The sequence below is a fragment of the Solenopsis invicta genome, chromosome 3 (genome assembly GCF_016802725.1).
Source record: "Solenopsis invicta isolate M01_SB chromosome 3, UNIL_Sinv_3.0, whole genome shotgun sequence".
Classification (NCBI taxonomy): domain Eukaryota; kingdom Metazoa; phylum Arthropoda; class Insecta; order Hymenoptera; family Formicidae; genus Solenopsis; species Solenopsis invicta.
The window spans coordinates 7,479,213-7,540,160 of record NC_052666.1 but is presented as its reverse complement, the minus strand read 5'-3'; the positions used below and the strand labels follow the sequence as shown (position 1 = coordinate 7,540,160).

General features: G+C 34.5%; 6 protein-coding genes and 1 long non-coding RNA gene across 8 annotated transcripts; 3 read left to right on the top strand and 4 right to left on the bottom strand.

The window, feature by feature from the left end:
* Nucleotides 1–9,961: 9,961 nt before the first annotated feature.
* LOC120357336 lies at nt 9,962–10,483 on the bottom strand. Its single transcript, XM_039447502.1, has 2 exons — nt 10,394–10,483; nt 9,962–10,303 (listed from the first exon to the last, which is right to left on the bottom strand). Exons 1-2 carry the CDS (start codon nt 10,481–10,483, stop codon nt 9,962–9,964), a joined length of 432 nt encoding a protein of 143 aa, XP_039303436.1.
* A 1,421-nt stretch (nt 10,484–11,904) lies between these two features.
* Nucleotides 11,905–12,223, bottom strand: LOC120357242. The gene is made up of 3 exons (XR_005574401.1): nt 12,158–12,223; nt 12,009–12,071; nt 11,905–11,921 (listed from the first exon to the last, which is right to left on the bottom strand). It is a non-coding gene; the product is annotated as an uncharacterized LOC120357242 (long non-coding RNA).
* A 5-nt stretch (nt 12,224–12,228) lies between these two features.
* On the bottom strand, nt 12,229–27,755 carry LOC120357239. The gene is made up of 3 exons (XM_039447273.1): nt 27,684–27,755; nt 12,477–12,763; nt 12,229–12,417 (listed from the first exon to the last, which is right to left on the bottom strand). Exons 2-3 carry the CDS (start codon nt 12,761–12,763, stop codon nt 12,378–12,380), a joined length of 327 nt encoding a protein of 108 aa, XP_039303207.1. The 5' UTR covers nt 27,684–27,755; the 3' UTR covers nt 12,229–12,377.
* Nucleotides 14,361–16,554, top strand: LOC120357240 (E3 ubiquitin-protein ligase NEDD4-like). Of its 2 annotated transcripts, XR_005574394.1 has the most exons (4): nt 14,361–15,142; nt 15,401–15,635; nt 15,720–15,842; nt 15,926–16,554. XR_005574394.1 is itself a non-coding variant. In XM_039447274.1 (3 exons), the coding sequence occupies exons 1-3, from the start codon at nt 15,595–15,597 to the stop codon at nt 15,948–15,950; spliced, it is 189 nt and encodes a 62-aa protein (XP_039303208.1). In that variant the 5' UTR covers nt 15,219–15,594; the 3' UTR covers nt 15,951–16,554. The 2 variants fall into 2 exon arrangements, 1 of the variants encoding a protein (XP_039303208.1); XM_039447274.1 differs by lacking the exon at nt 14,361–15,142 and having other exon boundaries at nt 15,219–15,635.
* An 11,526-nt stretch (nt 27,756–39,281) lies between the features above and the next one.
* Nucleotides 39,282–44,716, top strand: LOC105205458 (elongation of very long chain fatty acids protein 7). Its single transcript, XM_026141451.2, has 4 exons — nt 39,282–39,483; nt 39,955–40,223; nt 41,886–42,188; nt 43,377–44,716. The coding sequence occupies exons 1-4, from the start codon at nt 39,438–39,440 to the stop codon at nt 43,539–43,541; spliced, it is 783 nt and encodes a 260-aa protein (XP_025997236.2). The 5' UTR covers nt 39,282–39,437; the 3' UTR covers nt 43,542–44,716.
* A 6,768-nt stretch (nt 44,717–51,484) lies between these two features.
* LOC105205459 lies at nt 51,485–52,405 on the bottom strand. The gene has a single exon (XM_011174826.1). It carries the CDS (start codon nt 52,403–52,405, stop codon nt 51,485–51,487), a length of 921 nt encoding a protein of 306 aa, XP_011173128.1.
* Nucleotides 52,406–53,120: 715 nt separating this feature from the next.
* On the top strand, nt 53,121–56,047 carry LOC120357335. Its single transcript, XM_039447501.1, has 5 exons — nt 53,121–53,384; nt 53,470–54,071; nt 54,237–54,337; nt 54,393–54,608; nt 54,768–56,047. The coding sequence occupies exons 1-5, from the start codon at nt 53,121–53,123 to the stop codon at nt 56,045–56,047; spliced, it is 2,463 nt and encodes an 820-aa protein (XP_039303435.1).
* Nucleotides 56,048–60,948: the final 4,901 nt, after the last annotated feature.

Here is a 60,948-nt window from a genome sequence, read left to right as displayed (position 1 = left end):
AAACTCTTTAAAAAAAAACTTTATGCTTATACAATTAACATTATTTGAAACGTTTTGTACTTTATGATTATTGACTATTTTTTAAATTAAAATGTAAGATATATATGAAACTATATAAGTAATCTCTAATATAGTTACCTTATAAAATATTGGATTTATAAGTTTTTTTTTAAAATAAAAATTATGACGTTAGTCTTTACAAATAATTATAGTTATTTTAGGTAATTTGTTATCAGATAATTTGGTTTTTTTCTCATAACTTAGATAAATATAAAATAATTTGAGATGCTTTTTTGTAAACGCTTAGGAAAAAAAATTATTAAATTCTTAAAAACATTTAAAGATATTTAATGTTAATAACTTTAATTATTCTAAATATTTTTATAATTAAAGAAATTCTTACTAAACATAAGTTTTAAAATTCTTTGTCTGAAAGCTCTTATAAAATTACTAATATTAATACTGAATATTTCATTTGGTTTGCTTTTTTCATGGAATTCTTACTTTTAAATATGACGTATAATTTGTATTGCAAATAGGACATTTTTTAGATTGCAACTTCAAGATACAATCTGAACAACAACATAAATGGCCACACGAGACAAATATATGATCTGCTTTTTCAACTAAACAAATACAACAGCAATCAGGTGTACGTATGTCATTGAATTGTTGCACTGGATGATACGGAATATTTATATTTTCATTACTTTCATCCGAAAATATATCGCCATAATCGTCTGAAGGGATACCATAAATGTCTTCATCACCTGTAACAGAAAATATATAATTTTGTAAGTAAAATTATTAAATATCGTTTTTATATGTGACAGAAATATAATTTGAAATAATAAACAGACAATCACAAACATAAAAAATTTGTTAAATATATTTAAGTATATTACAAAATTTGTAAACTTGCAACGTTTAATGTAATATGAAATTGTATAATATATTATTATATAGGAAATTTTGTAAGTGGTAGCAACCAGGCAGGGAATGATTCTTTATAAAAATAAATGAAAAGTAATTAAAATATCTATTTTTACGTATGTATTTTATGTTGAAACAATTTAAGTAAAGAAAAAAAAACAATTATATTTGAAATAAAAAAAATTCATGTTATAAGAAAATTAAGTTTTTACCGCTTTTTCACCTTCAATCTTCTGTTTACATATAATTTTATGTATGTTCAGATTACATTCTTATTAGGGACGGGCACTTTCCGCTTGTGTTGCTTTTTTTCTTATTTGTACTTTTCTTAAATGTTTTATGTAAACTATTATAGTTATCTATTCTTGACAATCTTATACGTAACTCTTTAAGTGGAACTTTATTACATTCCTTTTGTAATGTTCTTTCTAAAAAAATTTTATCGTATTCATTATAGAAATATATTTATTTCTTTAATGTACTTGATGATTTGCATTACATACAACCTAAAATAAAATATATGCTAACTTACGAATTTCATCTAATTTTTCTTCTTCGGACGAGTATTTATTTTCATTTTCAGTACTATCTGTAATTAAAAAAAAACATTAATTTGTCTTGAATAATGATGTCTTATTTTCAACAGGATGCGATCCGATAGCGCACGGTGCGATAGCCCACCAACCAATCATCTTGACTTATCTAACCCAACCAACGGAAAAACTCTAGGCATCGGCCACTATGAGTGGTGGTGTGCTATCGGTCCCATGCGCTATCGGGATCCGCCCATATAAAAATACATTCATTTTTGCATTCTGTTAGCAGAAATTTGTGCATTATCATACAAAATAAACTGTAGACATTGCTCCAAAATTTAAGCAATCTCGAAGCAGATTTTTTCCATAACTGCATTTGTAAACAGTCTGTCAGCAAATTAACGTAAGATTGTTTTAGCAGTAGTAAACATGCAGAATCTTTTGGAAGACTTGAACACTGAATGAAGAAGCAGATCATAACGTCGTGCTAACAAAATCGTTCAAAATTTATAGCAGATTTTGCTACTTGGGTAAAATATTAACGTCATTAAGGTACTAAATAAGAAATGCAATTAAATATTAAAAAAATTCAAAGTAGTTTCAAAGTAGTTTCTGTCTTAAATATAATCATTACTGTACTTAATGTTTACATGTGTGTGTGTGGGTGTGTGTGTGTGTGTGTGTGTGTGCGTGCGTGCGTGTGTGTGTGTGTGTGTGTATGTAAACTTAATCATAAATTAGGACTATTTTATAAAGTATTTTAATATATATATTTTTAACAAATATTTCTAATCTATTAAAAATTTTTAGAAAATTATTAAACAATTTTTTCTACCATCTGTTGTCGAAAACCTTATATTAGTTTAAATAAATGAAATATAAACTAAGAGAAAAAAAATTAATTAAAAGCCTGTATATTTATAAAGTCTTACGTCTTAATGTATGATTAAGTTTGTATGAATAAAATGATGGAACTGATGCAAAATTGTAATTTATTCGTAGTTATCAAAATATATTTTTAAATAAATATTGAATAAATTACTAAATAAAGTATAAGAAAAACAAACCTTTAAAATTTTCTTTTTCTGTTTGATGTAAATATTGCTTGTTAAATGCTCGAAACATGTATAAAAATTGCTGAAGAGGTAACCTATCAAGCAAACAAATTTTATTAAACATACGAAAGATTCAAATAAAGTATAGTATGAAATACATTGTTATGTGCCTTTAAATATTGCAACAATCTAATAAATTTCTATGTTTATAAATTAAGATGTTATTTATTAAACAGAATTTAATTTACTTTTAAAATTAAATTCAATATGAACACACAAGGTATCTAAAAAGTCATCCATGCAGCCATTTTAAAATAAAGTAAATGATTTCTATAAAAATGTTTTAAACAAAAATGGTTTGGTCTGAATACAAATCATATACGGTAAAATCAATTTTTACAAAAATTGATTTTTCAAGGTAATTGTTACATATAGATCACTGTTACTTTTTAAAAAAATTACATGATTTTTTTATATAATTTCTCTAATTACTTTATGTGTAAAGATAAAGTTATCAAAAAATTAATAGTATGAAACATTTTATACTTTCTTCTAGTATACTTTGACATAAAATATAAAATGTCTCATAAACTATTGATATTTTGATAAAAATGCCATAATATTTTAACATATAGAATTATAAAATAAATCATTACATGTAATGATAACAATAATTGCTTTAGAAAAATAATGCAAATTGCAATATGCAATTGTAGACATTTTTAAAGCATCTATGTATTTTCTTCACATCAATTGATCTGGGTATAAAATTATTAAGGTATAATTTTCAAAATATTTATAATTTTCAAGTTATATTTTATATCGAAACATATCAGAGTAAAATATTAAATATTTCATAAACTTTTTTTCGACAGTACTACTTTAATGCTTTTATGTGTAATAGAAATAACTAGAAAAATCACATTATGTAAAAAATCATAATTTTATTGTTAGAAAACTGATTTTTAAAAATATCCTTTAAATTATATAATTTTTTAAATATTTTTTGTAGAAACAACTTTCCAGTATTTTAAAACAGATGTACAAGTCTTGGACAACTCGTATATGTATGTTTCAGAGTGACAGTGTCAGACTGTAATTTCAAAACTGTACATTCTATTGAAAAATTTCAGATTACATATGCATAGTTTGAAGGGATTCATATAATAGTAAAGTTAATTATGGAAAAAAATGATTTTTGACTGGAGTCATATAGAGATTATTTTCATTTTTTCAAATGGAATTATGTAATTTCCGTTATATAATATGATTCTTCTGGCTATTTTGCATATAAAAGTATAAAGCTAGAATTGTAGAAAAATAAATAATTTACGAGATGTTTTAAATTTTATACTTTATATCAAAATATAACAGAATAAAATTAAAAATATCTTGTAAACTAATAATTTCTCAACAATTTTATCTTAATACTTTTATATGCAGAACAATCAGTAGATCGACAATCACATTATGTACAGAGGAGGAATCATTAACTTTTTCCTTAGGACGGAAAGATGAAAAGTGAAATTTTTCGCCATTAAAATTGTTAATGGTAAAATTTTTTATTTTTTACCTTTCCGCCCTAGGAAAAAAGTTACAAGAATGATACCCTGAAAATCATGTATATCCATTTAAAAAAATAAAATCGACTTTTATAACATTTAAAAAAATTTATTTTATTATTATATAGTCTTTAGATCATACAACTTTTGTCTGAAACATCTTCAATAAAATACACAATGTTTTAAATAACTTGAGACAGTCAATCTAAAGCACTCTTATAGCATTACAAAGACACAAAACGTTTCTGACATTAATTCTTCCATATATAAAAATAGTTATTCTTGTTAATTATATTAAAAAATATATAAATTTTGTCGAATATTTTATACCTTCCTTCTATGAGAGCAGTTTGTGCGTTCACAATTTTTGTATTTCTTTCCCGATTTGCACGCATATGTATACGTCGAGGGTTCAAACCTTCTTGCACACGTGAGAAATCTATTTCTTGATCGATAATTAAATTTTGTTGAATTAGCTATGGTCTCAGTGTCGATGAGAGAAAAGTGAACGAGATATATCGCAAGAAAAGGTTTAATGAGTGTCGTTACAAGTACTGTTTTTAGCGCGCGAAAAAAAACGGACGAGCGAAAGTGAAAGTAGGAGAGGGTGGTCGTAAAGCCACGCAGTTGAGTCCGGAGATGGCGCCAACAAATTTCGCGGGAAATACGCAAAGTTCGATTACATATTTTAACACTCCCTCCCTTTGAGTGATTTCACGCGTACATTCTAACTTATGAAAGACCAATTAAAGATACAAGGTATTCGAAACGCATTTTTGGTACCGCTTTAGTTAATAAATCGGCCTTCTGTGAATCGCTCGGAACATAACTTACTTCAATCTCATTGTTTTGAAATTTCTCACGGATAAAATGATGTTTCACATCAATGTGCTTAGTTCGGCAATGAAATTCAGGGTTATGCACCAATCGAATCGCACTCTGGTTGTCTACATAGATTATAGTTGCGGAATTACATTTATGATTAATATCATGCAATAATTTGCGAAGCCAAATACACTCCTTGGCTGCGGCGCAGGCTGCGACGTATTCTGATTCTGTCGTGCTAAGAGTTACAAGCTTCTGCCGTTGAGATGACCAAGTGATTGGACCACCTGCGAGTTGGAATAAATAACCAGTAGTTGATCTTCTGGTTTCACAGTCAGCAGCAAAATCTGCATCTGAAAAGCTTACTAATTCCAAGACACTCCCGTCGCTTTTATAAACTATTCCTTTTCTAATTGTACCTTTAAGGTATTTTAAAATTCGCTTTACGAGACTAACATGAATATTGCTATAATTATTAAAATAACGACTCGCGACATTTACTGCGAACGCAATATCTGGACGACTGATCGTGGCGAGAAACATCAGCGAGCCAACAGCTTCATGATAGGGAAAATTAGAGACGTTTCCGTCATCACTCGAGTTAAAGTCAAATCATTTTCGATCGGCGTACTGACGGGTTTCGCCTCAGCCATATTAAATTTGTAAAGAAGTCTTTCAGCATACAAACTCTGATGAATGAACGTTGTTCTATTTTTACAATCGCGATCAATCTGAACTCCAGCAAACATTTTACCGTCGCACAATTTAATCTCGAACTTATCTAATAAATCTCGAATAATTGAGTTTAATGATTCCTTTGATTCTGAGAACACAAGTCCATCATCTACATACAAAACTACATAGGTAAGAGAACCATTAATCGAACCAATGTAAACACACTGATCTGCAGCAGATTGAGTAAAGTTGTAATCTTTAAGAAACGCGTCAAATTTTAAATTCCAACAACGAGAGGCTTGTTTTAATCCGTACAAAGATTTAACTAATTTATAAACTTTACCTCTAATATTTGAGATCTGAACACCCTCAGGAATATCCATGAATATTTCCTCGTTCAAATCGCCATTCAAAAAGGCGGTCTTCACGTCAAATTGCTGCATTTTGAGATTTTTCTCTGTTGCTATGGCCAGAAGAGTTCTAATCGAGTCATAGCGGACGACTGGAGAAAAAGTTTCAGTAAAATCTACGCCCTTCGTTTGCGTAAATCCTTTGGCACAAAGGCGTGCCTTGAAGCGTTCGATTTCTCCGGATGATGACTGTTTAACCTTGAAAATCCATTTGGAACCGATAGTTTTCTTCCCTGGAGGCAAAGTAATAACTTCCCAAGTACCATTCTTCTTATGCGCTGCCAATTCTTCGTTAATGGCAGATTTCCACTCCTCAGCGTGTGTGCCATGGATAGCATCTTCATACGACTTTGGTTCGTCAAACTGAAGAAAATTTGCCTCGTATCTATCAGGTTTGCGAATAGACTGTCGATCTCGTAGAATTCGTTGTGTGGCTTCGTTGCGTGTTGGTTCTTCGATGTTGCTTCTATCACCGTTTTCTTGATTCTGCTTTTGTTCATTATTTTCTTGAACTTCATTTGGGATGTCCTGTGTTGGCAAATCCTTTGATAGATTCTCTAGACCAATCTCGAGGCAAACTGACTTTGACGATGCCATTTCTCTCGAAGGACATTCATTAAATATAACATCTCGACTGACGGTGATTCGTTTGTTTGACGGATCATAAAGGCGATAATTGGACGATTCGCCTTGATATCCGACTAGCATTAACTTCCTGGCCTTCGGATCCTGTTTCTGTCTGTGAACTTTTGGGATATGAATAAAGGCATTACTTCCAAAGATCCTGACGTGAGACAAGTTAGGTTTCTTGTTGGTCCAGATTTCATAAGGCGTAGAATCTTTCGTCTTGCTGCAGACACTGCGATTGAAAACATAGACAGCCGTATTAATGGCCTCAGCCCAGAGAAACATTGGCAAATTTTTAGCGTGTAGCATCGCTCTTGCACTCTCCACGAGAGTACGATTGTCTCTTTCGGATTTGCCATTTTGTTCAGGTGAGTACGGGGCTGTTGTTTCCAGAGAAATGCCCTTTTTGACGAGATAATTGGACATCTCCTTATTGCAGTACTCTCTTCCGTTATCCACACGCAGACGCTTCACCGAATGACCAAATCTATTCTGTATTGATTTTTCAAACTCCTTAAATTTATCGAAGACGTCAGCCTTGTGTTTGACAAAATGAACTACACGGTAATTAGAAAAATCATCCTTGAACAAGACGTAGAATCTGGCTCCTCCTAGTGAATCCACTTGAAAAGGACCACATACATCGCTGTGAATGAGGTCGCCGATCTTCATCGTTTGAGTTCGGTCCGTGTTTCGAAAGGGTTTTTGATGCATTTTGCCATGTTGACAATCTTCACAGAAGAAGTCCGACTTGTTTGACAAATCAAGGCCTGCCACTAATCCCTTTTGTGCCATTTCGCTGATATAATTTTTGTTGAGGTGCCCTAATCTTTCATGCCACGTTTGGAATGACGCGACATTAGCTTCATGGAGCATCGGCTTCATAAATAACCTGTAAAGTTGATTTTCTTGTTTAATACCTCCGACAATGTACTCACCGTCTCGACTAATTGTGACGACATCATCGTGAAATGTGACTGTCAACTTTTTCTTAGTACAATAGCCAACGGAAATCAAGTTCCTTCCGAAATTAGGAACATAAAGAACATCCTCCAACTTGACGTCCAGCCATCTTCCTGACACCAATCTCTTTGCAGCAATCGTCCCGGATCCTAGAACCTTACATTTGGCTTCGTTACCCAATACTATATCTTCTCCTGACGAGGGATGAAATTCCGAGAACCATTCTCTTCGAAAGCTGATATGCTTGGAGGCTCCACTGTCCGCATACCATATATTATCTTCGTCGTACGATAGGATTTCGGAGATCTCCTTTGAGTGAGCACTTACTGACTCTGACGTAGTTGTATCGGCGGTGCTCTGAGTTACTACGAGTGCAACAGTCTCCAATTTGCCAGATTTCTCTTGATCTTTCTTCTTTCTGTTGCGACAGTCCTTAATCATTTGGCCTAACTTATGACAATAGAAGCATTCGACTTTCTTTACTGTAGAACCTCTAATTGCGTTGCTTATTTCAGGCTTTTTCTGCAAATTACTTTCAGATTTTGACTGATTAGTTTTCAAAGAAACAGCAGCTAACGCATTTGTCATTTCATCTGTAGAGGATAAACGAGCTTCTTCTTTAAGTAATCTCTCACGCAAATATTCAAGAGTTTGACGAGTCGGATCAACACTATCCCAGGCCGTAACTAAATAACTATATTTTGAAGGTAAGCTTCCTAATATCTTGGCCATGATTGCTACATCTGAGATTGTTTCGCCAAGATCTTTCAGATGTCTTGCCATATTTTCTATTTTAGCAATATTTTGTGATATCGACATGTTATGTTCCATTCTATATGCATGGAATCTTTGCGTGAGGATTAATTTATTTGTTTCTGAGGTTTGTTCGTGTACTGACCTTAATTTAGCCCACATTTCAGTCGCAGTATTGCACGTAATTAACGTTTCGAGTTGAGATTCTTCCAACGAAGTAGATATTATGAACATGGCCTTTGCATTTGACTTCTTCCAGGCATCTCTCTCAGCAACGGCTTCGGGTTCCACCTTTGTACCATCCACGATTTCCATTAGATCATTCGCTACTAATACTGCCTTCATTTGGAACTTCCAGGATTGATAATTTTTCCCGTCGAATTTGGTTATGTTCTTCGAATAAAAGTTTTCCTTTTGCAGGTTATTCGCAATCGATTCTGAAACCTTGCAACTCGAAAAAGAAACTGTTTCTTTTGGCTTGTTACCGAGACGTGAAAAACTTTACGAGACCACGCGGTCGTTCGCAACGCTTCCTTCCCACCTTAGGTTAGGTTGCCACGAGTACCCTCGACACAACGACAAACTTACGCTTTTCTTCTTTAGAACGATCAGATCCCAATTACGAGATGTCTGGGCCCATAACCTGTTGAATTAGCTATGGTCTGAGTGTCGATGAGAGAAAAGTGAACGAGATATATCGCAAGAAAAGGTTTAATGAGTGTCGTTACAAGTACTGTTTTTAGCGCGCGAAAAAAAACGGACGAGCGAAAGTGAAAGTAGGAGAGGGTGGTCGTAAAGCCACGCAGTTGAGTCCGGAGATGGCGCCAACAAATTTCGCAGGAAATACGCAAAGTTTGATTACATATTTTAACAAATTTTTCAAATTTTCTGAAAATATAAAAACATTGTAGCATTTAAGAATTTTTAGAAAATTTAAAGATTGGAATAATACTTGACATCGCAATGCTATCGCGTTTGTTAACTATAATTTATACTAGTTATTTAATCTATGAAAAAATGTTTCTTTATACTTTTTAACATAAAATGACAATTTAAAGAAATGTATTTTTATGAAACTTATTTGTAAAATTTTCTACTGTACTTTGTTCAAACAAGTAACTTAATTGTTAAATCCAATGTTTTTATGTGAGAATTAAGAAAAAGAAAATACAATACTTTTATAGTTAACATATTATTTACATTTTTATAATGCAAATATATAAGAAATATATTTCTTCTTTTGTAATGTAACAATACTGTGCTTATTAAATTTTTGTAATGCAAGTTTTATTTAAAATAGAGATATGTTTTTGGATCGATAATGTAACAATACAATGATAATAAAAAAGCCTTCTTTGGTCGTAACTGGATCTTAATGCCTATGTTTATTTGTGTAATGTTATATACTTCTTCGAATTTAACCAGAATGTGCGACGAATTGTTTTTCTGGTCGTAGCATATCAAATAAGAATTAGTAATATCACAATTTTTATTAAATTAATTAATTTAATATAATTATTGATGCTGATTTGCATCTATATACCCATTCCCTTTTGAAAAGAAATATATAAAATCCAGTTAATCCAGACTGAAGAAGGCTTTCTTATTATCATTGTGTAGTTTTATTTAAAATCATAATTACCTAAAAATATCCATACATTTGAATGTGGTTTCCGAAGTTTTTGTGCAGCTATTTTATGGAAACTTTCTACACTATTGTTCGTTCTTACAGGGCAACCAAAAGTACTAACATTTTCCGCTTTTGATAACCAATTATCAGACATATATTTCAGAAACTTTAATATATTAGGATATTGCCAATATAAAGAATTAGCAACACTTTCCATTATGACATAGGCATTTGGAAATAAATTAGCCGGTAATAAAGGTATATTCATTGAAATGCTCAATAAATCTGATGAAGCTTCTATAAGGCCTAATTGACGCCATTTGCGCAAAATAGCCTGTAATAAACATAATTTTTAAGAAAATTGTTTTAACTTGAGTAGAAATATTGTTAAGGCAACATTTAATAAGAAAAAAATAAAATATACCTGGTTAAAATGAAACCAGCAACCATGAATTTTCGATTGAGGAAAACTGTCATTCATTGATGAGATTGCTGCTACTTCATAGTCCGACATTATAAACTCTAGATTTTTTTCAAGATCAGGAGCTAATTCTTTAATCTTTTTCCAAATAGCGTTATACATAAATGTGGTACGTTTTTCGCACAAGATATACGAGGTGTATTCAAAAAGTATCGCGAATTTTGAATTTTCGCGGGTTACGTATATTCGAATTTCGATCTTTTTGTGGCGTTATGTTGGTACTCATGTCTCTCACTTATGCCGACAAGCTCGGCCATTTTGAATGTTCACTTAATTGTTGACAGCTGCTTTGCTTGCACGTGTTTCGGATCGTCTTCGATTTTTACCTATTCAAAAAAATGAATCAAAGAACCTGTATCAAATTTTGTGTGAAAAACGAAATTAAGTGCGCGGATGCATTCCGAATGTTGACTGTGGCATACGGAGAAGCTACCTTGGACCGAAGCAACGTTTATCGGTGGTACAAAATGTTCTCAGAAGGCCGAGAAGATGTGAACGACGAAGAGCGTGCCGGACGCCCGAGCACTTCAACAACAGACGAAAAAATTAATGAAGTGGAGAAAATGGTATTGGCCAATCGTCGAATCACCGTTAGAGAAGTTGCTGAGGACCTAAACATATCGATTGGCTCGTGCCATTCGATTTTTATCAATGATTTGGGCATGAGACGGGTCGCCGCGAAATTCGTACCAAAATTGCTCAATTGCGACCAAAAACAGCATCGCATGAACATTGCTAATGAGATGTTGGACTCTGTCCGCGACGACCCAAATTTGCTCCAGAGGGTCATAACTGGTGACGAATCGTGGGTTTATGGTTATGACGTGGAAACCAAAGCTCAATCATCTCAATGGAAGCTGCCGCACGAACCAAGACCGAAAAAAGCGCGCCAAGTTCGGTCGAATGTGAAAGTTTTGCTGACAGTTTTCTTCGATTGCAGGGGCGTGGTGCATCATGAGTTCTTGCCACAGGGTAGAACGGTCAATAAGGAATATTACCTGCAAGTTATGCGCAATTTGCGCGAAGCAATCCGCCAGAAACGCCCGGATTTGTGGAAGAACAAAAATTGGCTTTTGCACCACGATAACGCCCCTGCTCACACATCGTTGCTTGTGCGCGACTTTTTGGCCAAAAACAACACACTAATGATGCCGCAGCCACCGTATTCCTCAGATCTGGCCCCCTGTGACTTTTTCTTGTTCCCTAAACTGAAGAGGCCCATGAAAGGACGACGTTACGCTACGCTTGACGAGATAAAGACGGCATCGAAGGAGGAGCTGAACAAGATAAAAAAAAATGATTTTTTGAAGTGCTTCGAAGATTGGAAAAACCGTTGGCACAAGTGTATAATATCTCATGGGGATTACTTTGAAGGGGACAAAATAGATATTCATGAATAAATAAATAATTTTTGAAAAAACACAAAATTCGCGATACTTTTTGAACACACCTCGTACACTGCAGCAATGCTCTAAAAATATATTTGATTACTGACTAAATCTATAAAAAATAAAATTTTGCATAAAAAAATTCTTTTTTATTTTTGTATTCAACTTACTGTTTCCATGTAACGAATATGTATAGTATATAATTGTGAAATAAGTGGAAATTGTGGAACTACCTGTTAAAAAATAATATAAATGTATTTTATAATTAGACAATGCAGGTATTATTTGTTTACAAATATAGTGAAAGAACGATACTTACAGAAAATGTTCCATCTACATATATTTCTGTAGATGCTGATAATGCATCTAATAAAACAGAACTGTACTGAAGATAATGGCCATTTCATTATTAGTAGATGTAACATATCCTTTATATGTATCTTTTAATGACTCATAATTGAGCAAACAATCTTTTAATTTTTCCATAGAATTTGGTATAGGAGGAAAAGAACTCATTCTTGTTCGATGTAGAATTGTTCTCATTGATGAATACGTATATGTGAACCCACAAGTGGATTACTGTAATTAAAGATATGTTATCTTATAGCTCTAACAACTTACTGTAATATACATATTACCTTCGACAAACAAAATCAAATATTTCTTTTGGTCGCAAACCAGTTTCTTTTGACATATCTAACATGTCATTTTTCATCTTTATAATATCGATGAGTTGTGGATTCTCTTCATGATTGTGAGAATGTTTGATAATAAAATTATCATTTTTCTTCATTAAACAAGCGTTACATTTTGCTAATCTTCGATTAGCGCAACGATAAATATTATTACGTTTATCTAAATGATAAGTATAACCTTCATGTATATACTTTATAGTTCCTTCTCTTTTACCTTTTATAATTTCCATCTGTAAAAATAAATATTGAAATAAATTCAAATTAATTTACAACACTATAGTAATTTAAATTTATATACAAGACACACAGACACACAAAGAGTAATTTAGTAGAATTCTTATATACTTAATCTTCCAACGTAACTTGACCAACTAATTTAATATTACTCAGAATGATTACTTATTACAAAATATCTTTTGTAGTACGACTTTGTCAACTTTCACTGAAAATTTTTTTTTAGTTTTTAAAAAATCGATTTTAAAAAATAATTAAAACCGATGTATTATAAACAGTGTAAATAGTGTAAATAGGTAGTCTGTTTTAAAGTGTGTTTACTAACAATTAATTATTGCTTGCATAATACTGCAAAATTCACTGCCAGTATTGAAGATCTATAATATACATATAAACTTTTAGTACTAGCAATGTACAGTGCGTTGCATTGATGCCTGGGGTACCGATTTTAGGGATCACGTTACTTTCTTAGTTATTTTTACGTTCATGACTGAATGTCGCGCGCGATCACGAATGTATCGTAGTGTTAGTAGTGTTTTGACAGTTAGGCTTGGTTAGGTAACTTCTGTAACCTCAGTTTTGATCGGTGATACCTCTGAAATATTCCAAAGGAATATTTGGAAATAAAGTCAGGTTTACTAAATAAATACACCAAATATAATTAAAAGAAAGTAGATTGAAGCGGATTAATGTATCAGATGAGTATTATTTTGAAAAAGTAAAATTGTTGTTATTTGTCAATAAGAAATAATACTTTGTGAGGTGTTCTCCTTATTTACAGGTAAAGCGAAAGTTGGTGAACAAATAAAGGACAAGGAGGAAGTATTTTGTTCGCAATGTGACTGCAAATACAATGTGAATGCAGAAATACAACTATTATTAACCCTTAAACACGTAAGTGGGTCTGAAGACCCTATATGAAGCTTTGAACGCTTCCTGTGTGAAGATGGAATAAGATAGGAGGTTCGGACCAAGACGTAAAAAAAGTTTGAAATCTCCTCTTTCGATTGATATAGTTGATCAATATAGTTGTGCAATATAATGTGCAAATTTATGTTACAGATTGTGGTGATAATAGTTATATGGGTTATCTCATTGTTGGTCATTTACATATTATTCTTAATCTGGATTATTTATATGTTATTCTAAGTCTGTGTGGATTTATTGATTAATAAGTGGATACACAAAGCATCGGCAAATATTGGTTGTAACGAACATAATAATGAAGAGGTAAATGTCGTTAATTTTACTTTTCTCTCTACAATTACATGCGAGCATATAAAAAAATTTAGATATCTCTCTATTTACAACTATATTAATTATTAATTTTTAAACTTGCAAGATATTGAATAAAGATTAAGTAAATTGATTAATAATAGATTATCACGAATCAATCGTTCAATTTAAATATTAATTTTATAATACTAAATATGTTAGGAAGTATTGTTTTTTAATCAAGTTGGAGTTAATCTTTGTTTAAGTTAATATATTTATCAAGCGATGCGGTAGCGTCGCGACGCCAGGTATAAAAAAAAAGTTTGTCAAAATTTGTGACTACGGCACTGGCATTTCGAAGCGCTACCGTAGCTTTATCTCGAGTTTTCGCCTTGCCCATTTTTTCCGTTCAATTAACTCGGATTTACTCGGAAACAAAGGTTATAATGAAAAAAATTCTAATGATACTTTTATAATGATTTTTTTTTAGCTTTCGATTGCGACCGGTCCGAATGAAATCGGTTCAGTCAATCCCGAGATTTCGACAGCGAGTCTATGAAAAGTGTCACTTCGACGATTCAGTTTTCAGTGTTCGTCTTCTTGTCGTTCAGTCTCGCGAGTGTCCGCCAAGGCGCATTTACAACGCTCAAGACGGGCGACTGTCCGTCAAGATGGGTTCTTATGTGAGGTTATGCATTATGTAGCTACCTAATTGAGAGAGCGCTCGAGAGAGAGAGGAGAGAGAGATATGCATTATGTAGCTACCTAATTGAGAGAGCGCTCGAGAGAGAGAGGAGAGAGAGAGAGAGAGAGAGAGAGAGAGAAAGTATAATGCTTTTGTATTTTCTTCCTTGATTAGTCCGTCTCATTAAACGATTGCGATACGACTCTTTTACTGCGACCCCATTGTAGACGCCGCTTTATGTTTCTAAAAATATTTATAAAATGTTGATATATATTTCATAAACATTATTAGAAATAAAAGTATATTTTTACAAGTTATTGTAGTGTGCGCGCGACATGCGATCGCCGCGATCTCATCTTTTCGATCGTCTGTGTGTGTGTATGTGTGTGTTGTGTGTGTGTGTATGTGTGTGTGTGCGCGCCCACTGTCACCATGTGCCTCCCGTGTGCCGGCTTTTTTGTTCCAACTATTCAAGGTAATGTCTTTTCATAATTAATATGACATAATAATTAATATGACATAAAATATTAACGAATATCGAAGATATCTATATGTATATACATATATAAATTTTATATGTAATAAAACGTGATATGTATATACAATTAAGTGAGGTTAGAATCGTCCTCTTTCTTCTCTATTGAGAAGGAGCCTGTATGTACATATGTTCGTTGTTCATTATATCATTTTTGACATAGATATGAGATTATTATAATTATATATCTTATTACAGAATAATGTTCCTAATAAGTTTGAAATAAAAGTTGGCCGAAACAATATTTTGGAAGATTCGTACCACATATTATAAGCTTGAATCCGTTAAGAGTTGATATTCTAAAAACGAAATTATGGGTAGAATTTAAAGGAGAGATAGGCTTAAATTACGGTGGCCTTGCAAGAGAATGGTTCTTTTTATTGTCTAAAGAAATGTTTAATCCATACTATAGACTTTTTGAGTATTCTGCAACGTGAGTATTCTACAATGGAAACTTTATTATACTTACAATATATAATTTATAGAAAAAAAAATGGCACGATTTTTTTATTTTTAGCCATAATTATACACTGCAAATTAATCCTTGTTCTGGTGTATGTAATGAGGAGCATTTAAATTATTTTAAATTTATTGGACGTATAGCAGGAATGGCTGTTTATCATGGTAAACTTCTGCGATGGTAGGTCTTAACATGTAGTAAAATGTATAGTAATTATAATAGTAATGTATAAAATAACTATATTTTTTGAATTTATTTTTTAGCTTTCCTTATTCGACCATTTTATAAAATAATGTTGGCTAAACCAATTGATCTGAAAGATATGGAGAGTGTTGATTCTGAATATTACAACTCTCTTCTATGAATTAATGAAAACGGTTCCAGTGAATTAGAACTCACTTTAAGCCTTGACGAAGAAAGCTTTGGTCATACTTCCCAAAAAGACTTAAAGCCGAATAGTGCTAATATTCCTTTGACCGATGAAAATAAGGACGAGTATATAAGTTTAGTTATTTGGCTGCTATAACATTGTGATATTACGATATTAATTTATTAATTGAGTCTTTTCTTGGTTAATAAGATTATAATGTTGTTATGAAATGCAATTTATGTATATGGCTGTATATGGTAAAATTTTGACAAATTGTTTTCAAATGACATTGTAATCATGTAGAAATGAGAACAATCAATGTCATTTTGACTTAAACATTCTCTGCATATAGATATACCTTCTTTTTTCCACATTCAAATCATGAGATGTTATTATAATGTTATTTTGTTGTCAATAAATTCAATTCTTTAAATTTGCACTCACATAAAACCAAATTTTGGCAAAAAATTACTGTCTCGATACATTCTATATAATTAAAAGTTTCTCTTATTTTATATATCGCATATTGAAAAATAATTAAGATTGTAACTATTGTTTTATGAAAAATTACTTTGTTTTTTTTTTAATAAATCAAACTTTTCTAATGTTGTAAATATAATTGATTATGTGTGTAATATAAAACATTTTATATTTTTTCTGAATAACATTAACTATAAACAAATAACTTTTGTTCTTTCTTTCACTATTTTATTATATCCACTTACATTTGTACATTTATTACCAAATTTTTATTTTCATAATGATATTTGTCAAAAATTTAATTTTACTACTTTCAATGTATATAATGTATATTATATTTTAAAATATTAAATTACATTTTTGAAAAATGTTATCATGAGAATACAAATTTGGTAGTACATTTTAAAATATTAAATTAAATTTTTGAAAAATGTTATCATGAGAATACAAATTTGGTAGTAAATGTATAAATTATTTCAAATTAATCACAAGTCGACTTATTGCTAATAATCGACTCGGTGCTGTTTGGGATAGACTTGTTAAATTATAAATTTATAAAACAAATGCGCATTTATATACCTCATGTGAGGCTCATATCGCTCGCACGCATGAGGAGCGCATTTCACTCGCACGCGTGCGATCTCACGCGTGCGAGCGATATTGCGGTCAATTGAGGACGCATCTGTCGGATCTAATGACATCTCCGCATGCGGATAATCCGCACGCGTGCGTGCACCATGCTATCACTGTGCGAGCATATTGTTATCTGGGATTACGATCCTAAAGTATTTAAATGTCAAAACCATAAATAGCTAATATTAGCTTTAAAAAGTAAAATTTAGCAAGATCATCCAGGTTTAGAATTAGCTATATTTCACTAGGTCTTTAACTTTCTCCATATGTTATTGCTTTTAGAGTGATATTAGAATAGAATCTCCAATACAACAAAGCTGTAAAATTAGTAAGTGAAAAGCAATATGGTCCTAGTTACAATATAAAAGTATTTAAGGCTTTTACAACTACGTCTTGTCTCTTCTATCTTCTACTTTATTAGTTTGATATGCTTAAAGATAAAGCAAGTACCTGAACAAGAAAGCAAAATATTGATTAATGCATTAAATTTACTAAAAAAATAAAGTATACACATTTATTGAATTATATTTATTAGGTATTTATTAGGTATAATAGAAAAACGTTACAAAAAATTAGAAAAAACATTTTAAAATATATATCCTCTTCCTCTTCCTCTTCCGCCTCTACCTCCCCTCCCTCCTCTTCCATTATAGCGGCGGTTGTAGCTACTAGACATGTCGAATAAAAAGTTGAAAAATTCGTTTTTATTGTAAGCTCGCCGTTTGCCGCCCTTTGTTCCTCTTGGTCTTCCTATAAAAATAAAAAATTGATAGTCTATTAGATTAATATCAAGAGGTGCGGTCGCGTCTCGCGCTAAAGTCTGAGCGAAGAAGTTAATTAATACTTACGTTGAATTGGACCAATGGCGGCGGGGTCGCGGGGACCAGCTGCGGCGTCGCGAGGACGAGCTGCGGCGTCGCGGGGACCAGCTGCGACGTTGCGGGGACCTGCGGCGTCGCGGCGGCCGGCGTCGCGGGGGCCGGCATCGACGGCAGCGTCGTCGCGGGGGTCGACACCGACGACATCGACGACATCGTCGTCGCGGGGTCCGCCATTAACGGCAGCGGCGTTCTGGAAGCCGCCATTGACAGCAGCGGCGTTCTGGGGGCCGCCATTGAACTCCTCTAAATTGAGGTCCCTCATTTCGAGCTGGAAATGAGATAAGATTATTAGAAATGAGTAATCTTAACATAAACATAACTTGGTATCGATCATGTAACTTTTTCTCTAGGGCGAAAAGGTGAAATTAATGGTGAAATTTTTTATCCACTTTTCACCTTTCCGCCTTAGAAAAAAGTTACATGATCGGTACCCTGGCTTTTCATATTATAATGCTTAATACTTACATCGACCTCTTCATCGTCCATTATTTGGCCTATTCATTGCGATTTAGTCACAGCTCACAGCTCACAGCTCACAGCTCACAGCACGTGGCCTACACAGAACATACAATGGTGGCCTACGTCTATCTTCTATGGTCACAGCACATGAGAAGAATTGTTATTTAGACCGGCGTCCCGTAGCGCGAAAATTCATTAGTCCATTAGCATATGAAAAATAGACCAATCGTTTTCTTTAAGTATATAGTTTAGTGCAGTTTACTGGGCGGTTAAGTAACAATTTAATGTGATTGGTTGGATCTAAAAGTAAGAACCAATTACATTCAACTGCGATTGCCCCCGTGTATAAAGTAAAGTTTTACACCGTGGGGAGGCGCTGACTTGTTATCGATTGTAGAGACCCTATATCAGAGTCTGGACAAGTCGCGATTTGGGCAAAATCGCACGAGAGAAAGAGATACACCTCTCTCTCTCTAACTTGTTCTTGACGTGTCTAACCTCAACTGAGAAAGAATAAGTTAGAGAGAGAGGTGTATCTCTTTCTCTCTCGTGCGATTTTACCCAAATCGCGACTTGTCCGGACTCTGATATAAGGTTTGTTCGCGTCGCATGCTCCAGGAGCACTTGGATCACTTGGGTCACTTTTATCACCAATCACAGCATTAGAACTAATGCTGCGATTGGTGATAAAAGTGATCTAAGTGCTCTTGGGGCATGCGACGCGAACAGACCTATAGGGTCTCTAATTGATTGGATCGATTAATATACATTATCGACTCGGTATAAATAAAGTTTTACGCCGTGGGAGATCGCTAATTTATATTGTCGACTAAAGTCACTAGATATATAAGACACATTGTCAGCAAGAGCTGTAATTTGTGAGGTATAGTAGTTAAAAACATTTGTTATAGCACGCATCCATTTTACTTTAAAAAAGGAAAATATTGATATTAAGGAATTAAATACATATAGTAGTAGAAGCGTTGCAATGAAGTCATATGTAAATAAGAACCTAACAAAAACCTTTTTTTTTTAAAAAAAAAGAAAAAATATACGCCAGGTATAAAAAATGTCATATAGTCTTCTAAAATTCTTAACAAAAATCCTTTTTTAAAAAAGTATCGTATATTAGTCTATCTTATATTAAAAACATGTTTTTAAATTAAACTATTCCAAAAATTGTTTAGATCATATAATTAGCCAGGTATTTCATTAGACATAAAGAAACACAACAGTATTTTCCTCTAAACCCACATAAACTCTAAATTTTTTTAAAACATGTATATTAAGACTATTCATTAGAACAATTGCAGTGTTCGATTACTAAAAAGTATATGTAGTAAAAGTTCAATCATTTTTCCAAATAATTTTAAGTTTCTTAAACAGACTTCAAGTGACTAAACTACAAACGGGAGATCATAGTGAAAAAAAAATCTGGCGTGCCCAAGTCTCTTTATATTACGTCTTATATTAATACGACTTGGGCACGCCAGATTTTTTTTTCACTATGATCTCCCGTTTGTAGTTTAGTCACTTGAAGTCTGTTTAAGAAACTTAAAATTATTTGGAAAAATGATTGAACTTTTACTACATATACTTTTTAGTAATCGAACACTGCAATTGTTCTAATGAATAGTCTTAATATACATGTTTTAAAAAAATTTAGAGTTTATGTGGGTTTAGAGGAAAATACTGTTGTGTTTCTTTATGTCTAATGAAATACCTGGCTAATTATATGATCTAAACAATTTTTGGAATAGTTTAATTTAAAAACATGTTTTTAATATAAGATAGACTAATATACGATACTTTTTTAAAAAAGGATTTTTGTTAAGAATTTTAGAAGACTATATGACATTTTTTATACCTGGCGTACATTTTTTCTTTTTTTTTTAAAAAAAAAGGTTTTTGTTAGGTTTTACAATATCCATCATCAAACTAATTCGCAGAAGGATTTTGATAATTGAAATAGTTTTCAAAATTTTAGCACTGTTCTTGCATGGCTTTTACACGTTTCCAATCAACATAAAATATTTTTTTTAATGTTTTTAAAAATATTTTTTTTTAATTTATAAAAAACGTAAAAAAATGTTAAGTGCTTCTTTTTTCATTACAATAATGTTTTTTTAACATTTAAAGAAAATGTTTATTTAATGTAAAAAAAACATTCTTTTTTAATTCAATGAGCAAAACAATATTTTTTAAAAAACATTTTTTGCAACGGAAAAATTATTCGAAATTGTTAAAAGTAATGGAATCGTGTCTCTTTTACATTATAAAATATTGTTGTTTTGATGTTGAGATTTTTCAGGAATTTTGCTTTGAAAATTTCCAAGCGGTCACCCATCTAAGTCGTAACCGCGGTGAACGATACTTGACCTCTGCGGCTGCTGCGAAATGATCCCTCGTGATGATCTGAAAACATGTGCTAATACGTGTATATCACTGATAGATTAGATCAATATATGTTATCGAAAGACCAAACGTATATGTATGTATATATATATATATTTAAAGCATATTATTAAAAAATTGTTACTTTATATATAAACATATATAAAGTTATAATGTTTTATTGATTTCAACATATGCTATTAAAACGTTTTTTTAACCAAATTTTAAAATCAATAACAATTGAAAAATAAATAGTTTATATGTTAAATAATAAACAAACACATAATTTTATACATAAAAGATAAGCAAAAAAATTAATATTAAATATACATTTAATAAATATTAAACAAACGTATAAAAAATGCTTACTGAAATAATTTTTTCAATTAAATAATTCATGAAAAATAAATACTTAAACAATATTAACCTTTAAACACACCTTAAAAACGTTTCTAAGAAATCATTACTTTAAGTGAATATGTAATAATAAAAAAAAAAATATATTAAAGTAATGTTAAATTAATATTTTGAAATTATGATTTCCAAAAAAAAAAAATTAATGCAAAACAAATATTAAATGAACGTTCAATAAATATTAAATTAATATTTGCTCTAAATCATTATATAAATATTTAATTAATGTTAAATAAATATTTAATAAGTATTTAATAATTATTATTATTTAATGAATTGTATAAACTGTATTTACTTCATAAATATTATTGTTATAATGAATTGTTATAATAATGAATAATTACTATTAAATAAATATTTTAAAAACATTTAAAAAATATTGTGTGTTGATTGGGTTGTTAAATAACACAAATCAAATTTCACTTTTTATAAACATATAAATTTCTTTATTTTTGTTAACTTTTTTACATTATTTTTCTTAAACTAAAAAACTGACAACAGGAAAAACTTAACAAACTGACGAATTATATTGAAGCACGGCAGGCTAATGAGTTTAAGTAAACAAAGTTTATCTGCTCGTGAAGTGGCCCAACAAGTTGGGTGCAATATAAAAACGGTGGAATTGTGAAGACGAAAATATCGTGAACTAGGTCCTGACGGATTGAAAGATCACAGAAAACAGAATAGACGTCAAAAAAAAAAACGACACCGTAACAGGACCCACAGATAATAAACGTTGTTGCGGAAAATCCATTTAAAGGAGCGAAACATATCTCGGAAATTGGAATCGATATTTCGAAATCGACCGTAATCACATATAACAGTCACGTGATGTGCTTTCAGCGACTAGAATTAGGAAGCACGGAGAACCCGATTTTGAAGGCCAGGGGCGCAAGACTTGAGCCACAATATATCATGCAGGAGCGACACAGTGGCAGAATCTCTTGCAGCTTTTGGGAATGCATGAGTGCAGCTGATGTTATGGCACTTCGTCAAACGACGGCACGTTTGACGGCATTAGAATACGTGAACATTTTGGACATCGTCATGCTCCCAAGTGCCCGAGCGAGGTTTCCACGAGATCAACATGAGAATGTTACGTTCGTACAGGACAACAGTGCTGTGCATACTTCCCACGTAACAAGAAATTGGTTCAATAATCATTCTGAGCATTTTGGACACCGTCATGAGACACCCTCAGAGTCTCCACATCCGAGAAGCCTGGAAAAGTTAGCATATCGCTTGAGATCAACATCGTTTGTTCCTCAATCACTTTTTAATTAATTAATATATTATTCTTTATTACACACATTTTAAAATTAACTGCATTATTTTTATTAAACACAATATTTTTTTCTTAATATGTGTGTGTAAAGAAAAAAGTTTGTGCAATAAATTTTAAAATATGTGTGTACTAAAAAATAATATATTAATTAATTAAAACGTGACTGAGGAATGTTGAATACTCACATTAATAGTCAATCCAATAGCCGTTCTTATCAATCACTTGCTGCAATCTTGCCCTCATCGACGTCGACAAGTTCTGACATACCTCAGGTCGGTCTCGAAGCCTGTTCCAAACGTCCAATACATGTTCTATTAATGCTTCTCGGGTTCTGTGCTCGCCGGACCTCCATTCCCTTACCATGACGGCCCATAAATTTTTAATCGGATTTAGGTCTGGGGATTTTCTTGGCCAATTTATTTTTTGTATTTCGGGATGATTATTGAACCAATTTCTTGTTAGGTGAGCAGTATGTACAGAACTATTGTCCTGTACGAACGTAATACTCGGATACTCATCCGGTGGAAACCTTGCTCGTGCACTGGGGAGCATGATTGTGTCTAAAATGTTTACATATTCTACAGCCGTCATCCGTGCCGTAGTTTGGTGCAGTGCCATCACACCAGCAGCACTCATGCAGCCCCAAAAACTGCAAGAGATTCTACCACTATGTCGCTCTTGCACGACATATTGTGGCTCGAGTCTTGCGCCTCTAGGCCTCCAAACACGCAGTCTGCCATCCTCAGCAGAAGAGAAGACCTATAATTGTAAAAAATGCAATTATTATTTGAGGTATCTAATATTTCCACAATTATTTTACCGTGCAATCTATTAATTGAAACAAACATAAAATGAAAAAGAAAATAAATTTACCTTTTCGTCCGACCAAATCCATTTATCCCATTCTTCTTGGGGCTCATTTAGATGTTGATGGGCAAAGGCTAATCTTTCTCGGCGATGTTCTTCATTTAGCACGCATTTCTTGGTCGGACGACACGAGATCAACCCAGCTGTTTTTAATCGTCGGATTACGGTCGCTTTTGAAATATCAATTCCGATTTCCGGTATGACGTGTTCGGCTCCTTTAAACGGATTTTCCGCAACAACGTTTATTATTTGTGCGTCCTATTCCGGGGTCGTTTTTTTTTGGGCGTCTATTCTGTTTTCTGTGATCTTTCAGTCCGTCAGGGCCTAGTTCACGATATTTTTGTCTCCACAATTCCACCGTTTTTATATTGCACCCAACTTGTTGAGCCACTTCACGGGCAGATAAACCTTGCTCACTTAAACCCACTATTCTCCCACGCGCACCTTCACTGTAATTTGCAAACGGATTTCGTCTTCGTTGTGCCATTTTTTAACAAAACGTTTTTTAACAAAACAAAAGAAGAAGAAGCAAAAGACGGAACAGTTCCGTCTTTTGTTTCTTCTTGCAAACCGTTGTCAAAATGGCACAAGAAAGACGGAATCAATTTGCAAATTGATATGATTTTTTGAAGAAAAGTTGATTTTCAGACACTCAAAAATATCTCATATTCCCGTTTTTATATAATTATACTTTTTAAAAAGAATGACAATACCATAATTCTTTTGAAAGTATGACTCTGTAGCTTTAAAACGCCGTATTATAAAGTCCTTAAAAGTTTTTTGTTGGAGATATGATTTTTTAAAGGACAAGTGATTTTTGAACAATTTCTCATTTTTACTTAATGGTTTTTCTTTTAAAACATCACAATAAATCATTTTTTGATAATGCCGATTATGCAGTCACATTTTTGAGATTCTGAACTTTCATGTGAAAAAAAAGATTGTTGAAAAATGTTGATTGGAAACAAAGTTATAGCTGTTCAAAGTTAAAGTAGTCTCCCAGACTCAAAAATGTGCTTACGTATTTTAAGAGATCGGTGTGTTTAAGAGTTAATATTGTTTATTTATTTTTCATGAATAATTTTATTGAGAAAATTATTTCAGTTAGCATTTTTTATATGTTTGTTTAATATTTATTAAATGTTTATTTAATATTAATTTTTTTACTTACTTTTTATGTGTAAAATTATGTGTGTTTGTTTATTATTTAATATATTGTTGGGCCACTTCACGAGCAGATAAACTTTGTTTAGTTAAACTCATTAGCCTGCCGTGCTTCAATATAATTCGTCAGTTTGTTAAGTTTTTCCTGTTGTCAGTTTTTAATTTAAGAAAAATAATGTAAAAAAGTTAACAAAAATAAAGAAATTTATATGTTTATAAAAAGTGAAATTTGATTTGTGTTATTTAACAACCCAATCAACACACAATATTTTTTAAATGTTTTTAAAATATTTATTTAATAGTAATTATTCATTATTATAACAATTCATTATAACAATAATATTTATGAAGTAAATACAGTTTATACAATTCATTAAATAATAATAATTATTAAATACTTATTAAATATTTATTTAACATTAATTAAATATTTATATAATGATTTAGAGCAAATATTAATTTAATATTTATTGAACGTTCATTTAATATTTGTTTTGCATTAATTTTTTTTTTTTGGAAATCATAATTTCAAAATATTAATTTAACATTACTTTAATATATATTTTTTTTTTATTATTACATATTCACTTAAAGTAATGATTTCTTAGAAACGTTTTTAAGGTGTGTTTAAAGGTTAATATTGTTTAAGTATTTATTTTTCATGAATTATTTAATTGAAAAAATTATTTCAGTAAGCATTTTTTATACGTTTGTTTAATATTTATTAAATGTATATTTAATATTAATTTTTTTACTTATCTTTTATGTATAAAATTATGTGTTTGTTTATTATTTAACATATAAACTATTTATTTTTCAATTGTTATTGATTTTAAAATTTGGTTAAAAAAACGTTTTAATAGCATATGTTGAAATCAATAAAACATTATAACTTTATATATGTTTATATATAAAGTAACAATTTTTTAATAATATGCTTTAAATATATATATATATATATATATATATATATATATATACATACATATACGTTTGGTCTTTCGATAACATATATTGATCTAATCTATCAGTGATATACACGTATTAGCACATGTTTTCAGATCATCACGAGGGATCATTTCGCAGCAGCCGCAGAGGTCAAGTATCGTTCACCGCGGTTACGACTTAGATGGGTGACCGCTTGGAAATTTTCAAAGCAAAATTCCTGAAAAATCTCAACATCAAAACAACAATATTTTATAATGTAAAAGAGACACGATTCCATTACTTTTAACAATTTCGAATAATTTTTCCGTTGCAAAAAATGTTTTTTAAAAAATATTGTTTTGCTCATTGAATTAAAAAAGAATGTTTTTTTTACATTAAATCAACATTTTCTTTAAATGTTAAAAAAACATTATTGTAATGAAAAAAGAAGCACTTAACATTTTTTTACGTTTTTTATAAATTAAAAAAAAATATTTTTAAAAACATTAAAAAAAATATTTTATGTTGATTGGAAACGTGTAAAAGCCATGCAAGAACAGTGCTAAAATTTTGAAAACTATTTCAATTATCAAAATCCTTCTGCAAATTAGTTTGATGATGAATATTGTAAAATCAATATATTAACTCAAACAAAGATTAACTCCAACTTGATTAAAAAACAATATTTTCTAACATATTTAATATTATAAAATTAATATTTAAATTGAACGATTGATTCGTAATAATCTATTATTAATCAATCTACTTAATCTTTATTCAATATCTTGCAAGTTTAAAAATTAATAATTAATATAGTTGTAAATAGAGAGATATCTAAATTTTTTTATATGCTCGCATGTAATTGTAGAGAGAAAAGTAAAATTAACGACATTTACCTCTTCATTATTATGTTCGTTACAACCAATATTTGCCGATGCTTTGTGTATCCACTTATTAATCAATAAATCCACACAGACTTAGAATAACATATAAATAATCCAGATTAAGAATAATATGTAAATGACCAACAATGAGATAACCCATATAACTATTATAAGCACAATCTGTAACATAAATTTGCACATTATATTGCACAACTATATTGATCAACTATATCAATCGAAAGAGGAGATTTCAAACTTTTTTTACGTCTTGGTCCGAACCTCCTATCTTATTCCATCTTCACACAGGAAGCGTTCAAAGCTTCATATAGGGTCTTCAGACCCACTTACGTGTTTAAGGGTTAATAATAGTTGTATTTCTGCATTCACATTGTATTTGCAGTCACATTGCGAACAAAATACTTCCTCCTTGTCCTTTATTTGTTCACCAACTTTCGCTTTACCTGTAAATAAGGAGAACACCTCACAAAGTATTATTTCTTATTGACAAATAACAACAATTTTACTTTTTCAAAATAATACTCATCTGATATATTAATCCGCTTCAATCTACTTTCTTTTAATTATATTTGGTGTATTTATTTAGTAAACCTGACTTTATTTCCAAATATTCCTTTGGAATATTTCAGAGGTATCACCGATCAAAACTGAGGTTACAGAAGTTACCTAACCAAGCCTAACTGTCAAAACACTACTAACACTACGATACATTCGTGATCGCGCGCGACATTCAGTCATGAACGTAAAAATAACTAAGAAAGTAACGTGATCCCTAAAATCGGTACCCCAGGCATCAATGCAACGCACTGTACATATATCGAAATGTATGTAGTATGAAGTTGTACTAATAAACGATGAAAAAATTTGTCATATTGTAATCTGGATGATTCATTTCTATATCTTAATATATTCCTTCATAAAAAAAATTATAATTGTAAATATTATAGTTGCTATTTCTTTTTTTAGTATAAAGCACCGAAATACTTTTTTTTATAACATTATATGCCAAACGTAATGGACCTTTTGATTGAATCAAACAAGTGTAATCTAAATAATTTTGTACATATAATGTACCGCGCACAGCACGTATACGAAACTTGGGCGGTTACTGTGTTCAACGAGGATAACCTATAAAAGATATGTGGAAAATTTTCCGAATGTAATTGATTAATGAATATCTCGCAAATGATTATTTATTTTATATTCTTTTACGTTAGAAATTCGACAAGGAACATTACTATGTACCTTACAATTCGCTGGTTAAAGAAAAACAGAACGGCGATGAGCCATACATATGAAGCAATGAACCGTTAATAGGCTTTCTACAATAAGCTATTAGCCGGTATCATAAGTCATAAGCCATAAGAATTGATCAATCACAGTCGAATATTCTCTTCACATTTGATTGCGATTGGTCAATTTTTATAGCTTACGACTTATGATACCGACTAATAACTTATTGTAGAAAGCCTATAAAGAATCTTGCACATGAAATGCATAACATAACATAAGAACAACATAAAACCGATGCATTAATGAGCATCCAACATAAAGTCGTCATATTGATTTACATAAGATTTCCATTGGTCCAGAGACCTTATGTTACGCTTATGCTCTGTTATGCATTTCATGTGCGAGATCCTTTGTAGGCTTTCTACAATAAGTTATTAGTCGGTATCATAAGTCGTAAGCTATAAAAATTGACCAATCACAATCAAATGCGAAGAGAATATTCGACTGTAATTGATCAATTCTTATGGCTTATGACTTATGATACTAATAGCTTATTGTAGAAAGTCTGGGTGTTTACGATACTAATCGGATCTCGGATTGGATTGAACAATGGTACTCAACGTAGGTATAGAAAATTTCCCTAGGTTAATCGGATTGACGATTGCTGTCTCAAATGTAATCCGATTGATGACGAAAGCGTGGAGACCGAGAAGCATGCTTGAAAAGTCTCTTTATTTTTTTAAATAATAACACAAAAAATCAAAGGTAAAGTTAAAAAGAATGATTTGAATTTAGATTTATTGTAATTTTTTTGTCTAAACACTGGATTTCGTTTAAATTTCTGTTTGTAAAAATTAATTAATCTATTCTAAAGTTTGTGGTTATATCGGAAACAAATCAAAATTAATAAAACAATTATTAATTATTAGGTACATATTAAAGCATATAATATTTCAAGCATATCATATAGAATTCCTGTTTATTATAAACTCAGTAAAAATAACTTTGAAATTATTCAACTACATTATACATTAATCAATATTAATTTATATGTTAAAAATCAATAATGTCTTTGAAAATGTTTTTTTATTCTTTTTCAGATCGTAAATAAACTTCAACTCCAAGAATAAATAAAAATTACTAGAAAATGGATTGACATGAAAAGGGCATTATTGAACATTATCAATTTGTGCTAACTTAAAATTTGTAAAATCTACTTTTCTTTATTAGTTGTTTATTAGAGAGTAATAATATAAGAACGGAATATACATAAATAAAATTAAAATAATTGTATGCATATATGATGCGTATATTACATTTTTATATTATTACTCTCTAATAAACAACTAATAAAGAAAAGTAGATTTTACAAATTTTAAGTTAACACAAATTGATATTGTTCAATAATGCCCTCTTCATATAAATCCATTTTCCAGTAATTTTTATTTATTCATGGAATTGAAGTTTATTTACGATCTGGAAAAGAATAGAAAGAACATTTTTAGAAACATTATTGATTTTTAACATATAAATTAATATTGATTAATGTATAATGTAGTTGAATAATTTCAAAGTTATGTTTACTAAGTTTATAATAAACAGGAATTCTATATGATATGCTTGAAATATTATATGCTTTAATATGTACCTAATAATTAATAATTGTTTTATTAATTTTGATTTGTTTCCGATATAACCACAAACTTTAGAATAGATTAATTAATTTTTACAAACAGAAATTAAAACGAAATCCAGTGTTTAGACAAAAAAAATTACAATAAATCTAAATTCAAATCATTCTTTGTAACTTAATCTTTGATTTTTTGTGTTATTATTTAAAAAAATAAAAAGACTTACTTTTCAAGCATGCTTCTCGGTCTCCACGCTTTCGTCATCAATCGGATTACATTTGAGACAGCAATCGTCAATCCGATTAGCCTAGGGAAATTTTCTATGCTTACGTTGAGTACCATTGTTCAATCCAATCCGAGATCCGATTAGTTATCGTAAACACCCTCTATTAACGGTTCATTGCTTCATATGTACGACTTATTGCCGTTTTTCTTTAACCAGCGAATTGTAAGGTATATAGTAATGTTTCTTGCCGAATTCCTAACGTAAAAGAATATAAAATAAGTAATCATTTGAGAGATATTCATTAATCAATTTAATTCGGAAAATTTTCCACATATCTTTTATAGGTTATCCTCGTTGAACACAGTAACCGCCCAAGTTACGTGCCATGCGTGGTATAAAATATGTACAAAATTGTTTTGATTACATCTACTTGATTCAATCGAAGGCTCATCACGTTTTGCATATAGTGTGCAATGCAAAATTATTCCTATATCGTACACTAAAAAAAGAAATAGTAAGTACACGTACAATATAACTGATGTTATCGTTTCATGAGAACATTTCATTTTTGCATTTTCTTATATATTTTTCTTCATAAAAACCAAAAATTATTATTATTTTAAAGTCACTGTCAAAGAAGTGTCACATTAAAACAAAGAGTTCAAAGATAACGTTTATTAATATCTTAGTAAAGTTATCGTGTTAATGTTTTAACTTTTTTAAATTTAATGTAAATCAGATGTCTAATATCGTTACACGAGGGGTCCCGATAGCACACTCACAATGGCAGGTGCCTAGAGATTTTCCGTACGTTGAGTTAGATAATTCAAGATAATTGGTTGGGCTATCAGGATGTGCGCTATCGGAACCCTCCCATCGTTATAATAAGCGTTTATTTGTACGTATTTATGTTCATGTAGTTTACTTTGTGTAATTGTTCAATCTAATATATTCAATTAAAGATAAGGCAAAATTAAAAATAACTGTAGAAATAAAGTTTTTTCAAAAAAATATTAGGCAATTTGTAGTATGACTTTATATATGAATTAGTTTAATAGTAATAAAAATGCTATCAGTAATAAAAAAATTAATAAAAATTCAAAATACTCACCAATACTACAAAAAAAGACAATTTTTAATTGTTTTTGTAATTTTCTATATACTTCTTCTAATACATTTTCCATTATAGAAACCAATAATAAACTGAGTTTTTTGTAATTATTTTTTAAAATTATATGATATATTTTCTTGCTTATTCTTTAAAAGAATGTGCAACGTTACTAAAATAATTTTGTTTATTAAACAATTACGTATGGCTATGAGTATTAACGTATTTTATTAACGCATACTTTATTAATTATTTCAATTATGTTTAATTATGAGAAAAAGAAAAAAGTGTTTAATTTCAAGTTTAATTGTTGTGTAATTTTCCTTGGAAATTGCATTAATGTGTATATTATCATTTATTTCAATTTTAAAATGATTAAAATTTCAAGATTAAAATGTCATTCATATCCATAAATTACACGTGTATTGAATTTCAATACAATTAATTTTTAAGTTACTAAAAATTTATATTTTATTAACTACTTATTGCAAATGTACTTATATACATACATTAACAAGTAATGTCGGTTTTATAAAGGCATTCCTACTTAATTTTGTTTATGATTAAATTTGTACTTAAGTCTGGAAAAATTTAATTAAAATTTGATTCTTATTCGAATCAAGTTCTATTCGGTTAGACATAAAAATTTCAAATTTGATTTAATTTGATTATCGAAGATTCGATTTAATTTGCAAATGCTTGCTTTGCACACTTATTGTAGGAGATATTTTATTAATATTTAAATAACTTGATTTTGTTTCCTTGATTTTATTGTTATATTTATAGATGGAAGAATTTTCTGGTAAAAAGGCAAATAGCCGTCTTTATGTGTTCAGTGGATATATGTATAATAGGGACAATCGGTATGAATATATTTATCGATGTAGTAGGAGACGTTATTTTAAATGCAAAGGATGTCTGCAACAAGATGGTGAAATGTACACTCTCGTTACCGAACATGATCACCCACCAGATGCAGCATTATCCGAAAAATTGAAAATGAAGCAAGAAATGATAAAAATGTGTAAAAATAGATATACAAATAACAAAGACATTTTTGATACTATATCACGACGTTATCCTACAGCAGCTACATCAGTGACATATAGTATAATACTGTGCGATCATCTCTTTATCGTGAAAAAATCAAATATAAACCACTGTTGCCTGTAAATTTTTTGGGTTTACATACAAAGCTTCATACTTATGAACCTTTAAACAGTATATATAAAGGTAAAGCAACATCAGTAAAAAATGAAACGGTCCTTATATTCAGTACAGATATACTATTGAAAGAGTTGGCTGCATCCACCGAAATGTATCTTGATGGGACTTTTTCTGTAAGTTGTTTTTCTAATATTGTTCTAGTATTGTTTTTCTAATATATTAGGTCATTAAGTATAAAACTTTACACATGTGAATATCTTGATATTTACATGTATAAAGTTTTGTACTTAATGACCCAATATTTGTGCTTTTAAAAAAACCATAAAAATATTCAAATGTCTTATTTTGTAATTTGTTTATAGATTGTTCCAAAAATTCCAAAAATAGCCCAGCTATTTACAATACATATACGTTACTTTCAAACAGTAAGTTTTTTTATTATCATATATTTTAAAATTTAATCTAATTAATTGTTCTACTTAAAAAAATAAATTAAATTAATATTTCAGGCAATTGCAACAGTTTTTATATTATGCGAAACACGAAATCTATTTATGATGCTATATGGACAAAAATAAAGGAATTAATTCCCGATCTCGAAAGAAACATTAAATTCATAATGTTAGATTATGAACGTGCAGCAGGAATATCAGTTAGTGAAAATTTTCCATCTGCTGCAGTACATGGATGCTGGTTCCATTATAATCAGGTATAATATACTTTACTTAAAATAACAATTAAAGATGCAAATTATTTATTTTATTGTAATATATATATATATATATATATATATTGTCACGTATTTTTATCCCACGCCGGAGAGCAGCGGCGGAATACGCGATCAAACATCGGAATTACGCGCGAGACACGCGTGAGCGACGATATAACCAATAGATACCATCAATCGCGAATTTGGGCGCCAGACGCGATTATACCGGTCGCGTCGCCGGGTACACTATTTAACGCTAGACGCGGATGCACACCACGCGATAGCTTCTCAGAACGAAACACGAAATCGTCGCTCGCACGCGGCCAGCTAGCTCCTCTAACCGGTAGAGGGGCGGTGTAGCGGAGACAGGGACGAAGCGGCTCTCTTACTGGAGGAGACGGGTAGGCGAGAAATCAAGCACGATCAGGCCGATATAACAGGCAGAAATAACATGTATTGTAGCATATGACAGAGACAGAGTAGCGCCAAACGCGAAGGAATTATCAGTCGAAGCAAGCAAAGAACGGAAAAGATGAAGAGAGTTGACGAAAACGAATAAGCGGAACGCGAAAATCTTCTTGAATACTACAATGCTTACGCTAGCGGCGCGAACAACGGCGGTTGGTCCCGCGCGGAACGAGACAGCCAATCACGCGCGCTCGGAATAGCGCGGCGAAAACACACTCGTCGAACTTTCGCTAACGGACAGTAATTAACTCAAACGCAATACAATCAAAGATACCCGGTGACGGCAATGCCGTCGTCGCGGTCACAATGCACAATTCTCTCGAAGACGCGACAACGCACCGATAACGCGAGCGGTCGTGTGATCACGGCCGTAACACGACTCGCGCACGTGCGCGAGTGCTTTGCGGCTTCCCGGGAAGCCGATCGTCCGCGTGCTTCTACGGCGGGACAGCCAACGTACACGCGGCAGCCGACAGCTGGGTGCCTCTACAAGGTCTCACGCTTGAGGTGGAGAGCCGACCAAACACTAAAAAGGTGCGTTCTATCGCCACGCGGCGGACGCACCGGCGCACTAACCCAATGGCTCCACCTCAGAGCGCGAGCCGGTCGACACCGACAGCTCGTGGCTTTACACGAAGGTTAGAGGGTCACCTCGACTTCCGCACGGTCCTCCTCCGGGTCCTCGGGTGTCCTCTCGTTCCGACGACGCTCGCCAAGGCCGGGCACTCTCACCGATATCCGAGATCCGATAGCTCGCTCGCCGATAACCCTCGCTCGGATTCGTCCCGCACGCGCTCAGTTCGCCGGGTCGCACGCAAAAGCCGAGAGGATCGCGCTCGATACGCGATCGATGGGCGCTACCCCTCCCACAGGGTGCGCGATATCCTTGCGCCTAGCGGCGCGGCCTATCAGCGGCCGCCCTTATCTAGACGTGACGTCACGGCAGCGCAGTGTCGGGTCTCCGCAGGTGTCGTGCGGTCCCCGTCGGCATCCGATATCCTCGCCGCTCTCGTCGTCCTCGTGGACGACAGCAGCAGAGATTTCCCGCGACGATTCTTCGCCGCTACCCTTCTCGACGGACAGCCGGCATTCGACGGCCCTTGTCCTGGCCGTTCGTCCGCCTCGTTTCCGGCATTCTTCAATTTCATGCCCGGAGTATTTACAATACCGACACCATTTTCCGGGCAAGTTATTGTAATTTCGAGAGGTGTTATTGTCACCGCCTGTTCGGCCCGCTCTATTATAGCGATAGTTGTCGTTATGACGAGAATCGTAGGAATCGCGGCGATGAGAATCGTAGGTCTCGTTACGGCGCGAATCATGATACCGCGCGTTTTCCGCTCGCCAATTACCTCGTGGCGGACTGGTCAGTTGTCTGGTCGGCTGGTAATCGCGATAATATGAGCGCGCGGGTGGTGACGTTAGAGCAAAAGTCGGGCGTTTCTCTGCGCCACGCTCCAGTCTACGTGAATTTTCATACCTTTGGATCTCTAGTTCGTTCCGTTTCGCGATTGTTTTAACCGCGGCAAATGCTTCTAAGGGGCGGAGATGTTTTTCAGGCTCGAGTTGCAGGCGGAATCGTAGTGGTAGACCCGCGCAAAAAGATTTGGCTGTTAGTTCGTCGATTTCCGTAATAACTTGAGGGCTTAACATGCCGTGAGCTCGACGCTCGGAATCGAGGATGGCTGCTCTGAGCTCTTTTACACGACTAATGTAGTCTAAGATATGCTCGTTGGCTTTGAGATAGACCGTACTGAATTCTCCGCGATATTGGGCTATAGTGTTAGCGGACCCAAACGCTCCGTTTAAGAGATCAATTTACTGGGTTACCGTGTCGCAGGGCTCATCTTCTACTGCGGTGTATGCACGACCTTGAAGTTTATTTATTAATAATCTCGTTAATGGTTTTTCGTAATTAGGCGGTACAATATCCCGGGCGCGTCGACATGCACGCGCAAATTGTGAAAGGGGGACGTTGTAACCGTCGAAATGTGTTACTCCCTCGGTTGCCTCGCGAAGTGATATCTTGGGTGTATGCGTTGCATGCACATCGGGTGCGGGTTCATTGAATGAAGAATGCCGATCGTTAGATTCAAAAAACGGTTGACCCGGAGGTAAACTCGGACTATGTGCTCCCGCGCGTCTGTTTTCGACCTCTTGCCTGAGTGAATTGATCTCGCGCATCATCTCGTTTTTTAGTGCCGCAAACATATTTCTTACGTCGGATGCCAAAGTTGAATCTGTTTCTTTATTACGTTCCTGCGTTCCTTCTCTAACTGTACTCTCTCGCGATCTATCGCGGCGGCTTTGTCTCTTAGCCGTTTCTTGTGTTTGTCTTGCGATAACCGTATCGCTTCTAGCTCCTCTTCGGTGAGGGTTGTCTTGGTCACGTTTTTTGCGGAGTTACGGGTTTCCATTATCGTAGCGATCTATCCCACCGCTGTCAACATATTATGTTACGTCCCGACCGAGCGCGGTCGCCGTTGGGCGGAATACGCGCGTTTCGGCGAAACTGGCTGTTTCGAAGCCTAAGCTCCGGGGTCTCCACAGCCCAGGAGCGGATCGCGTGGCCGGATTACCCGGCGGCGGGCCCGATCCTCCGCGACCGGTGGCCAAGAGGGGAGGGTTTTATAACTTTAAAAGGTGTGTCGCGAGAGCGCAAGTATGGTTGCGTCAGGGTCGTTCCAGGGACTATCTCCTTCTCGGACCAAATACGTTACAAAGTCCTCCAACTCGCGAGGGCAGCGGTCACAATCGAGAGGGTGCCGGCGGGCGGCTACAGGCGCGTGACAGAAATCGCACTTTTACGGGTTGTATAAATGGCCGAGATGGATATAGTGCGTAATTACCCCGAGGTAATTTCCCTTTTTGGTGCTCGAATGTTTGCCTTTGCACTCGAGGCATACTATCGTCGATTCATCGTCATTGCGAAAATACAGAGAGGTTACGCACCGGGCACTGCGTAACCATGTACCGAACGTGCGATTCGCCTCGCGTTGGACACGAGCTGAGTAAATGGCAATGCGCGGCGGGGGCACATGCTTTAATTTAGCGTATGTGGTTACTACTCCTCGGGAAATGAATACTCGCACGTTTCTTCGATTTCTATAACGGTAGGCTCGATTTTAAGATACGGCTTGTCGTCCGAATCAAATAAATAACGCGCGAGGTCGGTTAGTGCTTCATAGCATTCAGCGCAGGCGATCGCGGTTTCTGGGTATGAGATTAGAGCGCGGCACGAAGAGCACCATACGCATTCGTCCCCGCCGATAATTAAGCGATGACGCGTGACGGAATCGTAATATAAACGGTCGCGTCCGGATGTTTTACTGTAGCAGCATTTGTTGCAAATTATAATCTGGCTAAGTTGATGTCTGTAGAAATTAGCTAAGCTACAAACCCCGGAGTGTAGCCAGCGAAAATAAGGGGTCGCGGTTGAGAGGTACGGGTTATATGACATGCCTTATTGGAACGTTGCGACTTAGCTTTTGAGATGGCGGTTGCTTCCGAGACTGTTGCTTGTGCCTGGGTGGTCGTACTGGTTCCGTGATGATCGTCCTCGTCCTTCTTGACTGTCTGGTTGCCTTCGGGGGCCTCGACCGTAGTACTTTTGCTTGTGCACTCGCGGTATTGCATGCATGAAGATGGGTGGTAGCAAGGATGGAAATTGAGCGAAGCGTTTAAGCGTGTAGATTACAATTTATTAATACCCTATGATCAGAAAGTACCGGGAATTTTTTATTTAAAAGTACCGCGCATGCGGGAACCGGTTTATTTTTTTTCTTATGTTGGTACGACCTTAAGACGCACATCTGTCAGGTTTTAGTGCCATCCGATCATTAGTGTCTGCCTGGCGTTTGTTTACATCAGTCAACTTTTTTCATTTTGCCGCATTTTACCATGAATAATTTTGTTGAACAAAGAGTTTGTTTGAAATTTTGTGTTGCGAACGAAATTTCGTGTGCCGATGCACTGAAAATGTTGCAAAAAGCATTTTGAGAATCTGCTCTATCAAAAACAAGAGCATACGAGTGGTATAAAGACTTTAAAAGTGGTCGTACAGTGGTGGAAGATTTCCCTCGTTCCGGACGTCCATCGACGTCGAACACCGATGAAAACGTGAAGAAAGTGAAAGAAATGGTGCTTGAAAATCGTCATACCAGCTTAAGAGAAATGTCTAGTGAACTTGGCATTGCATATGGAACGGCACAGCATATTGTGGTTGATGTTTTGGATATGAGACGCGTGGCAGCCAGGCTCGTTCCGAAGGATCTGAATTTCTTGCAAAAACACCAATGAATTATTTGACCAAACATCAAGTAAATACCATCAAGCAAGCACCGTATTCACCTGATATGGCCCCCGTGCGACTTTTTTTTGTTCCCCAAGTTGAAGTTGCCACTTCGTGGAAAGAGATTTCAGTCGATCGAGGAGATCAAAGAGAATGCGATGAGGGAACTAAAGGCCATCCCTTCGTCGGCCTACCAGGGATGCATGGAAGACTGGGTCAAGCGTTGGCACATGTGTGTTGCTTCAGATGGATCATATTTTGAAGGAGATAAAATAAATTTTCCTGAAATTTAACTCTATTTTGTTTTATTTAAAAATTCCCGGTACTTTCTGATCATAGGGTATAAGCGTAAGGAAGAAAAGCAACACAACTTATCTGAGCTATAACTACGCTATACATAGGATTAGAATTAAATTTAGTGTTAAAAGTTAGTGTTAGTGTTAGTCTCGACTAGGATTAGAAGGGTCGACTTAATGTTAGCGCTGGATTGGAGTTTGACTTCGAATTAGGAGTGGAATGAGAATGGATCGCTGTACCGATCAACGCGAACTAGTAGCTCGGACAGAACTCGGTCCCTACGGTTGCGACACGGAACTGTTCCGGTTATACTGGCCCTAATCGAAAAAACGTATCGTCTGCGGCAGGCTTAACTTATGCCGGAATCTGTAAGAAATTGACCATTCATAGTCTATTATTTTTCTATAAATCGATTATGATTGGTCAATTTCTTACAGATTCCGCATAAGTTAGCGGTTACGGCCTGCATAGACCAACTTTTAATCTCAACAAATTAAAGAGAAAACAAATATATAAAATTTTATTGAAATAAGAAGTTTTTAACCAAAAATTTGGCGTTGCTAGATTCTAAATATAATTTAAATATAATGTTGTAAAATATAATAGTTATAGAAAACTTAAAAAATTATGTTTTATAATGTTAGAGGAGAAGAGGGCAGAGAGAAACCTCTCTGCTGATATCACACGTTTTGTAGTGTTAAGTAATATTTTTACAATGAAAGATGTGATTTTAACTTACAAGGGGAGGACCAGGTGTCTCACCCTGGGATTTTGACCCCAATTTTTTTAATTATTCTGAAGACGAAAAAAAAATTTACTTCTCCCGGCGTTTAATCGAATAGGCCTTAATTTCGGAGTTATAAATTTATGAAAATTGACCACATCCAAAGCGCGCCATACGAGCCTTTCCAGTACTCTCAACCAGTATAGTTGGCTCCGTGAGTTAAGTGCTTGCTTTATAATTGTAAGATTCTGGTTCGCTTCCGGAGCTGAGCAATATATTTTTTTTTTTTTAATGGGCGTTTTTATTTATTTTTATTTATTTTGATGATATTGATATAGTATGCAAATTTCTTAAATAGAAAATTTAATTTAATATCACATTCTAAACATTAATTTAAATTTAATTTTAAAAGAATTTTAAACGAACTGCCCTGAGACGGGAATTGCATCCCTATTTATACAATTCTTTAGACAAAACCTGCGGCAAGTCGGCACTCTCGGTGGAGTTTAGTGCTAGTACGTCCACCACTCAAAATCCTTTTATATGGAAAACTCGAGTTCTGTTGGTTTTTAAGTGCCGTGCGAGTGGACCTTCCCACCGCGACTATTCGGCACCGGAAAATGTTAAAAAAAACACGTCAGTTCGCCTTTTATGGTTTAACGGTCGCGCAGCAGATTTCTCTGTCGCGACACTCTGTCGCTGGAGATTGTTAGGGCGACAAAGGGTTATGGGTTTTTATGGCTACCGGCTGCGCGGACAATCGCTCTGTCGCCGAGAAGAGAACAAAAAAAAAAGGTTAAAGTACTATGAAGTTTTGAGTTTCATAATTTACTGGCCGTGCGTACAGATTGCTCTGTCGCGACAGTTCGGCACCCGGAAAGAAAATATAAAGAACGCGACCTAACAATTTATTGCTACCGAATGCCGGCTCGTCGTCTGTGTAATGTCAATGCCGAACGGAAAAAAAATGCTGCCGTGGCGTCGCGGACGTGACACAGTGCACTTGATGAATACGCACAGTCAGTTCCGATGCTCACAACAATACGGTTGCTTTGCAATATAAGATAAACGAATAACACTTAAACGGTGATATTTTATTGTAAACAAAAGTAGTGATTCATAAACCGACAGTGCAATTATCAATCATGGATCTCTTACAAAATATATCATATTACTGGACAAAAAAACTTGGTAAATATACCGTTCGTATTAGCAAAAACTTTTCAAATTTAATAATTATAATGTAAAAATTTGAGATATATTAACAAGTTTTTAGAAGTAAATTACTCCCACGAAGATTTTTAAAACAAATGTGACATATAAAATAGACATAATGAAACAGCTTGAGCGTGAGAAAATGCGTGGAATATTAATGCTGTTAATAAACGATAATAACACATAAATAGTAAATTAATAAATTTAATTTTAATGAATTAATTTTATAACACAACCCATTTGCCAATTTAAACATTACTGTAGTTTCGATTCAATTATTATATATTTTACGTGCGTAAGAAAACTGTAAAAACTGATCGAATATCTTTTTATAATCAATTACTTTCTGTTGTAATAATGTTTTCTTTTTGATTAATAAAATGTGAATGGAGTAATATAAATATATGTGTGTCAAAAAGTGTTTCAATATATTAAATTGGTTTTCAGATCCACGAGTAGCCAATCAACCATTCGTGGCTTCTTTCTATCAAATACCACTTATAATATTCGCATATCTGTACTTCGTCCTCGAGTGGGGACCTAAATTCATGAAAAACAGATCGCCATATAATTTGAAGACATTTATGCAATTGTATAATATCATTCAAATTTTTATGAATACGTGGTTAATATACGAAGCAATAGACGCAGATTTATTCTCAAAGAAGATAATATGTCCTGTTCTTAATTATTCCTACGATGATTTTTCAATGAAGGTAATAATTTATAAGTCGTTTTTTGAAAAAATATATGTTATCAGCAGATATCTATAAATAAATTTTATTTATATTTTCGTTAAAATAATACAATAATGAAGTTTTGTGAATAAATTTTGCCGGGAGAATGACGAAAACATTTAATGAAGATAAGAAAAAAAAAACAATTTTCTGTTAGTAGCATATATTTTTTTCAAGTTTTATGTAAGCTTAATATATTAAATTATTGTATACATACATTGCCATCGGAAAATTTTCGGACACTTGCCTCATTTAGAAGCATTATACATATAGAACATTTGTAAAAGAAAGAAGGAAAATATCATTTTGATTTCTTAAAATAACTCAATTAATATTAACGCGAGGTAATTCATATGAACATCAATTTTTTAACCATATATATCTGTGTATCAATTATAAATGGAATCTCATCAGGTATATAGAATGAATGTAATTTATTGAAGAGACAAAAAGGATACGTTTGTAAGGAAAGGAGTCGTGGAATACAACTAATGCCATTAAGGGCAATTTTAATTATAAAAGAATCATATAGTAATAATCCTTTGTAAAATCTTTTTATTGTTAGTAAGCATTATGCAACGTCCACTATTGAAAAATCGCAAGAATGATTATAATATCGATGATACAGTGTTACACTATGCTTTATACAGGGTGTCAAGTAACTATCGCCCCTGGTTTTGTGGATTGATAGATCAAGTAAAACTGAGCAGAAAAGTCCTATACCATTTTTTAATATTTACCGTAGTTAACGAAATAAAAATTAATAACGTCTGCGAATAAGTGCGTATCATCGCGCGCAAGGACCGCCCGCCGGTCGCCGAGACGTAGGCAGCCGCGGCTGTAGGCGCGGCGCGGTACGGTGAGGAGGGAAAAGCAGCAGTAGTTTTGGCCTGCGAGTGGCGCGGCAAGGAGGGAGAATGCCCCGGCTGCCTACGACCTCTCAGCGACCGGTGGGCGGTTCTTGCGCGCGATGATACGCGCTTATTTGCAGACTTTATTAATTTTTATTTTGTAAACTATGGCAAATATTAAAAAATGGTAAAGGACTTTTCTGCTCAGTTTTACTTGATCTATCAATTTACGAAACCAGGGGTGGTAGTTACCTGACACCCTGTATGCTGGTTTCATTTACACTTTACATTAAATTGAATTACGTTATTTGAAAGTTATATTTACAGCCTGGAAGATAGAATAAAGTTAAAAAATTAAGCTGTAAAATTATGTAAAGAGTATGTTGTACATCAGTAAAAATTTCTGCGAAAAAACTGAAAAGCTTTTAGAAAAACACAGTGAACAGTAACCATCTTACAATGGTTAAGTAGACTGTAATAAAGTAATTTCAACAGTTGTTCTTAGAATTTGGTGCAAATTAAATATTTGCATCTCATTATCGTATATCTCACTATCTCTTTCCTCTAAACGTTGGTTTTTGTTATATACTCATGAATTGTCATTTATGCTCTTTTTATTCATTATTCATTATACACGTGCAAACTTTTTGATTACAGTGTGTCTAGAAACTTCTTGATACGACAATGTACGACAATGTAGTTAATAATAGTGTAAATCATTTATATTTATTTGCATTTATTTTATATAAAATAATTTGCTTTATAAAATAATACCTGAATCTTATTGTAGGTAATTAGATGTGGATGGATTTATTTTATGTTAAAAATATTTGATCTCATCGAAACAGGCGTATTTGTATTAAGGAAAAAAAAAAATCAAGTATCGAATTTGCATTTGTACCATCACGTCTCTGTCGTATTTATATCGTGGTTAACTATAAGATATTACTGTGTTACTTTCATTACAATTCCCTGCGTAATCAACTGCTTCATACATGTAGTAATGTACACGTACTACTTCTTGTCAACCTGTGGACCGAACGTTCAAAAAATAGTCGTATCTATAAAACGATGGATAACTGTAATGCAACTGGTAAATTTTTCTAACTTTCTTCCACATATATTCCCTACACTTTCACGAGGCGTAATTTTTTCTCTTTTTGAATTATTTCATGTTTAATTAATCCTCCAACTGCACACGTGAGTCTAAGTTTAAGACATCTACAATAGAATAATTTACTCGTAATTGTAAAACAATCAAATTTGTTTATCTCGCTCCCATGGACTCGAGGCTTCAGAGCTATTACGGAAGATTAATATATTATTTAATACTGAGCATGTAAAGTCTTGCATGGATGTGTCAGGCCTACACGTGATTTTTTTCTATTAAAAATGAAGTACTCAATAAGCAATGATTATCATAACTTTGAAATTTTTAATTAGAATTTTGAAATGTCGTTTGATAGATTTGCGTGTTTAGTTGGAAGATACTGAATAAATGTATAATTGGAGAGTTAATAATTCAATATGTCTCTCGAGATTTAAAAGAGTAACTCCGGTATTTATGTCGCACGAGAATTTACACTGCAAAAGTCAGAAAAAAATAGAAGGGTTGGAGATAATTTGCAACTAATTAGTTATATTTTTTTATGTCATATTAATATTTTATTGTAACTTTAATTTCTTACTTTTAACGAAATCATTGTGAGTTGAATCAATTTATCAATGTTATGAATATCGCGGTGATATACATATTATAATTTACGTAAATTGTTCTTTCTCTAGAAAGTGTAAAAGGTTTATTATTTCATGATAAATTACATAAATGTAGAGACAGCAAAGGATAAAGTACACGAAAATACATGTGCTTTTAATTGTTGTATTTTTTGTCCAATTTGGTTATCCCACTTACGAGTGGCTAAAAATCTTATTACTTTTGATATTCGGCAAAAATGCAAGAGTCTTTCAAAGTTTTTTTCCATATATGAAAATAAGTATTTTGTATTTTTAATTCATTTTTATAATAATAGTATAAAGTTTTTATCGATACAATTTATTTTCCTTTACATAATAAATAATACTTGATAAATCGAGTTATTAATCGGTGCGGCGTATATGTATATCAGAATTACCTTATTTCTTTCTTAGTTGTATTGATTAATTTGTTTTGTAGTGCGTATATACTATTAAGTTTAAATATGTATATTTCATATAAATCATACACAAATATCTATCAAAGATATAATTAAATGATAAATTAAATTAATTACTTTATTTGCAGGTACAGTTCATCATGGTAATGTTGTATATATTGCATCCATTAATACTACGTTGCAAAGTCACAAGTAATTGGATTATCATAATACTTATTATAAATCTCTTAATAAATTTTTTCAATTTTCTTCATTTCTATATACAGACATACGAGAAAAAGAAAAAAAATTGAATAATTTATAAAATATAACTTATTTATAGGACAGACATTTGCTGTTCTGTAACGTAAATTGTTACGAAATTTTGATTAAAATATCAGCTACATTGCACTGTACTTATGTAACTATGACAGAATAAAGTAATGTAATATTTAAGTTAAAAATTACGAAACAAAACGTTTTATCCTGAATAGAAGTTAAAAATCAAAAAAGTATAAAAATCTTTTTATTTAAGATTTTGTTTAATTATAGTATACCTACTTTATTAAATTTACAACACATATTTAATAATTAATTGTTATTAATTTTTGTTACAATCAAGGACGTCAACAAAATCACGCATTTTCCAATTAATATCAATTTCTTCATAATTACGTAAACATATATGTTTACGTAAGTATTACAAAACTTTTACAGAACATACATTGACATTAATAAAATCATGTTAATATTACGTGATTGAGATGATGTCGCAATTATGTTATTACAATTATGCAATATTAATGAAATTTTTGGAGTATATACACACTTTTACGTTTAATCAAAATGCATAAATGTTACACAGTTACAAAGTAACGTCAAAATTACGTAAAAAACTAACGTAAAAAAAGTCTTTAAGTTAATGAGCATGACATAAGCGATATGTCAATTTCGATACAGTTCTGTAACAATTACAATTACATTATGAAATTGTTACATAAATAATTTCTGTAATTTATTAGGCAGGTTTCTATTATAAACTGTTTTCTCATTTTTCTAACACATTGTTCAATAAAATATGAATTTTATGTTTTTTGAAAAACAAGAATAAGGACAAATATTTTTTATAATTTTTTGGTGGTTACGATCCCATTTGACAAATTGCTTTATTATATCATTATTTTAAGATTACTCTATGCTGCCACGTTTGTCGCTCGCAAAGAGTTGCTCTTGGCCGTAGGAAAGCGTCAATTTACCTATAATAACAGCTCTCGCGTCAAGAGAAAAATACTAACAGATGTATAGCAGGTTTGCATTATGTACTCATAAACTGTTCATTATTGGTTCTTATAGATTGCTATAAAATAAATGCGTAACAGTTAAGCATCGATACTGATAAAATTTGTATTAATTTTTAAGAAGATGCGGTACACATTATGTATAATTAAAAGATATTAACGAATTAAATATTAAAAAACGTAACATTATACTTTATGATAATATTTTTCGATTATCCATCGTATGTGTCACACTCTGCTATATCTTCTAATAAAAAGGGCAATAAAGTCAGAATTTGATTGGTACAGTGCGTGATAAAAGGACATGCTAATGACTATTAGATTTAATTCTGCAATGCTACCGTGAATTTTTACCCACTAAATCAAATTTAGTACAATTGGCCATAGTTATGCAAAAAACGTTCAACCCACAAAATTATATTTTTAGAATTATTGTAATCAGTGGGTAGTACATGCATTTTCTACATTAAACCAAAAAGATCCAAGCTTAATATATGCCTACATTAAAGTTAATAAAAAAATAGTTTTTAATCTATATTCTTAAATCACATCAAATATTATCTTTTTACTGTAACTCAGTTACAATTTCTTTATTTTTTTAAGTATATATATTTTTATATAGTTCTTTTTATTACACATTTCTTTATTAAGCATCTAGCTAGCATCTATTTCATTTAACTTCTTTCAAATAAAAAAATCAGCATTTAAAATTAACTTTAATCGATAAGAAATCATGCAGGTTAATTTTATGGATGATTGGCTGGACTCTTTGGCTTGATAGTGTCTCTTCCATATTTATTTCTCACACCCAACGTGTTGCTGTCATCGCGATTAAACTCGCCGTCGCATCGCAAAGATGCATCGGTACGCTAGCCATCATTTACCTCAACGGTTTATGCATCAAGACGTAAATATCTCACATATACCTGTGGATTTTTTTTGCGAAACGGCTTACACCGTTTACTCTATGATAATTAGCACCGTTTAATACGCTGACCGCACAATGGCAATGATCTATCCGAACAGGATAAAAGTTGTTAAAAATAGATAGAGAAGTAGATAATTATTTCTTAACTTAAAAACTTTCAAAATTAATTTTATTTATGCAAACGTTATCGTTTCAGTATTATAATAATAATAATAAGAGCGAGCTATAACAGTTACTTAAAGTAAGGGATTTTTTGCGAATTAAATTTTCGAAGGAGCAAATAATACTTATAATTTTTGCAGAATATTTCTCTCCCTTCTTCTCTTTCCTTTCTTTTTGCTTTTTCTCTTCTGTTGCATTTGGATGCAACCGCAAGATGCGTGTTTTGACTTTTACGATTTATTCTGCTCTGGCTTCGGCTTATTGGCTTCAAATCAGCGATCGTAAAAGTAGAATCACGTAACTGCGAAGATTCGGGTTCGGTTTCTGCATATTTATCGGCGCAGTATTAATTAGGAACAGCTCTCTTTTTATAGTCAGAAATGCATCGATTAAGCTCACCACCTTGGAAAATCAATGATGATAGGAGCTCGCTCGGCTTTGTTATTATGAGTATGTGATCGGTATCCACAGGTAAAACATTCCAGGCGTATAAGATGTACGGTTTCTCGAAAGAAAAAGGTGCACACATTACCTCTCCGCTGTGAACAGTGCAAGTGTACGTGATCTTAATGAACGTCTTAAACAGAAAGTTTAATGCAGCCAGAATAAGGAGTTTTGCGGGGAAAGCAGTATCGTAAAGTATTATAACAATAATCCACATACTGTTATGATTCGTAATCGCTGGTCATTGAGTGATTAATGAGATAAAATTATCGGGTTTTAAGTGATAACGGTTATGACAAAATAATATACCTAGTACATATAATTCTTCAATTACATTTTTGAGAAAGCTTACAAGTTTAATTGATGTTAACGCGATTAATCAAAAAGATGTAAATTTAAAAAACTTTTCTGGGCTAAACAAGTTTGCGTGTCGCGCGCGTTATAATGTTATGGTTTCACTTAGCGTGTCGAAGGGATCATTAAAAAGATTGCAATAGGAACACACGCGATTACAAAACCTCAGAGACCCGTACATTATAAGAAAAATAATAAGAAAACGATACAAAAGTAGTTAATAGCAAGGTAGCATACGGAATTAAAACAACTCTCGTGTTACCTCAAAGTTCTTAACTACTTTTTTGCGAGTGTGGTATGTAACACATAATATAATAATTGCTCGAGAAGTAATTATATTTTAATTATATTTAATTTTGCACCTCGAAAGAAAATCACATTTGACGCTAATACATTATTGTGACTTTATTGCTTTTCTAGTATCGAGGTTATAACGAATACCAGAAAAATATTATTATTTCAGCTAATTGTTTTATAATCATTATTTCTTTTATATTTACTAATGCACATATCTTCACAAATATTTTTATATCATTGCAGCTTAATAATGTGTTATCTTTTTATTAAATATTTGGTTATTGTGTAAAAGAAACTGAAATATTTAGTGCGGTACGTTCAACTAAACATTGGGTTGATTTAACAATTATTTAGTTACACAAAAAAACGCAATTTATTCGCATTTTTTAACCAAGGATTAATTAAACCAACTCAATATTTAATTGTACGTATAAGAGACTAAATAATTTAATTTTTCGACAAATTTGTTTCTCATTGTATAAACTGATCGTTGCTAAATAAAAGTTTGTGACTTACTCGATTATAGAAATTAAGATATGTTAACGTATGCTACACAAAATGCAAAGAAACGATAAAGACGATAGAGACAACCGGAGTTATTTGACGTTTAACGCGGGTCACGATGTCACATGCAAACATCGATTACCGATTGCGTTTTACATGCGTTCATGCTTTTCATTTTTACGAGCCTCTGACCTTGTGCTATATTAGTCGCGCGAAGATTAATTATACCGGAACGCGTGTACGGGTTTACGACATCGTTGCAATAAGAACCGAGCGCGACATAGTGATTTGCTATAAGCCTTCATTCATTGACAGGCTGATACCCGATGGTCTTATCTGAGCGTGTAATTTATTCGAATTGCCGCACCAAAAAAACTCACAAATCGTACACAGTAATGTTTCTGCGAAGAGTGCTATTGGAAGCATAAGAGCGTTCACGAGGCATTCAAAGAGAATTAGTCGATTTATATCACTTGCTAGAATCCATCGACTATATATCGATGCAGTATCATAAAACTCTTTTCCAAAAGGGATCATAGATTACCTAGAAAGCGATTGCTCGCATTTTAACCACTTTGATTTCTTTTTCATGAGTCGGTGAGGGATAAAGGGAACTATTTCAGTTATTGATTGAATAATGGCACGTCGTTTTCCGCATTTTGTATAGAAAAAGAAAAATGTATGAGACTATTTTATCTAAAATTTAATTTTGTATGAATATTATTTTTTTATATCAATAGTCGATGAAGAAAAAAATCTAAATTGTAGTGTACTTTAAATAATTATTTAGCATTTCTGTAGAGAATAATGTGTTTTTATTTGCGAAATGAAAATGTTGAAACTATTTAGAATTTGGACTCTCGTGCCTGAGCCTAGTGGCCTGATGGTTCTGTGGGGTAAGGTTTCCAACACATAAAAACGGGGAATTAGATAATATATATAACTATTTTTATTTAGAATGTGTCAGTCTTATTTCTCGGCCTAACGCCGTGATACAAAATAAGTCTTCTCTCTACTAAAGGCTATCGCGGAGTGAGGGACGCCAGACCAGCGTCTCCTCTCACCACGCCGGAAATCGCGCGGGCTCCATCGTATTGTAAGCGACATTTTGATTGGTCGTCTCGCTTGTTCAGTGAGACTTGTCCCGTCATCGTTGGCGTCATGGAAAGTCGCCACAGTACTCCCCCTCGAGTGACATGGTTCCTACTATGTCGCGAATCTAACGCGTTTGCCTGGATATACTCTTGGGCTGTTAGCTTGCGCTGCTTGACTGGGTGACGACTCGTTTTCCTCCTCCGGTATTGCCTCCAAGAACGCTGGTTTAAGTCGATCCACCGAAATGTTGACAGCTTCTCCTTTAACTAGAACTTTAAATATACGATCAGTAATTCTTTCGTTTACCGGGTATGGCCCTTCGTAAGGTGGTTCTAGAAGGCTTCTTAATTTATCCACTCTCACGAATACGTGAGTGCATGTGTATAAGGTACCGTGGGTGAATGTTCTCTTCTTGTTGTGATGGGTTGTAGGTGTGGACCTGACGTTCCGCATATGCTCTCAAAAATGTGATAAAAATGCTTGAGGTTCTGGCGTAAAATTTTCATTGAAAAAATATTCGGCTGGCAGACGTAAGGTAGTGCCGTAGACTAATTCTGCTGCTGTCGCTTTTATGTCTTCTTTGATGCTGGTACGCAGTCCCAGTAGAACTATTTGTAATGCTTGCAACCAGTTTTTAGATTCTGACAGCGGATTGCGACTTTTAAAGAACGGTGCCAACGTTCGATGATTCCGTTAGAGGCCGGGTGATATGTTGTAGTTCTTGTGCGTACACATCCCAGGAGGTTAGTCAGGGCTTTAAACAATTGTGATTCGAACTGTGTACCTTGATCCGTAGTAATGGTTTTAGGCGCGCCAAAACGTGCGACCCATGTGTTAACGAATGCTTCAGCTACTACTTGTGCGGATATATCCTGAACGGGAGCTGCTTCGGGCCATCTTGTAAACCGATCGATCATTGTTACACAATAACGGTACCCATGTATAACAGGGAGAGGTCCGATAATATCTAAGTGTACGTGATCGAATCTTGTATCTGGCACTGGAAACTGTTCGGGTATGAGTCGGTTATGTTTGTGGACTTTATTCTTCTGACACTGTAAACAAGTTTTTACCCATTCGGTAATATCTTTGTTCATTGCTGGCCAAACAAATCGTTGTCCGATCATTTTTCGGGTGACTCGTCCGCTGGGATGTACTAATCCGTGAGTGACGTTGAATATTTTCCGTCGTAGGCTTTTTGGCACATAGGGACGAACTTCCGTCAAAGAAACATTGCAATAAACGATGGTATCAGTGTTATCTACACGGAGTTTCCTTAGTTGGAGTGAATGCGTTTCGTTTTGCAGTAAATCTTTGGGTTCTTCTGTGAGCTGTTCTTGTGCAAGTTCTTCGGTTGTAACGATGACTGGCATGTCGATTGCCTCGACGCGTGACAGTGCATCGGCGACCGTGTTGTCTTTCCCTTTGACGTAGATGATTTCCGTACTGAATTGGCTAATTAGATCGAGTTGCCTTAGCTGCCTGGGAGATGCTTTTGCGGATTTCTGTAAGAAAGCATAGATTAATGGTTTATGATCGGTTTTTATTACAAGTTTGCGACCTTCTACCATGGATTTGAAAAATTTGAGGCTACTGTATATGGCTTGGAGTTTGCGATCATAAATGCTGTAATTCCTTTGTGTCGGACTGAACTTTTTTGAAAAGAATCCGAGAGGTTCCCAGCATCCTTCATGGTATTGCTCCAAAACGGCGCCCATTGCTGTATCTGAAGCGTCTGATTTAATTGCCAACACTGCATGTTTTCTAGGATGGGCTATTAAGGTTGCGCCTATTAGCTGCTGTTTGCAGTCTAAAAATGCTTTTTCTGCGCGTTCGTTCAAGATTACAGGGCGTTTATCGTTCTTTTTGGTATAAGTCAGATATTCGTTAAGCGGGGCTTGTGTGCTGGCAGCGTTAAGAATAAACCTTCTGTAAAAGTTTATGACTCCTAAGAAGCGTCCCAGTCCGCTGATATCTGTTGGTTTCTCCATCTTGTTAATTGCTTCGACTCGTGTGTCCAGAGGTTTAGTACCTTGACTACTTATGGTGTAGCCTAAATAACTGACTTCTTCTTTGTCAAAAACGCATTTTGCCGGATTGATAGATAGTCCATTATCTTGTAGGCGTTGGAATACCTCACGAAGATGTAGGCGGTGTGTTTCCAAATCCGGTGACGCTATTAAAATGTCGTCGATATAATAGTGACAGTAATCTAGACCTCTAAGTACACAATCCATAAGTCTTTGGAATGTTTGTGCAGCGTTACGTAGGCCAAAAGGCATCACGTTATATTCGTACAGTCCAAATGGTGTTATTACCGCTGTTTTTGGACGGTCTTCTTCGGCGACGGGTATCTGATGATATGCTCTTGTCAAATCTAATGTTGTAAAGGTAGTGCATCCTTCTAAGTTGTGTACAAAATCGTGTAAATATGGGATTGGGTATCTATCGGGTATCGTGACTTTGTTTAATCGCCTATAATCACCGCATATTCTCCAATCGCCTCCTTTTTTGGGCACTAGAACCCATGCAATGGGTTAGCCCAGGGACTAGAGCTGGGTCTACAGATCCCTGCATCAAGCATGTGTTGTATTTGCAAGCGCGTTACGTGTAATCTTTCACCCGATAGTCTGCGTACGGGTTCCGCAACTGGTGACCCTGTAGTAGTAATGTGATGTGCTACTCCATGTTTAGGTACTTGAAAATTTGTCGGTTTGGTAATATTGTTGAAATGTTGTAGAAGATCTGCGAAAGGGTTAGTGTGGTCGAAGGTTGTTATTCCCCCAATTTTAGATTCTGACAGTGTGCCGCTTGCCTTGGAGTTTGTTGTTCCATCTCGTAGTAGTTTGTGTTTTAAATCGACTAACAGTCCATAGTGTGCTAGGAAGTCTGCACCAATTATAGCCTGTTTTATGTCTGCTACCACGAACGTCCAGTCCAGCTTCCTCCGTAATCCTAGATCTACGTGGACTAATTTCGATCCGTACGTAGTTATTAAAGTATTATTAGCGGCATATAATTTATATTTACTTAATGTAGTTTTACCTCTGACTGCTTTTTTTGGTATAATTGAAACGTCTGCTCCAGTGTCTATAAGATAACGCATCCCGTTTTTCCTGTCCATCACGGAATGTCTTCGCGTCGCCTGCTTCCGTCATCTGACTGGACGACGCGGCTAGTTTTCCGCGTTAACATTCTTTGCGTGTGGCTCTTTCCAATCGCATGGCTGTACGCATCTGTATGCTTCGTTCCCGAATTTCCAATGAAAGTAGCATGTTTTGGATGCTCCTCTACGCTCCTGGGATCTGGTTCTGCTCCTGCGCCTGTACTCGTCGTATCCTCTGCTTCTGGATCTACTTCGTTGTATGTCGCAGAGTTCGGCAACTTGTTTGGTCAATGCGTCGATTCTGTATTGCATGACCTTAAATTCGTTGGACATTGAGACTTCCTCCGTGGGTAATGCTTGAGTGGTAACGTTAACTTGTGCTACGCTTGCTTTAGACATCTCTACGATTTTATCGACTTGGAGAGCTAATTTTGATAAATCTGTTACTTCGCTAATGGCTAAAATGCTACGTATGCTATCCGGTAATTGTTTGAGGAATAGTGTTCTGAGCACTGCATCGTTGCATTGTCCGCCGGCCAAATTCCGCAATCTCTGCAGGAAGATTGAGGGTCTTTTGTCTGCAAGTTCGTTCCCACGTAATAGCTTTCGCAATTTCGATTCGTTGGTCTCAGCGAATGATGCGATTATTCTCTGCTTCAAGGTCTCGTACTTATTATCGGCCGGTGGCGCGGCTATAATGTCTAAGACAAAGGGCAATACGGTTTGGTCAAGGTTGATAATGACATACCTGTACTTTGTCTCGTCCTTTGTCACTCTGGCTATTGCAAACGCTGCTTCGACTTGCGCGAACCATAGGACTGGGTTTTCCTTCCAGAATTGTGGCAGTTTTACTGAACGTGAATTAATCGCGTCCACTCCGTGTTCGCTGTCCGTCTGTTCCAATGTTGGTGTGTCTCCACTAAATGGGGGTTGATCCGTGTTCGGTTCGCCCATTAATCCGCCTCTCGGTGGTGTACGTGGTAATGACATTGTTTGATCTCCTTTCCCACGTGGCTCGGTAGAGGTTAGCTTCCCGCGTGGTTTGGTAGGGTTAACTCACGTGTTTTCTTTAGTTCGCTATAGCGCGTATTTGGTACGAGGTCACCAATATGTGGGGTAAGGTTTCCAACACATAAAAACGGGGAATTAGATAATATATACAATTATTTTTATTTAGAATGCGTCAGTCTTATTTCTCGGCCTAACGCCGTGATACAAATTAAGTCTTCTCTCTACTAAAGGCTATCGCGGAGTGAGGGACGCCAAACCAGCGTCTCCTCTCACCACGCCGGGAATCGCGCGGGCTCCGTCGTATTGTGAGCGACATTTTGATTAGTCGTCTCGCTTGTCCAGTGAGATTGTCCCGTAGTCGTTGGCGTCATGGAAAGCCGCCACAGTTCTAAGATACGGATGCCATCTCTAAGCTATTGTGTTCAACCCTTTTTTATGTATCTCTCTGCGCATTTTGTCAATTGAACACCGACCTGCGCTTGTAACGGTTGCGTACATGTAACGGACGTATTGCACGTTTATTAATAGAATGCCAATTGTTAAATAAATATCCATAGAACCTTAACAGGTTATGGGCCCAGGGCGCGTGAGTGCATAATATTTTGTGAACAATTGGCATTTTGCGTTGTATTTTGGATAAAACTAAACATTTTTCCTGCGTACGCGTCGTGTGAAACACGTGGTCGAGCTCAAGATGGCTAGTGATGAGATTTCGCTACGTAACATCGTGAAGTTCAACGGTACGAATTTCCAACCGTGGAAATTCCAAATAAAAATATTGTTCGATTACAATAATTTATCGGCTATTGTCGAGGGAAGTGAGATGCTTCCTGAAAAAGCTACAGGCGCGAATGCGGCGGCGAGAAATGCCGAGTGCATGGCCTGGAAGAAGAGGGACGCAAAGGCGCGCTTGCTCATAATTACGGCGTGTGACGAGATACAAATGGAGTATCTTACAGTGTGTGATACTGCTCATGATATGTGGAAAAAATTATCGACGATCCACGAACAGCGATCATCAACGAACAAGGTGTCGTTATTAGAGGATTTCCATCGGTACGCAATGGAGCCGAGTTGCACTATGGCGCAGCACGTGGCGCGTGTGCAAAATTGTGCCTTCCGGCTACGCGATATCGGAGATCGACGACGACACGATCATGGCCAAAATTATGTCGACGCTGCCGTCGAAATATCGTGCTTTTAAGACCACATGGGCCAATGTTCCGGAGAGTGCGCAGACCATCTCAAATTTGCTTGATAAATTACTACAAAAAGAAAAGAATGTACTCAAGGAGGAACAAATCAGTGAAGGGCTCACTGCTGTGTTGGTCAATCCAGCGAAAGGCACGAAGGACAACGCGGAAAATAAAGGCGGGAATAAGGGCAAGCAATTCAAGAAAGCCAAGAAGAAAGGAAATGCTAGATGTTTCCGATGCTCTGAAAAGGGACATTTTGCATGGAAATGTCCGACGAAACCGAAGAAGAAGCCTGCTGAAAATGGCGGTGCTTCCGGTAGTGCATCGAGTGGCTCTGGTGCAGCGTGCGCGTTCGCGTTCCCGGCCATGTTTGATCATGAGAATATGGCGTCGGAAGACACGTGGTTTTTGGGCAGTTGTGCATCACTACATTCCACGTTTCGTCGAGAGTGAATCAGAGACTATAAAGATGAAGCACTTGAGAACATAAAGGTGGGCAACGACGGAATTTGTCCTACGAAGGGATATGGCTACGTCGAAATAATGAAATGCGTCGATGGAAAATACGAAAATGCTCGCATCGATAATGTGTTTTTTGTGCCGACTTTACGTAGGAACCTTTTGTCTGCGGGACGCTTAACGGACAAAAACATATGTGTGACTCTCACGGAAAGGAAAGCGGAACTAATGCACAATGGCGTTAAGGTAGCTGAGGGTGTGAAAGCGTCAAATAATGTGTATTGCTTAGCATTTAAGACTATTCCTTGCAGCGAGGCGAATGTTGCAGTGTAATTCAGATTTAAAGACGTTACACGAGAGACTCGGGCATGTGAACGTTGGGACTATTGAGAGGATGGTCAAACACAAATTATTGCCGTCGGTCAATCTCAAGGAGGTAAAGTCATTCTTTTGTGAACCATGTCAAATGGGAAAGATGCATCGAAAATCATACAAATCGACTGAGGATGGACGTGATACTAAACCAGGTGAGGTCATACACAGTGATGTGGTGAGACCAGTGGAAGTTGAGTCAATTGGTCGATCGCGCTGGTATGTAAATTTTAAAGACGATGCTACTGACTTTCGCGTGATTTGCTTTATGCAAAATAAATCTGATGTATTTGAAAAATTCAAAATATTTGAAGCTGCGGTGCGAAATTGCTTCGGAAGATCTATTAAAGTACTTCGAACGGACCGAGGTCGCGAATACGTCAACAATGAAATGAAAAGATACTTGGAGGAGAAAGGTATTGAGTATGAAGTGACAGCACCGTTTACTCCTGAGCAAAATGGCAAGGTGGAGCGTGATAATCGGACGATTGTCGAGTGCGCGCGTACTCTTCTCCACGCGAAAAATCTATCAAAGATCATGTGGGCAGAAGCAACAGCTTATGCAGTATATATTCTCAATCGTATTGCTAATCGGAAGGACAAAGATGTGTCACCTTACGAGATGTGGACTGGAAAGGCACCAGATTTATCGAAATTGAAAACGTTCGGTTCCGATGCATATATACATGTTCCAGGTTTATTCCGTAAGAAATTTGACTCACAAGCTCAAAAGGGGATCTTTGTAGGTTTTCAAGGCGAATCAGGGAACGCAAGAGTGTATCTGCCAATAACGAGAACTATCAAGGAGTCGAAAGACGTGACGATACACGAGAAAGATGTTCTAGTGAGCGACAAGGAGGCGGCGGAAGTACAAGTAAAAATTCCGATTAAAGAGGATGTTGGTCCTATGATGGAACAAGAAGTTCAAGGAGCAACTATGCTAAAAGAGCTTCCGATGATTGAAGACGAACAGGCTAAGAAGGCGCATAAGCTCTTGATTGAGGAAGCAGCGAGTGAAAGTGTACGGCGTTCGCAACGGGAACGCAGAGCACCGGTTCGCTATGAGGCGTGTTGGGCAGCGATTGAGGAGCCGAGAACATTCGTCGAAGCTATGACGAGGCCAGACAGTGAGAAATGGGAGAGAGCAGTAGAAGAAGAACTACATGCACATGAAGAAAATGGTACGTGGAAAATCGTGAAAGATGTTGGGCAGAAGACGATAACATCCAAATGGGTTTTCAAGGTCCAAGATTTAAAGGACGGCCGGCGTTACAAGGCTCGTCTTGTCGCACGAGGTTTTATGCAGACATCGGGAATAGATTACAATGAGACGTTTTCACCGGTGGTACGTTACGACTCGTTGCGGGTGTTGCTGGCGATGGTGGCACAGCACGATCTTGAATTAGTACAATTCGATGTCAAAACGGCCTTTTTGAATGGAAGGTTGAAGGAGAATATTTACATGAAGATTCCAGATGGTCTTAAAGTCGAGGACGACAAGAAGGACTGCGTCCTGAAATTGAAAAAAATCGCTCTACGGGCTGAAGCAAGCGTCGAGATGCTGGAACGAGACGTTCAACAAATTCCTGTGTAACTTCGAATTCGTGAAAAGCCAAGCAGATCCGTGTGTGTTCAATGGTCGCGTCAAGGGCAGTGCGGTGATTTTAGCTCTGTATGTAGATGATGGGTTAATTTTATCGAAAAACAGTGACGCTATAGAATATACGATTAAGGCTTTGAGTGATTTTGTAACCATAAATATTCTAGACGTGAGTAATTTTTGCGGGATGCAAATATATAGAGACTCTAAGAATGGAATTGTGTTTGTAAATCAAGAAAAATACATTGAGAAAATGTTGGATAAATTTGGAATGAATGAGTGCAAGAATGTGAGCATACTGATTGATAAGGCTTCGATAGACAGTGTTCACGGCGGAGATACGAATGATTCTTCTAAAATTCCATATTGCGAAGTAGTAGGATCAATAATGTTTATAGCGGTTGTTAGTCGACCTGACATTGCATTCGCGACGAGTTTTCTAAGTCGGTTCTTGTTAAACTACAATAAAGCGTGCTGACGTTCGTTAACGGAATGCGGTGAAGAAAATTTTGCGTTATCTATCGGGTACGAAAAGCGTAGGCATAATGTATCGAAAAAACAAATTCGATATGCCAGTGAGCTATAGTGACGCGGATTATGCCGGAGACTCTGAAACGCGCAAGTCGATGAGTGGTTGCCTGAGTTTTCTAGCTGGGGGTCCAGTGATTTGGTCCTCACGTAGACAGGATTGTGTTGCTCTAAGCACCACTGAATCTAAATTTATAGCGGCGAGTGAAACAGTGAAAGATATCGTGTGGTTGCAGAAATTGCTGACCGATATCGAGTACGAGCATAGAATGCCGGTCGACTTGCGGATAGACAATCAGGGTGCTATGAGACTCGCAAAGAATCCCGAGTTCCATAAGAGAACCAAACATGTTCACGTAAGATATTGTTTCATACGTGACATGTGTGAAAAGAATATTGTAAACGTGACATATATTAAAAGCGAGGACCAGGTAGCTGATATTCTGACAAAACCTTTGGCGCATGTCAGATTTGAATACCTGCAAGACAGAATGAATGTGAGAATGAGAGAGTCAAATTCTGGAGAGAGTGTTGAAACTATTTAGAATTTGGACTCTCGTGCCTGAGCCTAGTGGCCTGATGGTTCTAAGATACGGATGCCATCTCTAAGCTATTGTGTTCAACCCTTTTTTTATGTATCTCTCTGCGCATTTTGTCAGTTGAACACCGACCTGCGTTTGTAACGGTTGCGTACATGTAACGGACGTATTGCACGTTTATTAATAGAATGTCAATTGTTAAATAAATATCCATAGAACCTTAACAGAAAATGTAGGCTGAATATGTTCTTTTTGTATATCATCTATCGCGCGCGACACATTCTTCGAAATATTGACTGCATTTTTCTTTCGAATGATATATGTCACAGTGTCAATCTTCTTTTTCTGATTCTTTTTGAGCACGGCACAGTTTTGTGTCATCTTGCAAAGCACATCTTTTATTGCAAATTTTAGAATTTCAATGAGAACAAGCGGTATTAGGGATCGGATATAGTTTACGTCTTCGGTTGGCGCATCGCAAATGGTATAAATTATTAACGCATAAATTTGATTCAAGAAACAAGTTGAGAACCGTGTCCCTGTGTCCAAGTGTTTTGGCTCAATTGCATGCTGCCTTCGGTGACGTTGAATTATGGATATTAATGCAAGTACAATAATTCGATTCAAGCCAAAGTTAAAAAAAAAAAGTCGCGTTACATTATCGAACTATCATTCGACATAAATTACGAAAATAAAAAAAAATTATAAAAATTATTTTATTTAAGTAAAATATTTAAAATACCTATATAATGCATTTTTCAAATCCAAAAATAAAATTAGTGAACATTAAACTACAATTTTTTTAATGTATAAAATTAATATTAAATTATCATTAATTAAAAGCATATTATTAGAAATAATTATCCTTGTTATTTAGGTAAAGTAACATAGGCAATGAGTTTACGAGTGTATAAGTTTCGATACCTAATGTATTTGACATAATCTGATATTTCAGGGATAATTGCTTTCATTCGTTAATGGATACATTCATTTTTGACAACGCTTAAGAGAGTGATGATCGATGATACCCCCGGCGCGATAAGTCATTGAAGCGCGTGTTGGTGTTAATGGATATACGCGGATTTACAGATGTAGCATGTCGTAGTACAGTTAACAAGCTCTTCCGTTAACGAACGTCAGCACTCTAATTGAGCGCCTGTGCCTTTTCACACACACACTTTAAACGCGTAGTTAGCTTTGGCTGTGTCATTCTCCGGTGTATTGCAGGTGTGAAATTTTTCCTCTCTTTTGTTGAAAGAATTAAAGCAACATTTCATCTCTGATTACAAATCTCAAAGTTGCTTGTACAGAGGTACGAACTTGTTATTCGTAGTTTTAAGATTCGTTAATAACTTTTCTTTGATATACATATATATACATATATATATATATATATATATATATATATATATATAACATTTACTTGATAAAATCATAATACTAACTAGTTTTAACATACATTAATAATATATTATTGCAGTTGTAACGAAATATTGGGAAGGAAGAAGAATAAAAGAGCAGCGGTAATAACGATTTTTCAGAACTCACATTAATATTTCACACATTTCAATTTGTATTTCTTTATTTTATTAATTTTTTATATTGATTGACCAGTTACACTGTCGCGTAATCCGGCGAAGACAAGTCGCGTTAATTGCATACTGCTGATAAACAACGAAGACCGATTATCTCTTTCGCGACGGTCAGCGCGCAACAAAAAGCGCATGAAATTTCCCTCATGTAATATTCATCAGGGATATGGTGCCAGAAGCGTCGGTAATTACTAATGAAGCAAGGGCACACGGCATCGCTCGTGTCTGACACATCGTGTGACTGTAAATTACCGATATCCCATCTCGTCAAACAGTCAGCGTGCATCAATAATGGAATCGATGTATGATGATTATTTGATCGATATTCGATTGCGCCTTCGGCATCTTATTCGGCTTTTTCTTCACAATAGTATTTTTATGACACGTAGTGCTGTTCAAGTCATCCAAATGTTTTACTCTTACTGTTTTTATTATTTTATGTTATATGTTATATAATACTATATATACATGATAAAATTCATTTTAGCACCATAATTGATTGTTGAAAAATTTGAGTCGTTGTAGAAATTGTTAAGTTAAATTATAAAAGATTAAGTAAGTTGCGAATAAAGAAGAGAAATTAAATAATTTTTAGAAACATCCATTCCAGACTTTCTTTTTATAAACGTTATTTTTGATACTTTTAATTTTTATAAATTGAGATTTATTAAAGCCATAATAAAATGATATCTTAATTTGTTTTATATGCATTTTTATAAAGTGTTTTTACTGTCTTTCTCGTCTTTTCTTTGCTTTTGATCATAAACGTGCATCTTATCAAGGAATTTCTAAAAAAGATGTACTGAATGTGGTATTACTTTGATATCTTGTATCAAATTAACATACGTTTCTCGTCCAATTAAACCGCATATGGAGAATTCCTTTCGTTCTTAATTGAAGATTTTTAATGATAAGTGCTGCAATGCTATTCCATTAAATGTTATATCAAAAGAGAATTATCTAAAGTAAATTTCATTATTGCCATATGAACCTTGTATTTGGAGTAAAATTATTCATCCGGCAAACACAATGACGATCTCAATAAACCGGCTGATACGAATTTAATACGAGTTTTATCGATTTTAAAATCATGGAGAGGCAATTAATTAAAATAAGTAAAATGTAAGATGATAAAATATGATACAAATAAAATAAACATAGTAGGTAACAACATTCGCTCTTGCAATCTTACATACACAATTTTGTAAAATAACTTTTTCTCTTTTATTCGTGCGATCTATCTCTATATATTGTTTTACAATATTAATTTGACGTGATAATTGAATGCAGATCAGAGAGGTGAAAGAATTTTCAATTATTTGGATTATTTTGAGAAATACTGTTCTCACAGTTTATTCGTTTAGATCTACAATTTATAAACACGTACGACAATATGCGTATATGTTACGATATAAATCAATAAAGTGCATTCAATTATGTCATTATTTGTTATTCGATACATGTGTGAATGGTACGTGTCGGTTTGCACGGCACGCTTTGCATGCAACGTCATCATGCAGTTGTGTGCACGTGATACTTCAAGAATCTGAATCAGCCTGACGAATCGAGTGCGCGAACTTTTACCCGTCATTGATTGAAACATTCTGAGAATCGTAGACTGTTGCGCCCGACAAGGCCAAATCCGTGCGTATCGTCACGTAATATTCGTCTATCTACGTGATGCGAGGAATGCATCTCGTGCAGCATCCTTGCATAAACAGCGTGGAATAAAATGACCTGTCATATATAGCGATCGCAATAAAATTGTGTGCTCAAGCGACTTGATCCAGACGGCATGAGCAACTGAAAGACATCGTAGGCTCATCTAAAAGCCATATTTTAAACTAGAAGAGACAGAATGTGTGTGTGTATTTTTTAATTTTTGGTAGATCCTTTTCCCATCTTCCTTGTTTCACTCCAGGCTTCTATACGATTATTCAAAGAAATCTCGTGTGGGAAATCATAGCTTCGTGAAATAAATCATCCGCTTGGATTTATGCAATTCGCGCATGCTCTTCAATTTCACGCATTACGGTAAATCTCTAAATTATCGAAAAGAACGCATAGATTATTCGAACGAAGAAACGCGGACGCTGTTAGGCGCGTCACATTTTTCGGTGGTCAAGTTACTTTTTCTCGGCGGCGGCACCACACGAGATTGGAATCGATGAAAGAAGAAACGGGAGGATTTATCACGATGGCGGATAAAATTTACGCTCATCTGATTAAATCCCAA

Excerpts from the sequence above, each read along its gene's own strand:
- LOC120357336 (XM_039447502.1), bottom strand. The coding sequence starts at position 10,483 with ATGTCGGACTATGAAGTAGCAGCAATCTCATCAATGAATGACAGTTTT. Across the intron at positions 10,304-10,393 it reads GCTGGTTTCATTTTAACCAG|GCTATTTTGCGCAAATGGCG; the intron begins GTATATTTTATT and ends TGTTTATTACAG.
- LOC120357239 (XM_039447273.1), bottom strand. The coding sequence starts at position 12,763 with ATGGAAATTATAAAAGGTAAAAGAGAAGGAACTATAAAGTATATACAT. Across the intron at positions 12,418-12,476 it reads TTTGATTTTGTTTGTCGAAG|TAATCCACTTGTGGGTTCAC; the intron begins GTAATATGTATA and ends CTTTAATTACAG.
- LOC120357240 (XM_039447274.1), top strand. The coding sequence starts at position 15,595 with ATGTTTAATCCATACTATAGACTTTTTGAGTATTCTGCAAC. Across the intron at positions 15,636-15,719 it reads CTTTTTGAGTATTCTGCAAC|CCATAATTATACACTGCAAA; the intron begins GTGAGTATTCTA and ends TTTTATTTTTAG. Across the intron at positions 15,843-15,925 it reads CATGGTAAACTTCTGCGATG|CTTTCCTTATTCGACCATTT; the intron begins GTAGGTCTTAAC and ends TTTATTTTTTAG.
- LOC105205458 (XM_026141451.2), top strand. The coding sequence starts at position 39,438 with ATGGATCTCTTACAAAATATATCATATTACTGGACAAAAAAACTTG. Across the intron at positions 39,484-39,954 it reads TTACTGGACAAAAAAACTTG|ATCCACGAGTAGCCAATCAA; the intron begins GTAAATATACCG and ends ATTGGTTTTCAG. Across the intron at positions 40,224-41,885 it reads ACGATGATTTTTCAATGAAG|GTAATTAGATGTGGATGGAT; the intron begins GTAATAATTTAT and ends ATCTTATTGTAG.
- LOC105205459 (XM_011174826.1), bottom strand. The coding sequence starts at position 52,405 with ATGTCATTACCACGTACACCACCGAGAGGCGGATTAATGGGCGAACCG.
- LOC120357335 (XM_039447501.1), top strand. The coding sequence starts at position 53,121 with ATGGCTAGTGATGAGATTTCGCTACGTAACATCGTGAAGTTCAACGGT. Across the intron at positions 54,072-54,236 it reads CATTCCACGTTTCGTCGAGA|GAACCTTTTGTCTGCGGGAC; the intron begins GTGAATCAGAGA and ends GACTTTACGTAG. Across the intron at positions 54,338-54,392 it reads TGGCGTTAAGGTAGCTGAGG|CGAGGCGAATGTTGCAGTGT; the intron begins GTGTGAAAGCGT and ends TATTCCTTGCAG.